The sequence below is a fragment of the Atheta coriaria genome, unplaced genomic scaffold (genome assembly GCF_025399875.1).
Source record: "Atheta coriaria isolate IRGN ID8LTWV9N9 unplaced genomic scaffold, Caltech_Dcor_3.1 hic_scaffold_45_pilon, whole genome shotgun sequence".
Classification (NCBI taxonomy): Eukaryota; Metazoa; Arthropoda; class Insecta; order Coleoptera; family Staphylinidae; genus Dalotia; species Dalotia coriaria.
Genome location: NW_027045487.1, coordinates 28628 through 98376, shown reverse-complemented (window position 1 = coordinate 98376; position 69749 = coordinate 28628). Strand labels below are relative to the sequence as shown.

At 45.3% G+C, this 69749-nt stretch overlaps 10 protein-coding genes and 4 pseudogenes across 10 annotated transcripts; 9 read left to right on the top strand and 5 right to left on the bottom strand.

Moving 5' to 3' along the window:
- Window positions 1-13: 13 nt before the first annotated feature.
- LOC135802691 (uncharacterized) lies at window positions 14-2195 on the top strand. Its single transcript, XM_065316305.1, has one exon. The coding sequence runs from the start codon at window positions 87-89 to the stop codon at window positions 2193-2195; it is 2109 nt and encodes a 702-aa protein (XP_065172377.1). The 5' UTR covers window positions 14-86.
- A 6950-nt stretch (window positions 2196-9145) lies between these two features.
- Window positions 9146-9713, top strand: LOC135802689 (salivary glue protein Sgs-3-like). Its single transcript, XM_065316304.1, has 2 exons — window positions 9146-9225; window positions 9275-9713. Exons 1-2 carry the CDS (start codon window positions 9146-9148, stop codon window positions 9711-9713), a joined length of 519 nt encoding a protein of 172 aa, XP_065172376.1.
- Window positions 9714-15798: 6085 nt separating this feature from the next.
- On the top strand, window positions 15799-16569 carry LOC135802688 (late histone H1-like). Its single transcript, XM_065316303.1, has one exon. The coding sequence runs from the start codon at window positions 15799-15801 to the stop codon at window positions 16567-16569; it is 771 nt and encodes a 256-aa protein (XP_065172375.1).
- Window positions 16570-23292: 6723 nt separating this feature from the next.
- Window positions 23293-23713, top strand: LOC135802697 (histone H4-like; annotated as a pseudogene).
- A 302-nt stretch (window positions 23714-24015) lies between these two features.
- On the bottom strand, window positions 24016-24640 carry LOC135802694 (histone H2A). Its single transcript, XM_065316309.1, has one exon. It carries the CDS (start codon window positions 24562-24564, stop codon window positions 24190-24192), a length of 375 nt encoding a protein of 124 aa, XP_065172381.1. The 5' UTR covers window positions 24565-24640; the 3' UTR covers window positions 24016-24189.
- Window positions 24641-24836: 196 nt separating this feature from the next.
- On the top strand, window positions 24837-25455 carry LOC135802695 (histone H2B-like). Its single transcript, XM_065316310.1, has one exon. It carries the CDS (start codon window positions 24861-24863, stop codon window positions 25230-25232), a length of 372 nt encoding a protein of 123 aa, XP_065172382.1. The 5' UTR covers window positions 24837-24860; the 3' UTR covers window positions 25233-25455.
- Window positions 25456-31462: 6007 nt separating this feature from the next.
- On the top strand, window positions 31463-32771 carry LOC135802692 (late histone H1-like). Its single transcript, XM_065316307.1, has one exon. It carries the CDS (start codon window positions 31765-31767, stop codon window positions 32716-32718), a length of 954 nt encoding a protein of 317 aa, XP_065172379.1. The 5' UTR covers window positions 31463-31764; the 3' UTR covers window positions 32719-32771.
- A 2332-nt stretch (window positions 32772-35103) lies between these two features.
- LOC135802693 (histone H3) lies at window positions 35104-35657 on the bottom strand. The gene has a single exon (XM_065316308.1). It carries the CDS (start codon window positions 35575-35577, stop codon window positions 35167-35169), a length of 411 nt encoding a protein of 136 aa, XP_065172380.1. The 5' UTR covers window positions 35578-35657; the 3' UTR covers window positions 35104-35166.
- A 135-nt stretch (window positions 35658-35792) lies between these two features.
- LOC135802696 (histone H4) lies at window positions 35793-36233 on the top strand. Its single transcript, XM_065316311.1, has one exon. The coding sequence runs from the start codon at window positions 35845-35847 to the stop codon at window positions 36154-36156; it is 312 nt and encodes a 103-aa protein (XP_065172383.1). The 5' UTR covers window positions 35793-35844; the 3' UTR covers window positions 36157-36233.
- A 431-nt stretch (window positions 36234-36664) lies between these two features.
- LOC135802687 (histone H2A-like) lies at window positions 36665-37250 on the bottom strand (annotated as a pseudogene).
- An 8224-nt stretch (window positions 37251-45474) lies between these two features.
- On the bottom strand, window positions 45475-46029 carry LOC135802698 (histone H3). Its single transcript, XM_065316312.1, has one exon. The coding sequence runs from the start codon at window positions 45974-45976 to the stop codon at window positions 45566-45568; it is 411 nt and encodes a 136-aa protein (XP_065172384.1). The 5' UTR covers window positions 45977-46029; the 3' UTR covers window positions 45475-45565.
- A 148-nt stretch (window positions 46030-46177) lies between these two features.
- Window positions 46178-46626, top strand: LOC135802701 (histone H4). Its single transcript, XM_065316313.1, has one exon. The coding sequence runs from the start codon at window positions 46237-46239 to the stop codon at window positions 46546-46548; it is 312 nt and encodes a 103-aa protein (XP_065172385.1). The 5' UTR covers window positions 46178-46236; the 3' UTR covers window positions 46549-46626.
- An 8945-nt stretch (window positions 46627-55571) lies between these two features.
- On the bottom strand, window positions 55572-56237 carry LOC135802686 (histone H3-like; annotated as a pseudogene).
- A 31-nt stretch (window positions 56238-56268) lies between these two features.
- LOC135802700 (uncharacterized) lies at window positions 56269-56601 on the top strand (annotated as a pseudogene).
- The last annotated feature ends 13148 nt before the right edge of the window (window positions 56602-69749 follow it).

The following is a 69749-nucleotide window of genomic DNA, read 5'->3' as shown; positions in this document are numbered from 1 at the left end:
AAGATACCGTTATAGAAAAAAGACACGTTATAGAAAATTAAACACCAACGAAACCAGCTACGAAGCCAGCTTCTTCGACGGCTTGCATGGACGGCGACACGGACGCCGCCCTTTCCGACTCCTCCACCACGACAGCATCATCAGCGACCCAGTCGAAGGTCAAGATCTACCTCAAGGGTAGATCTTGTTCCGCCGCCGACGCGAAAGCGGGGAAAAAGCGAGTTCGTCGCGTTTTCCTCCACGACGACTCGGTCCCAGCCGTGAAGACGACGCCCACGACGACACCCACGGCGACGACGCCCACGACGACACCCACGGCGACGAGGCCCACGACGGAGACGACGCCCACGACGGAGACGGCGCCCACGACGGAGACGGCGCCCACGACGGAGACGGCGCCCACGACGGAGACGGCGCCCACGACGGAGACGACGCCCACTACGGAGACGACGCCCACTACGGAGACGACGCCCACTACGGAGACGACGCCCACTGCGGAGACGACGCCCACTACGGAGACGACGCCCACGGCGGAGACGACGACCACTACGGAGAAGATGCCCACCGACCAGTCGACAAGCGACAGCGAAGCCGGTGCGTTTGTGCGGATCCGCACAACCGCCCCAGCCGCCGCCCCCGCTCACGATGATCGGGACACGATCATCGAGCGTCTCGAACAGCGGTGCGAGCGACAGGAGGCACAGATATCTCGGCTTATCGCTGAGATTAGCCGCCTTAACGCTAAGCTGGAGCTATTGCTGCCCCCGGCGCCCGGCACCATGCCGCCGCCTCCACCGCCGTCAGACAAGAAGAAGGCCAAATCGAAGAAGACGGCGCCCAAGGCTGCCGTTCGGTCCGCTGCCCCCACCACACCGGCAGTGGACGTCATCGTCGACGCCCCGGCGGTCCAGGTGCCCAGGCCGGCAGTCCAGGTGCCTAAACCGGCAGTCCAGGTGCCCACGCCGGCCGTCCAGGTGCCTGTGCCGGCCCCGACCACCCAGACCGCCTCCACCGACGACGAGGGCGAGTTTGTGCTGCCAGCACATGCGGTTAAGCGCGACCGCAAAAAGGCGGATAGGGCCGAAAAAGCCGCCGCCACTGCTGCAGCCGCCTCCACCACCGACGACCTGCCAGAACTGGACGATTCCGCTCTGCGCCCACGCCCACCACGTGTCAGCCGTGACACCGACGTCCCGCCGGCATTCCTGCTGCGGGACAAGAGCAAATACCTCCAGGTACTTACGTACCTGGAGATAAATAAAATCAGGTTCAGCACCGCCCGCTCCGGCCGGGCAGGCATATGGTTCAACCTGAAGACCGTCAAGGACTTCAGGGGGGTCACGAAGCAGCTCGCTGAGCAAGGCTTCGACATCGTCACCACCATGCTGGAGCATGAACGGCCCATCCGGACCGTTCTCTTCGGCATTGGCCCCGAACTGCCGGAGAACGTAATCAAAGCGGAGCTCGCTGCAATGGGGTACGAGGTGGTGTACTTCCGCCGCCTGCGTTCCAATGACGGCAACGATCGCAGCGAGACCAACATCTCCATCGCGCGATCACCCAACAGCGAGAGCATCTTCACGGTGGAGAGGATCCGCGGGCTAAGGTGCAAATTCGAGCACAAACGCCCCGACCCCCACGGCTCGCTCTGCGGGCGATGCCAGAAGCCTGGACACTCGGCCCGCTTCTGTGCTCGCCCGTTCGTCTGCGGTTTTTGCGCTGGTGCGCATCACACCGACGAATGCGCACACAAGGAGGACCGCGCACACCGCAGATGCGCAAATTGTGGCGGAGCGCACCCGGCGTTCGTCCACAATTGCCCGGCTCGTGCCCAGCACGCAGCCGCCTCCGCCACCAACGGCACATCCCAGGCTGCATTCCAGCACGACGCCAGCCGTTTCCCGGGGCTCCGGCCCGCTGTTCGCACAGCGGCGTCGGCGCTGCCGCCACCGGCACCAGCATCGCTGACCACCCCGCTCGCCCAGGCCCACAGCGTCCCCACGCTGTCCTATGGTGTAGCGACAGCGCGCCCGCCGCCTCCAATCGCAGCCAGCATCCAGGACTCGCTGCTCCAAGCGATGCAGGGGATGATGCCCGTATTTGCGAACATGCTACTGCAAGCAGCCGCTTCAATCAATGCCGGCCTTCCGCGCCAGGCAAACTCCAATCCTGCGCCGCCAGCTCCAACGCAGTAAGGCGCCCATTCTTCGGCTTCGGCCACTACTCCACTCGTTTCGTCTCATCGCCCGATAACCATGGCTAGGGATCTACGCATCGTCACATGGAATGCGAATGGCGTCCGTCTGCACATCCCAGAGCTAGAAATATTCCTAGAGAGCCACAACATTGACGTTGCGTGCATCACCGAGACACATTTATCGGCTTACCATTCGTTCCACCTGCAAAACTACGTTGTAGTCCGTCGCGACAGACCCAGTGCACACTGTGCCGGCGGGGTAGCTGTGTGCATCCGCAGAAGCATAAACTTCCTTCAAGTTGGGCCCGACACCGGCAACGTCGAGTCCATTGGCATCAGGCTCACCGACACCCCGCTCCAGGTTTTTGCGGCGTATTGCCCGCCAAGGCAAAGCCTAGGCCACAAGATTTGGGAAGTCTTCAACCAGCCAAATCGCGTCCCCGTCATCGTCGCCGGCGATTTCAATGCCAAAGACGGGGCGTGGAACTGCGTCGGGAGTAACAAGAACGGTCGCCGTCTTCGCAGAGCGACCGTCCAACACAACATCGCGGTTTATGCTCCGGACATTCCTACGCACTACCCCGTCAACCCTCGGTACCGGCCCGACATACTCGACATCTTCATCACCGCCAGAGTCAATGTACACTCCGTCAAATCGCGTCCGACCCGTCCAACCACCGCCCGTTGTTATGGAGATCCTGACGGGGTTGCGGCAACTTCCGGCGCGAAGTCGACCGTAGACCGGGACGCCGGCCCAGTATCTAATGGGGAAACTCCCGTGTGCCCCAGCATCACCCAGCGTCGACACGATTCCGCACAGCCAGTCTCACCACCGAACGAAATCGCCCGCAAACAACCAAGATCCGAACAATCCGCCCCGACCATATCGTCTTCCTGACGACGCATCTTATACGTCGCTGAATCGGCTCGAAGTGATGTGAACGCATCGCGCAGACAGCCACCCGCTTAACACCCCTCTGCAACAAGAGTCGGGGATTGCGAACTGCTTCGTTAAACGCGAGGCGTTCTGGTGCCGAGGTTGAAGAAAATCCCAGTGAGCAGCAGTTCCGCGGCACCGGAAATTCGCCGGTGGCCTCAACTGCCCTCGCTCCGCGCGTCGACCGAAGGTTCCACACGGACGGGAAAAGCGTCGAAGTTTTGCGGAATCGATGCACCTCAAAGTTAAATTCAACGCACTGCAAGCAATAAGTAGGCCACCGCAAAGTGAAACAATTCGTGTAACCCGTTTCCCCTCGCCGCCCCTTCGCAGTTCAATCTCGCCTCGATTTCGAGCCTCATCCGCACTGAAGATCCAGTGCCTCTGCAGCGACGGTGTTTAAACAAGAGCGAAAACTCTGCCAAAGAGACACCGGTTACATTCGGGTAACATATCGTCAACGGAATGCTGCGACTCGGCTACTTCCCGACGCGTGGAAAGAAGTCAGTCATCTGCATCCCGGAAACATAAACGCCCAATAATACGGACAGCTTCGCCCGACGTCGTTTACCTGCAATTTCCAAACTCAGTGAGTGGTGCGTCATCCTCACACGATGCGCACAACATCATCCAGCACGACCAGTGTGGCTTCAGAAAGTGAGCACGGTACCCTTCGCTACACCAGCTGCCCGAAAAATCAACCGCCGCCATCATCACACCGCCAATATACTGCTCGACGTGTCCGCGGTGGCGTCGCATCGAGCGGCGCGCACGAGGCCCGCCTACAAAGCTCGTACCTGCAACTGAATTTTTCCGAATTATTTAATGCCTCGGCTACCTTTTCTCAGCAAACGTCGTTTCGTACGCAAAGCAGAACCCCTACCAAAAGTCGATCAGTGCCGCAAACCTCAGGGCTCGAAACTATCTCGTCCTTTTCAACGTGTACTGCGCGGACATTCCGACCACAGAGCCAAAGTCCTGACCGCCTTCTACGCTTTAGGACACGTTTCCCTTATTTCTTCTACCACGCCGGGAAAACCGTGCGCAGCCAAGTAGAGCCCCGCCCAGTTTGAACTGGAAATTTCACAGTAAATTTCCGCATCAACGAGGCAAGTCCGGCAATTTTCCCGCAGGCTCAGCTACCAACGCCGCGCCTGGCACCCGCCAAACTTGAAGCACATTCCATGTTCCGCGTCTCCGGACCGATATTTTCGCTTTCTAGCCCTGGCAATATCAAGGTACGCGTTGCAGAAAGCTTCTCCTGCAAAAGCCGCCCGCGCAGCTTATTACATTATTCCGATGTCAACTGCGTTACTAAGTTAAGTATAACTTTCACTGCAGCTCGTCGCGCGTACCACCCGCCGCATTCTGGCATCTGGGCTCAGCTGAACCACTGTATGGCCAGCTCTGGGTAGCTCCGTAACTCGTAGGAAAGTCTTTTCTATATGGCACCCGCCCGATGACGATTCGCGGGTCGGCTGGCAATCCAACAACACCCCGCTGCACTGAACCCTTCCAATCAACGCACAACCAGTTTACAGCGTCAACCGGCGTATGCATTACGATACCGTCATCCCGTGCCGTTTACCCAAATTAAGCGCGCACCCGCAACATGTGCGACTCACGTGACGTATTCTGTAACTCTTCACCTTCACTGTGCGTTCCCGCCAGCAACCACCATGCCCCGCCCCAGAAATCGTTTAAGATCGCCCCTGGTAGCAATACCTAGAGCATTTCGCTGGTTACGGTTCTGGGTTCAGTTCATCGGGCAACCTCCGAGGTGTTTTTGAAGTGGGCCGGCATGTCGCCTCTGCGAGGCCTGAAAACCCCACACGCTGGAGTCACGATCCGCCAGCCGTCTGTTGCCGCGATTTTAACAACCCCAACAAAAAATAAATGTAAAATATGCCGCAGGTCGCCCTGACCTGCTGATCGAAACCCCACCGCGCATCAGAACTGCCTTCCCGCCCGCCCTGATGAGATAATCAACGCAAACACTTTAATAAAACAACCTCAAGAAACGTTTTTTAAAAACAAATAAACCAACCGAGCTACTCAACACCCCATGGCTTGTGCAAATCTACGATAACACTTCCTACGAAGACAGAAAACCATGCCAATATGCTTTCCACCAACAGATACGCCCAGCCGATGCAGACGACGAAACAGATCCAATTTCGCGAGAATCGCAACCCCAGGATGATGACGACGAGCCATTCTGGGCAGCGTAATAACGCTGGCGCAGCTGAAAGTATAAACGAACCCCGCCGCGAAGAAAGGACCCGCCAACGCCTTACTGACGTCATGGGATAGACCAAACCGCCGCCAACACCGCAAAACCACAACACACGAATACACCGGTCAATTCCTCAGAAAATCCAGTACCAGGGATTGGCTACCATGCGCTGACGCGCCGTATTTTGGCAGGATCCGACATCAGCGAGAAAATGCAAATCGCACTGGCAGCCCCGCCGCGCCTGCTCTTGTTGAATTTGAAAAGCTGACAGGGTACGACCAGATGTAATTCCGCGCCACAATAAAAATCAGTCCGCGAGACGTTAATCGGCGTTTAAAGCGATGGCGCCAGCCACACCAGCCAAGCGTCGGACTCCTAATGTCTATCGAGGGGCACGCCAGGGGAGATAGCCGTATTCCTCCCATTCCAACAATACGACGCGATAGCGAGCGCAGATCCATGAAGGCTATAAAATGCAACCACAACATAAGCAAACATCATGTGCTTTGCGGACGATGCTGTACTTATCGCGCACAACGAAGACGACCCAACGAATAATGCTACATCGTTTTGAACACAACTGTTGTGAATATTTCTACCACGCAAAGATAATTTACCTGAAAAACTGTTCTGCATGGTACTTAACGAACCACCAAACCAGAGTTGAAGGCAAAGTCATAGAACAGTCACAGTTCACATTTGGGAATCCCCCAACTACTCGCTTTCTGGCGGACTTGTATCACGAAGTACCCAACAAACAATGTTTCGGATACCGAAAGTAATCCATACCGCGGAATGTTATCCAAACAAGCCCGCGGAAGAATATATGCCATAGAAGTCATCAATAATGACATACACCGGATGCACAGCGGTGACACCCTCAAGAGCTTGATACCCCGTATCGAATACCGCAAGATTAGAGAGGCGCGCAGCTTAAACAAATTAGAGACAATAGCTGGTCAGAATCACATCAGTAGGGTGGAGTACGCTAGAGTAAAGCACGCGACAAATCGCCATTTCGGGCGGCGTCGCTGGGAAGACCCAGGCATGTAGTAGATGTAATACAATGAAGAAAAAAACCGGCTATTGCCTACATAAGAGAAGAAGAAGAAGAAGAAGACAAACAATTTCACAGAAAATCACCAGCCACTAAGACGGTGCCAATCATATACTCACGGCACCAAACGGTACCACAGCAAAACCATAGGACTATAATAAATCAGTGCTAAAATTATTCGAGGGATTTAACCTCGAATATTTACGCACCGCAAAGCTGAGAAAACTAATATGTATACACAGTTCCATTCCTGTGAAGAGGAAGAATTAGTAAATTTATAAAACAACAACACCAGGTGTTCTTATGTAAAAACACTAAAAGCACACGCGTCGACCATATTTCCGCTAAAATTGAATCGCCGAAACAAACATTAACGACATAAAAACAAAATGCAACATCGATTTACAGGTATGAAGCATACAGCCGTCCTGGCCAAAGTCACCATGCGCCGCCGCCGCCGCAAGAGTTCGACATCGAACGAAAATTCGCCACAGCGCCCCAAGATGCGTGCGTAACCAAAACCACACCACACACCCAGGATCAGACAAGATCGGTAGAGGCCCCCCACAGTGCACCAACTGCAGCGGACCCCCATCCAGCCACCACAACGGATGCAGCTCACAAATTGTGGTATGTGAACGATAAAAATATTAAAATAGTAGACAAAATACCCAAATTCAATATTAACGAACACAATTTCCCCTTGCCGAAACCAAAACCAACGCAAAATCTCCCAAAACCCCCAAATAACCCCCCCTTGCCACACAACAGCACGAAAAACCCATACCAAGCATATATAAACATCCTAACCAAATTCGAAAAAATTAAACCTGAATTAGATAGCGCTCCAACGGAGGTGGAGAAATTAATTATTATCCTAAAACACTATGGCTCGTAAATCCACCCGTATTTTGAAACTAACTACCTGGAATGCATGTTCCCTTCACAATAAAATCCTTACGTTTCGACATTTCCTAGAAGAAAACAAAATTCATATTGCATGCGTACAAGAAGCCACAAAATCCGCCCAAATTCCACCAAAAATAGTAAATTATAACCTAATCCATAACAATAACTTAGCAATTTACATTAAAAAAGAAATCGATTTTGACAAACTACCTGACACCCAAAATTCCATTAGCATCCTAGTAGAAAATATCCAAATCACTAATTACTATAATCCGCCTAAAAACCCACCCAACATTAACGAATTAAATTCATTCTTCACAAACCCAAATTCCGTAGTATTAGGCGACTTTAACGCACGACATCCTACCTGGCACAACAATTTCACTAATCCGAACGGCAAAATATTAAATAACTACCTGAATCTCAACCCAAACTTAATCCTCTTATACCCTCAAAACTCATATTCCCATTACCCGCTTAATGGCAATAATCCATCCACAATAGATTTAATACTTACAAATTCCAAATATTATATTGAACCACCTGCAACACTTAACGACCTAGATTCCGACCATCTACCTGTAGTTTCTAGAATTCACCTAAAATCCACGATTAAACTAAACACACCTATTATTAGAACTACTAACTGGAAGAATTTCAAAAATAATTTAAAATCTCGATCCTTTAATTTGCCACTTAACAATACCAACCAAATCGACTTAGCTCTAGACAATATTACTAAATCTACGCTAATTGCATATTCCAAACACACTAAATTAAACCACACTACAACCCATAAGCTCCAATTACCAAACCACATCATTAACCTAATTAACACAAAAAATAAACTACGCAAAATTTCCCAGAAATATCAAATCCATTACGCACTAAAACCTCAAATTAACAAATTATCCCGTGAAATCAACGAAAACATTATTTCCCATTCAAATCTCCAATGGCAGAAAAAACTATCCAAAATCTCAAACCTCCAATCATCCTATAAATTAATTAAACAATTAAAATCCCCAACCCAAATAAACACACCTCTTCACACTACTAACGGCATAAAATTCCTAAAATCCGAAAAATCCAATGCATTAGCCGATGAATTCGCTAAAGTTTCTAACCTCACAAATCACTTGCATGACAATTCCACTCATAAATTAATAAAATCCACAATCAAAAATTTTATTAATCAACCATCCATTGAAATTACCACCCCAATCACAAATTTCCATACAATCAAATCACTAATCAAAAAATTACCTAACAAAAAATCTCCCGGAAAAGACAAAATTACTAATGAAATGATTAAAAATTTCCCGAACAACATAATATCCCATTTAACTAATATTTACAATGCATGCTATAAATTTTCTTATTTTCCAACCCAATTTAAACACTCGATAATTATACCAATTCCCAAACCTAATAAAAATCCACTTTTTCCGCAAAATTATAGACCCATTAGTTTAATCTCCATGCTAGGCAAACTAAACGAAAAAATTATAAACTCCGAACTTACTAAACACACCCTTAATCACAAAATTCTACCTGATACCCAATTTGGATTCCGTAAACATCATTTTAAGTTTTACTATGTAAGTAATTTTAAGTTGTATTGTTTTATTTATTGTTAATATTTATTAATGTTTTCCGAAAAAAGTGTCGACTCTCTGAGCTCGAGCGCCAGCACCAAGTCGAGCGATAGAGAGTTCGCTAAGATTATAGAGAAAGATTACTGAGAAAGATTATTGAAAAATACCATCAACAAAACCAGCTACGAAGACAGCGTCTTCGGCGGTTTGCATGGACGGCGACACGGACGCCGCCCTCTCCAACTCCTCCACACAACGACAGCATCATCTGCGACCACGACCCAGTCGAAGGTCAAGATCTACCTCAAGGGTAGATCTTGTTCCGCCGCCGAGTCCAAAGCGGGGAAAAAGCGAGTCCGTCGGGTTTTTCTCCACGACGACTGGAGCCAGCCGTGAGGACGACGCCCACGGAGACCACGACTCCCACGGAGACGACACCCACGAGGACGACGCCCACGGAGACCACGACTCCCACGGAGACGACACCCACGAGGACGACGCCCACGGAGACCACGACTCCCACGGAGACGACACCCACGGAGACGACACCCACGGAGACGACACCCACGGAGACGATACCCACGGAGACGACACCCACGGAGACGATACCCACGGAGACGATACCCACGGAGACGACACCCGCGGAGACGACACCCACGACGGAGATGACTCCCACGGTGAAGAAGATGCCCACCGACAAACCGACAAGAGACAGCGAAGCCGGTGCGTTTGTGCGGATCCGCTCAACCGCCCCAGCCGCCGCCCCCGCTCACGCTTGATCAGAATGCGATCATTGAGCGTCTCGAACGGCGGTGCGACCGCCAAGCGGGCTCAGATATCTCAGCTTATCGCTGAGATTAGCCGCCTGAATGCAAAGCTGGAGCAATTGCTGCCCCGGCGCCCGGCACGTGCGATTGCGTTCGCGTTATTATTGCGTTTATGCGCGCCAGCTCGGGCGCGCTGGCGCGCGGACGCACGATCGTTTCATCCGGCGGTCGGTGTGCGACTGAGAACAAATTTTGTGAAAAAAATTTTTTTTAAATAAAATAAATATAAATATATATTTTTATTTAATATAGTCGATTAAAATAAAAATGTGTTTGCATTTAACGTGTTTTAAATCGATGCGATTGTGTTCGCGTTGTGCGCGCGTTGTGTGCGTTTATGCGCGCCCGGCACGGACGCGCTGGAGCTCGGACGCGTCCGTTCGCGCTCCGGCGGTCGGTGTGCGACTGAGAACAAATTTTGTAAAAAAAAAAAATTTTTTAATAAAATAAATATAAATATATTACATTGTATAGTCGGTCAAAATAAAAATGTGCTTGCATTTAACGTGTTTAAATCGATGCGATTGCGTTCGCGTTATTGTGCGTTTATGCGCGCCCAGCTCGGACGCTGGCGCTGGACGCACGTCCGTTCGCTCCGGTGGCGGTCGGTGTGCGACTGAGAACAAATTTTGTGAAAAAAAATTTTTTAAATAAATAAATATAAATATATATTTTATTTAATATAGTCGATTCAAAATAAAAAATATTCTTTACATTTTAAACGTCAATTTTTCAGGAAATCGATGCGGTGCGTTCGCGTTGTGCGTTTATGCGCGCCCAGCTCGAACGCGCTGGCGCGGACGCACGATCCGTTCGCTCCGGCGGTCGGTGTGCGACTGAGAACAAATTTTGTGTGAAAAAAAATTTTTAAATAAATAAATATATATTTTTATTTAATATAGTCGATTAAAATAAAATGTTTGCATTTAACTTGTCGGTTTAAATCGATGCGGTTATTGTTCCGCGTTGTGCGCGCGTTGATGGCGTTTATGCGCGCCCGGCACGGACGCGCTGGAGCTCGGACGCACGTCCGTTCGCTCCGGCGGTCGGTGTGCGACTGAGAACAAATTTTGTGAAAAAAAAAAAAAATTTTTAATAAAAATAAATATAAATATATATTTTTATTTAATATAGTCGATTAAAATAAAGTAGTAACTTTGCATTTAACGTGTTTAAATCGGTGGTGTGTTCGCGTTGTGCGCGTTGTGTGCGTTTATGCGCGCGCCCGGCTCGGACGCGCTGGCGGACACGCGTCCGTTCGCTCCGGCGGTCGGTGTGCGACTGGAGCAAATGTTATTGTGAAAAAATTTTTTTAAAATAAAAATAAATATAAATATATATTTTTATTTTAATATAGTCGATTAAAATAAAAATGGCATTTAACGTGTTTAAATCGATGCGATTGTGTGCGCGTTGTGCGCGTTGTGTGCGTTTATGCGCGCGCCCGGCTCCGAGACGCGCTGGCGCTGACGCACGATCCGTTCGCTCCGGCGGTCGGTGAGCGAATGAGGCAGATTCGGTGAAAAAAAAAATTTTTTTTTCTAGTAAAATAAATATATTTTTATTTTAATATAGTCGATTAAAATAAAAATGTGTTTACATTTAGCGTGTTTTAAAATCGATGCGATATTTATATTGATATTATTTTTATGTGTACCATTATATTTATGTATATATATTTATATACATATATTTTATTTTTGTTTCACCATTTCAGAAATGCATGCGTATTGCATGCATGCATGCATTTCATTTTCAGCGCCGAGATTTTAAAAGTTTAAAAGCGCCAAAAACGTATTGCTTCTTACAAGCACTGATGTGCGCGAAATAAACAATCGATTGTTGTTGACGCAGCAAGGTCTGAGTGAGCGAGCGAGCGAGCGAGTTGTATAATGTTACTCGCATAGCTTCTCGCTTGTGGTGTGAGGTTTCAGAAAATGCAAAATTGCAACATATGCATGAAAAAAAAGATTTAAAACGCATCATCAATTTAAGATGCGTTAAATGCATAACATATTTCATACATTTTATTATAATAAATAAATTGTAATATTTATTCACATAACATTTGATATGTTGTTTATATATATAATACTATATACGCAAATTTATAAAATATATTATAAAATATATCGTAATATACGTGAAATATTTATTGTGTTTATATTTAGCCATGTTTATTCGTTTCTTCGCTCATTATTGTGTGTGTGTGTGTGTGTGTGTGTGTGTGCGTGTTTATAAAATATATCGCAATAGGCATTGAAATGTTTTGTTATTATTTGTATTTTTATGTGTATGTTTATGTGTTTTGTTTATTCAAATATTTTGTTCGCACGCATTTGTGCATGCATTTCATTTTGCTTTAATAGTTTTGATTTTTAATTTGTTAAATAACTAAACACGCGATATTTATTAATGTTATTTTATTTTGGCAAAAAATTCTATTCTGAATTTGATCTCATCTCTGCGCACCGACGCTAAAGCCGGTCGAGCGTGGGGTCGAGCGCCTGCACTATCGCAGCGAACGTGGCAACCGCACAACACAAAACAAAACACATCGGTGAAAAAATGCGTTAAATGCCAGTGCATTTTTATTTCATTGTTATATTAAATGAATACTTGTGTATTACCCGATTATTATATTTTATTTTTGCTGGTAAAAAACATATAAATTTATTAGAAAACGGTAATATTAATATGTAAAATAAAATAAGCCGTAAATTTTTGGTTTTGCTTTTCTATGATTTTCTTTTGTTTGCGGCCCTGAAAACAATTTTCTATCCAGGTTTTCTACATTCTTAACGAATGCGTGCGTGCGTTCGCTGCGAAGATCAAAATGCGACTGAAACGTATGGAACCAAAATCTACAGAAATCGTGGCGTTTTCGGTCTGAGAGCACACCAGGGCTCCGCCTTTATATCCGGGGTAGTGCGTTGGAGCAAAGGGGCGCAAATTTTCATTTTTGTATTAAATAGTTTCGTACGTTTTATTTATATTTATTTTATTTAAAATAATTAATAAAATATTTATAAAATATTTATTTATAGATATATTAGAAAATACGACGTAATAATAAGGGTAAAATGTTATCGTCATTATTTTATATTTGTATGTTTATTCGTTTCTTCGCTCATGGTATTATTATTATTATTCTAGTATTGTGCGAGCACAAATTTATAAAATATAATAAAATAGGCGTGAAATGTTTGTTATTGTTGTATTTTTTATGTGGCATGTTTATATGTTTTGTTTATTCAAATATTTTGTTCGCATTTTATTGCATACATTTCATTTAGCTATGGTTTTGGGTGCTAATTTGTTATAGCCTTCGAAAGCACGCGATATTTTGTGTATTATTTTATTTTAACTAAAAAAAAATTCCATTCACAATTTGATCTCATCTGCGCACCGACCGCTAAAATGGGTGACGTCCGGTCAGGCGCTGCTATATTTAACGAACGTGCTTAAACGCACAACACAAAACAAACACATCGATTCAAAAAATGCGTTAAATGCCGGTGCATTTTGGCGCATTAATTATATTAATGAATACTTGTAATATGCCAATTATTATATTTTATTTTTGCTGGTAAAAACATATAGAATTTATTAGAAAACAGTAATAATAAAATAAAATAAATAAGTAATTTTCTGGTTTTGCTTTTTCTGCGGTTTTTAAATTCGCAGCCCTGAAAGAGCAATTTTCTAAGTGATTTTCTATTTTCTACACATTCTTAACGAATGCGTGCGTGCGTTCGCTGCGGTAAACATTCGCGAAAACGTAATAGAACCAAAATCTAAAAATCGTGGCGATTTTCGGTCTGAGCACAGGCTCCGCCCACTTCTATAGGGGTAGTGCGTTAGACAAGGGGCGCAAATTTTTCCCGTTTTTTTTTTGTATTAAATAGTTTCGTACGTTTTATTTATATTTATTTTATTTAAAATAATTTCTAAAATATTTATAAAATGTATTATAGATATGTTAGAAAATGACGTAATAATAAGGGTAAATATTTATCAGTCATTATTTTATATTTTGGCATGTTTTATTCGTTTCTTCGCTCGTTCGTGCGCGCGCGCGCGTGAGTGTGTGTGTGTGTGTGTGTGTGAGAGAGAATGTGTATGCGTGTATGAATCAGAAAATGCCAAATTGCAACATAAGCAAAAAATATTAAAACACATGTAGCGGTACTGAATTATATTGAAATAATTTTCATATTTTGTCATTTCGTTTTAATATTATATATTTTATATTATATAATATTAAAAATATTACTATATTATTAATTATATTATATTATATATATATTTTTTTGTTTATTTTCGCAAAAATATACCTATGCATGTGCATGCATGCATTTTCACATTCACATTTCACATTTCTCTGATACGTTTGGTTTTGGATGGAAAATTTAAGCATGTGTGTTTATTTACATGTGTTTACATTATTGGTGTCGGCCATGATGCATGATTGCGATTGTTGTTGACGCAGCAAAGTCTGATCGAGCGAGCGAGCGAGCGAGCGAGCGAGCGCGCGACCGTGCGCACTGCTTTTTGCTTTTGTTCGATTGTGCAAAATTGCGGAGCGGAAAACGTATAAATACAGGCTACCTATCAGCGGAACGCTGATAGACGAAGACGAAGACAAAGACAAAGACCAAGACTAAGAAACACACATGTATTTTTCAACAATTAATTAAAGAATTATTTTATATTTTCGCGGCGAGTGCGAGTGTGTATATGTATGTTGTATGATATAATATTTTAATAATTAAATATTAATATTTAAACCAGATTTAATTGTACGAGTTGCTCGCCGCGCGTTTTTACGCTTACGCTTACGCTGCGGCGAATATTTAGGTTTTTTAGGTTTTGCATCGAGCGGCAGCGATAGTGGCGCCGCGAACGTGCGGCGGACGTTTAGTGAACTAGCGCGTCAGTCGTGCGGCGCCCGCCGGCCGGAGCACATCGCCGCAGCCATGCAAAACGATCGAATTATTTACAATAATTATTTCAGCTGTGTTATTTCTGCTGCGCCGAATCGCATCGCATCGTGTCATTTTTTTCGCATTTTTTGCGAGTATTATATTTAAAATAATTGTTGCAAAATATTTTATGTTGCCAGCCAATATTATTTAATCCCGAATTATTTGCGTTCAAATAGGCATTTACATTATTAATTTTAACAAATTGCTTGCCGCGCGCATTTTTGTCGTGCGTACGGCGAACATTAGTTTTGTTTTTATGAACGTAAACGCACGTAAACAAACTGCAAGCTGGCGGACGTATCAAATTGCGTTTGCATGCAAAAACATTCCGCCGCTATATTGCGACGACGGCGACGACGGCGACGACGACGACGACGACGATGACGACGTCGTCATCAGCGTGGAAAACAAAGCGTTGTTTGTCCGGCAACGCTTGCACGTAAAACGTTCAACGCGTGTATCGCACGCGTGCATCGTGATCGCAGATGCAAGCGCAACTTTGCGCTCGAATTGCGCGTCTCAGTTTCAACATCGGTACGTGATCGGCACACGGTTAGAGCGAGCGTTAATTGGCAAATCATTTAAACGCATAAGCAGCGCGCTAGCGATAAAAATGTGCATTTTATAACGCGAAACGTTGGCGGATCGAGATCGGCAAAACTGTACCCGTTCGCTTTAATGTTTCGTCGCGCGTCGTGTTTTTATTTAATACTATCGATGCGCATACGTAAAGAAAGCGCGAAAATCGCTCTACACGTGTATGGCAAAATGGTGGGCGGCAAAGATCGACGCTCGCGTGCAAAGGGGCGGCAAAGTAGAGGCGTTGGTACGAAGTTGGATTTTCGAACGTTTCGCAGCCGCATACGATGCTGATGAAAAAACTGTTGACAGTCCGTGTACCAAGGTACCCTCATGCACTGTATTTTGCAGCCAGTCGCAGTTCGTCCGCCGAACAGTTCACATCGATACACTCGACACGCGTTTCTTGCTTTTTCGCAAATATCGTTCGATTTCGCTCGTGTTTAAACAACATAAACATAAACAACATCATGTCTACCGACGTAGCAGCCACCGCATCGGCTACCGCACCCGTCACTGCGTCGCCGGCGGCGAAAAAGGCGCCGAAAAAGACCGCTGCGGCGGCAAGTGCGTCGAAAGTGCCGCGCTCGAAGCCGACGCGCCCGCCAACATCCGAAATGGTGTGCAACGCAATTAAAGCGCTTAAAGAACGTGGTGGTTCATCGCTGCAGGCAATTAAGAAATACATCGCCGCCAACTATAAGGTAGATGCCGAAAAAATCTCGCCGTTTATTCGCAAATACCTAAAGAACGCCGTCACATCCGGCGTGTTGGTGCAAACAAAAGGTAAGGGCGCAAGTGGATCCTTTAAGCTAGCGGCGCCTGCATCTGGCAAAGCAGCCGCCGCCGCCGCTGCCGCCTCCGCGTCGGAGGGGGCCGCGAAGGCAAAAAAAGTTGTGAAAACAAAAAGTGCAACCGTAAAGCGCGCAAAGTCGCCGAAAAAAGCGACCGCCGCCGCCACCACCGCTGCAGCGAAAAAGAAGACCGCCGCCACGACCGCCGAAAAGAAGGTAAAATCGCCGAAAAAAGCACCTGCCGCCACCGTTGAAAAGAAGAAGGCCGGTAAAGCTGCCGCTGCCGCTGCGGTAAAGTCGCCAAAATCGCCGTCAAAAGCGAAAAAATCGTCGACGAAAGGTTCGCCCACTAAAAAACCGAAAGCGCCGAAGCCAAAGAAAACCAAGCCGACAGCGGCCGCCAAAACGACGGCAAAGAAAGCCGCCGCGTCGCCAAAAAAGAAATAAGGTGAATTGTTTACAAAACAGCATAGAAAATGGCCCTTTTCAGGGCCACAAAATCGAAAACATTATAGAAAAAACTATATTTTTTTATTATTATTATTGTTTAAATAAATTTTTAGCTTTTTTGCCAGAAAATATAAAATAAAATATATAAATTGTACGTATGAAATAAAAATATGCCCTGCATTTAAACGCGTGTGGCGTAGCGGTTCGAACGGACGTCCGTTCGCTGCGGCGATCGGTGCGCGAATGAGTTCGAATTCGGAAAAAAATTTTTTTTTTTCTTTTTTTTTTAAATAAAATAAATATAAACATGTATTTCATTTTTGTTTAATATTGTAAATCGATATAAAAATGTGCTTGCATTTAACGTGTTTTAAATCGATGCGATTGTGTTCGCGTTGTGTGCGTTTACGCGCGCTCGGCACGGACGCGCTGGCACTCGGACGCACGTCCGTTCGCTCCGGCGGTCGGTGTGCGACTGAGAACAAATTCTGTAAAAAAAATTTTTTTTTTAAATAAAATAAATATAAATATATATTTTTATTTAATATAGTCGATTAAAATAAAAATGTGTTTGCATTTAACGTGTTTTAAATCGATGCGATTGTGTTCGCGTTGTGTGCGTTTACGCGCGCTCGGCACGGACGCGCTGGCGCTCGGACGCACGTCCGTTCGCTCCGGCGGTCGGTGTGCGACTGAGACAAATTCTGTAAAAAAAATTTTTTTCGTAAAATAAATATCGGCATATATTTTGGCTAATATAGTCGATTAAAATAAAAAGTATTGTTTGCATTTTAACGTGTTTTAAATCGATGCGATTGTGTTCGCGTTGTGTGCGTTTACGCGCGCTCGGCACGGACGCGCTGGCACTCGGACGCACGTCCGTTCGCTCCGGCGGTCGGTGTGCGACTGAGAACAAATTCTGTAAAAAAAATTTTTTTTTTTTTAAATAAAATAAATATAAATATATATTTTTATTTAATATAGTCGATTAAAATAAAAATGTGTTTGCATTTAACGTGTTTTAAATCGATGCGATTGTGTTCGCGTTGTGTGCGTTTACGCGCGCTCGGCACGGACGCGCTGGCGGCATAGGACGCGTCCGTTCGCTCCAGCGGTCGGTGTGCGACTGAGGAACAAATTCTGTAAAAAAAATTTTTTTTTAAATAAAATAAATATAAATATATATTTTTATTTAATATAGTCGATTAAAATAAAAATGTGTTTGCATTTAACGTGTTTTAAATCGATGCGATTGTGTTCGCGTTGTGTGCGTTTACGCGCGCTCGGCACGGACGCGCTGGCACTCGGACGCACGTCCGTTCGCTCCGGCGGTCGGTGTGCGACTGAGAACAAATTCTGTAAAAAAAAATTTTTTTTTTTAAATAAAATAAATATAAATATATATTTTTATTTAATATAGTCGATTAAAATAAAAATGTGTTTGCATTTAACGTGTTTTAAATCGATGCGATTGTGTTCGCGTTGTGTGCGTTTACGCGCGCTCGGCACGGACGCGCTGGCACTCGGACGCACGTCCGTTCGCTCCGGCGGTCGGTGCGACTGAACAAGTTCTGTAAAAAATTTTTTAAATAAAATAAATATAAATATATATTTTTATTTAATATAGGTGATTAAAATAAAAATGTGATTGCATTTAACGTGTTTTAAATCGATACGATTTTTTTGTGGTTCTGAAAAGAACCGGTCATTATTTGTGGGTTATTGTGGTCGTATTGTGCGCTTAAGCGCGTTCGCCACGGATGCGACAGCGAAACCAGCTGGATAATCTTTGGGCATGATGGTTACACGTTTGGCGTGAATAGCGCACAAATTTGTGTCTTCGAAGAGGCAACCAGGTGGTACGCCTCGCTTGCCTCTTGCCAGTGCCGCGGCGGCTGACTCTGAAGCGCAGATCGATCTTGAAATCTTAGGCGATTTCACGCGCGCAAGACGTTGGAACTGGCTTGAAGTTTGCGGATGAGAAGTTCGGTGCTCTTCTGGTAGCGGCGAATTTCTCGGAATGCGACGGTGCCGGGACGGTAACGATGGGGCTTCTTCACACCACCGGTGGCTGGTGCGCTCTTACGCGCCGCCTTCGTCGCCAATTGTTTGCGCGGGCCTTCCCACTCGGTAGATTTGCGAGCGGTTTTGCTTGGTACGAGCCATGATGCACACACACACACACGAACGAACAGACGAACGGTGTTGACGCACTGAAGTCTGGAGCGAGTAACGGAGCGGGCGAAACTTTTTTTTTTTTTTTTTTTTTTTTCCCTCAAGTAAATTCAGTCGATCTCAAACATATAGCTTATGACAGCTTATCTTCTGTTGCGAATTTTGAAAGATTGCACCGCTCTTTCATAGTCTGCTTTCCTAATGGTCGCATTTTAGAAGCGACCTTCCGGATAAAACTCCTTTTCGGAGAGCTCCATATTTTTGTACCATTCTGGCCCTGCCAACTTCCGCCTTTACCGCGGGATCGGTGATGTAGTCGACCTCGGTAAGTCAGATTCGCGGTAATACGGGGGTCGGTGATAATCCGGAGGATTCTTCTAAGAATGCCATAAGGCTTTTCGGCGTCAACTTGGGTCCTCGGCGCACCACCTCACAGCCATACATTAACTGGGCGTACACCGTTGCGCTTTAAGATGGTGATTTTCGTATTGGCGCTCAATGTTCTTGACCACCATACTGAGTTTAGCATGAACGACGTCCCTCAAAGCAAAGCGCTCCTCATCTTCTCGTGGGGCCATTTCTTCCTACTGTCAAACGGCTCCCAGGTAAACCGCGCGACGTTGAATGGGGATAAGTCCGGCCCAAAACGGATCCGCTTTCTACTCGAGTTTACCTTCTTGCCAACTGACGGGATCTCGGTCTTCTTTCTATTAATTGTGAGTCTATTGACCCTACAGTATGCACTGAGCCTCTCTAAAGTGTTCTCCAAATCCCTTCCCGCCACAGCTCCAGGTTTTTGCCGCGACGACTATGGCGTGTCATCCCGCAAACTGGAGCACCGCCAGCTTTCGACGACTTCTCGATCACGTATGGTAGGTCGCCCACCGGGATGTTGAACAGCTTGGCGGTGAAGGACCGCGGGGAGGCCATCTGCAGCTAAATATTTGCCGATCTGTGATTGCCCTTCACGCAGACAAACTGGCGCTGATAGATGATGTACCAGATAATTCTCACGATGTCCCTTGAAGTTGGCCTTCAACATCTTATTCACAAGGGTATTCCCACCCATACCGAGTCTCACGCCTTCTCCAGGTCACGAGGCCGCAGCATCTTCAGCTGGAGCGCATCCGCCTCCTTAGCCAACGTGGCTAGATATTGCCGCCTGATGTACTGCTGAAGATACGCACATAGGCCAGACGCAGGCGATGCATGAACAGCTGTTTGTCTTTACTTGACTCTCGAGAGTCAGCAGCAGTAGAGACTCGTATAACAACGCCAAGATAGGGATTATACTGATTGGCGGTATTTGGCAACACGGTGGATCCTTTCCCTGCTGGGGATAGTGACAGCCTTGGCAGCCCTCCCATTCGCGTGGGTACCAGTCACCCTTGTTGGTAACCGGTTGAAAATCACCACCAACGACATTTACCGCCTTCTCTGGCATCATCTTGATCGCCTTTGGAGGCAAATTGTCGAGTCCAGGAGCCTTTCGCGGCCTCAGCGCTTTAATCGCCGCCTTAACTTGTTCCAAGGTAAAATTAACGGCCTCCCTTGGTTGTAGCGCTGGGATAAGTGGGTCTCTCGATAGGGCAGTCCCCGGCAGCTTGTTCACAAATTGCCCCTTAAAAACTCTCCAGTAATAAGAGCTTTTCGGCGTCTTCAAAATGTAAGACGCCGTCTTCGTCCTGATCGGGGCGTTTGGGGAAGCCCTTACCCTGAGCCTTTTGATGAGCGGCCAGAGGGTTCCCTTTTCCTCGCAATCTTCAAGCGTCTTATCCCATGAGCGTGACGCATGGGCACTTAGCATAGCGCGAACATTGTTTGCCAACTGGTGGTAGGTATTTTTGTCGCAACAAAGACCAGAGCGCCTCCACTTTGTCTTAGCTCTGTTTTTTCGTTGGACAAGCATCCTTTCCTCCGCGTTTAAGCCGAGCGGGTTGGTCGCTGTTTGCCTCCCGGTTTCCGTGACTGAATGGAGCGTTCTCTGCATAAAGTGAGTCAAATGTTCTAGCTGCTCGCTGGCGTCATTAAAAGGGCCCTCACGAAAGCTCGTCATGCGGTATGCATACTTAGGCCAGTTTACAAAATTCTGTCCCTCTCGACAGGTGCGACGGGTACATAGCCAGGTTAGCCGTGACCGGGAAGTGGTCGGATGATAACACATGCCTTGTGACTGGTTTCGACATGTGGACGCGCTTGGTAATGAAGAAGTCGATCACGTCTCCCCTGCGGTTTCCTCCGGGCATAGTTGTCGCATCTTCCGGGAAACGTGCGGTCGCCATCGTCTGAGTGATGATCGCAGCGAGCTCCCTGCCTCGTTTAGTGGATAAGCGGCTTCCCCACTGAGGACTTTTTGCGTTGAAGTCGCCCGCTACGATTATAGCCTCCTGTCTCCCCAGAATATCGACAATGTTACGCGACAGGCAATCCCTGTTCGGAGGTTGGTATATGGAAAAAAGATGAACCGTGTGTGGGCCGATTTTGATCGCGACTCCTACGACCTCTGATAATTTGTCAACCACTATGTTGTCCAGCCTCGCAAAGCAGATGTTTTGACGCACAGCAATTAGGACTCCACCACCTCTTCTACCGCCAGGCCGGTCTCGTCGCTCGATCTGGAACCCCTTTAGTCTAAAATTGTCCGATGGATGCAGGTGTGTCTCCTGGATACACATGATGGCGATATCTTGGTCTTGCATAAACAATTCCAGCTCAAACTTATGCCTAGCAACCCCATTGGCATTCCAGCTGCAAATGTTGAAATTTGTGCGATTATTGTCTGGCATTACGCTGGTTCAGCAATCTGTTAACAATTTTTTCGATTGTGGCTTCAAGAGGCACTGGTTTCAAACTTGGCGGCTGAATGGTTTCTTTTGGTTGTTGTTTAGCGGCCCACTGCGCCAGCACGCGAGTCACAATTTCCTCTATTTTTGATTCCAAGTTTACGTTATCGGTTGCGCTTGCATAAGAGCGGCCCTCTCGGACTTTGCTGTGTTCTATCAGGGTCCGCTGCCTTTTTTCTTTTGCCTCTCTAATGTTTCTGGGGTGTTGAGGGCACTCATAGCTAGAGGCAACATGAATGCCTTGGCAGTTAACACATTTCGGGCTGTCTGACAATTGTTTGGTGCATTCAAACGTCTGGTGGTTAGAGGCACACTTCAGGCACCTAGGGTCGAGCTGACATCGGAAGCTCACATGTCCCCACCGTTGGCACCGAAAACATTGTCGGTGGTCCGGGCTTTTACGCTTTGCCTCTACCTTGACCTGCAGATGGTTAATGTGGCGTAAATTATACAAATCTAACCCCTTTTCGTTTTTGGTCGCATTAATCGTGATAATTGGCAGTTCTCCCTTGCTTTTCGTGGTCATCCGTGCCACCTTAGTAACCGGGAAACCTCGTAGACGGAGATCCTCCTCGATGGACTCAACCGACATCTTGGTAGACACATTTTTAACCACAAATCGCAGCTCTTTCTCTTCGTCCAATTGCCAATTCACGTATTTAATCTTAGCCGCAGTGCAAACACGTATTAGCCTTCGGTATTCGTCCGGTGTATTAGTGAACACCTCAAAACCTTGACGTGCTGCCCGTATTGGCTTCCGCATTTCGATTTCATTCTCAGTCATCAACTTTGAAATAAAGAGTGGGTCGTAATCTTTGTCGAACAATATCATCGGAGGGAATTTCGGCTGCCTAGCAGGCGCGGGCAAAGCCGACGTCGTTGCTACCTCCTCTTCCGGTATGACCACCTGTTCTCCGTCCTCGAGCACGATCTTTTTGAATGTTAGCTTGGAATTCTTCTTCGGCATAGCAGGCTTAGGTGAAACAGACATCTTGCGTTTAGGCTTGCGGCTGTACGCCGTCGCAACGCTCTCCCTGGACTCGACTTCCGAGGAGTTGCGGCTAGTATGGTCGTTTGTATCAATCCCGTTGTCGTTCTCCTCGTTCTCATCTTGGCTTGTGGTCATGGCTTCATACTCATCAACCGAATCCGCGAGCGGTTCAAAAGAGTTGCGGGTCTCTACACCGTCTCCAAACCGACCAGCATCCTGTATTTTCCGTCGTTTATCCCGTTTAGAGCGGGCGGCCTCAAATCGCACGCGATCACGATCGCGTCGGTCCAACATCATCAACCGAGCGTTTTCGTTGGACAAACGCTCGTTCTGATCACTGAGTTGCCTGATTGTAACGGCCATTTCAGCGATTTGGCCCTTCAGACCCACTATCATCTCGATAACATCATGATGCGAACGGCTGTCACCGTCCGAATGGTCCCCCATGCTGAACGCACCGAAGTGGGCTCAACGCGGCGAAAAAATTCTCTCACTGGATATACGATGCACTAACGATGTTCACGCACTGAGTGCCGAGCGAGTAATGCGGGCGAAACGCCGATTTCGTTAATATATACCGCTCACTAGATGGCAGCACCGTACCGCGCGTCGGTCGGAGCAGGGCGGTGGAGGGTGGAGGGGGCGGGCGCATAAATACGTGCGCGCATAAAATTTTCACATCATTCTCATCTACGCGCGCGTAGCGTACACATCGTGTTCGAGTTTTTCCAACCTCAAATCAACATGACTGGTCGCGGCAAGGGAGGCAAAGGGGCTGGGAAAGGTGGCGCCAAGCGTCATCATATAAGGGACTACCGTGACAGCATCCGGGGCATCCGCCAAGCCAGCAATTCGTCGTCGCCCGCCGTGGTGGTGTGAAACGTATTTCTGGCCTCATCTACAGAAAACTCGTGGCGTGCTAAAGGTATTCCTAGAGAATGTCATCCGTGACGCTGTCACGTACACCAGAACACGCAAGCGGAAGACCGTCACCGCCATGGATGTCGTCTACGCACTGAAAGAGACAGGCCACTACGCTGCGTTTCGGCGGTTAAACGCGCCCGTTTCGTTCAGTTTTACCCGTTGACGATGCAACCGATGACAAAAAAACCGGTTCTTTTCAGAACCACAACATTTAATACGTATAGAAAATTAAATACAACAATTATTGTGGGTGTGTGAATAATAAATAATTTTTTTTGAAATTTATTTATATATATAATATTTTATTTTTGTTCTCTTTTTAATATATGTTTTTTCTCTTTTTATTTGCGTATCTTCGTTCTCTTTTTAATGTATGTTCTCTCTCTTTTTATTCGCGTAACTTCGTTCTCTTTTTATTGTATGTTCGCTCTCTTTTTACTTGCGTATCTTCGTTCTTTTTTTAATACATGTTTTTTCTCGTTTTATTTGCGAGCACACAAACACGCGCACGACGCGTATATTTTTACTTCAAAACATATAAAACAAATCTAATTTATTGTATTGTGCACTTTTATTTCAAACATAAAAAATTATAGGTTTATGTGTGTGTGTGTGAGGGCAATTTTTCTATAAATTTATTATTTTGTGGCCCTGAGAAGGGCCGTTTGATATTGATGTCGATATTTAAGGCTTCTTTTCGGTTTTCTTCGGCAAAAGCACGGCTTGAATGTTTGGTAAAACACCACCTTGCGCAATTGTGACGCCCGAGAGCAGCTTGTTTAATTCTTCGTCGTTGCGGATGGCAAGTTGCAAGTGACGTGGGATGATGCGAGTTTTCTTGTTATCTCGGGCAGCGTTACCGGCCAATTCCAGCACTTCAGCGGCCAAGTATTCCATAACGGCGGCGAGGTACACCGGTGCACCGGCACCGACGCGTTCGGCGTAGTTACCTTTACGCAGCAGCCTGTGGATGCGACCCACTGGAAATTGGAGTCCGGCACGCGATGAGCGCGACTTTGACTTGCCCTTCACTTTACCGCCTTTGCCTCTGCCGGACATGGTGATTCGAACGCGAACTTGAGCGAATATACAAACAAACGAACAGACGTGCCGACGACGTGCACGCGACGACGGTCGAACGAGAGTAGGCGCTTGAAGAGATTAGTGGAGGGATATTTGTAGATTTTTTTGCGTGCGCATTACGCCTTATCCCAGCACTGCCAGTATAGAAATTGGGCGGAGCCTCCGCTCTGACCGAAAAAGGCGACTATCCCCTGATATCGGTATAATAACGCTTCAGTCTCGTTTCGTCTCGCGCCGGGCGCCGCACGCACGCACGCACGCACGCATCCGCCATGCCACCGAAAACCAGCGGTAAAGCAGCCAAGAAAGCCGGCAAAGCCCAGAAGAACATTTCCAAGGGCGACAAAAAGAAGAAACGCAAGAGGAAGGAATCGTACGCAATCTACATTTACAAAGTGCTCAAACAAGTGCATCCCGACACCGGTATTCCGAGCAAAGCGATGAGCATCATGAATTCGTTTGTAAACGATATTTTTGAGCGCATCGCCGCCGAAGCGTCGCGTCTGGCGCACTACAACAAACGTTCGACCATCACCAGCCGGGAAATTCAGACCGCTGTGCGACTGTTGTTACCCGGTGAACTCGCTAAGCACGCCGTCAGCGAAGGCACAAAGGCCGTCACCAAATACACCAGCTCCAAGTAAACGACCGCGCACGATGACGTGTTTTTGCCAAAAACAAAAATCGGTTCTTTTCAGAACCACAAAATCGAAAATTTTACGGAAAAAAAAAACACAAAATTTTATATATGAACATTTGTTTTGTAATTGTAAAATATATCGTAATAATGGTAAAATATTATCGTTATTATTTAATATTTGTATGTTTATTCGTTTATTCGTCGATTAAAATAAAAATGTGTTTGCATTTAGCGTGTTTTAAATCGATGCGATTGTGTTCGCGTTGTGCGCGCGTTGTGTGCGTTTATGCGCGCCCGGCACGGACGCGCTGGAGCTCGGACGCACGTCCGTTCGCTCCGGCGGTCGGTGGGCGACTGAGAACAAATTTTGTGAAAAAAATTTTTTTTTTTAAATAAAATAAATATAAATATATATTTTTATTTAATATAGTCGATTAAAATAAAAATGTGCTTGCATTTAACGTGTTTTAAATCGATGCGATTGCGTTCGCGTTGTGTGCGTTTGCCGCCCCGGCTCCGGACGCGCTGGCGCTTGCTGGACGCGTCCGTTCGCTCCGGCGGTCGGTGTGCGACTGAACCAAATTTTGTGAAAAAAATTTTTTTTAAATAAAATAAATATAAATATATATTTTTGGCTAATATGGTCAGTTAAAATAAAAATGTACTTGCATTTAACGTGTTTTAAATCGATGCGATTGCGTTCGCGTTGTGTGTGCGTTTATGCGCGCCAGCTCAGACGCGCTGGCGCGCGGACGCACGTCCGTTCGCTCCGGCGGTCGGTGTGCGACTGAGAACAAATTTTGTGAAAAAAAAATTTTTTTTAAATAAAATAAATATAAATATATATTTTTATTTAATATAGTCGATTAAAATAAAAATGTGTTTGCGTACAACGTGTTTAAATCGGGCGTTTATTGTTCGCGTTGTGCGCGCGTTGTGTGCGTTTATGCGCGCCCGGCACGGACGCGCTGGAACGCGCACGTCCGTTCGCTCCGGCGGTCGGTGTGCGACTGAGAACAAATTTTGTGAAAAGAAAAATTTTTTTTTAACCAAATTAAATATAAATATATATTTTATTTAATATAGTCGATTAAAGTAAAATGTACTTGCATTTAACGTGTTTTAAATCGATGCGATTGCGTTTCGCGTTGTGTGCGTTTATGCGCGCTTCGGCTCGGGACGCGCTGCGCTGGACGCGCGTCCGTTCGCTCCGGCGGTCGGTGACGACTGAGAACAAATTTTGTGAAAAAAAAAATTTTTTTTAAATGAAATAAATATAAATATATATTTTATTTAATATAGTCGATTAAAATAAAAATGTGCTTGCATTTAACGTGTTTTTAAAATCAGTGCGGTGCATTCGCGTTGTGTGCGTTTAGCGCGCCAGCTCAGACAACGCTGGCGCGCGGACTTTTACGTCCGTTCGCTCCGGCGGTCGGTGCGACTGAGAACAAATTTTTGTGAAAAAAAAATTTTTTTTTAAATAAAATAAATATAAATATATATTTTTATTTAATATAGTCGATTAAAATAAAAATGTGTTTTGCATTTTAACGTGTTTTAAATCGATGCGATTGTGTTTCGCGTTGTGCGCTTGCGTTATTGTGCGTTTGTACGCGCCCGGCACGGACGCGCTGGGCTCAATACGTCGTTTCATCCGGCGGTCGGTGTGCGACTGAGAACAAATTTTGTGAAAAAAAAAAAATTTTTTTTTAATAAAATAAATATAAATATATATTTTTATTTAATATAGTCGATTAAAATAAAAATGTGCTTGCATTTAACGTGTTTTAAATCGATGCGATTGTGTGCGCGTTGTGCGCGCGTTGTGTGCGTTTATGCGCGCCCGGCTCGGACGCGCTGGCGCGCGGACGCACGTCCGTTCGCTCCGGCGGTCGGTGTGCGACTGAGAACAAATGTTGTGAAAAAAATTTTTTTTTAAAATAAAATAAATATAAATATATATTTTATTTAATATAGTCGATTAAAATAAAAATGTGCTTGCATTTAACGTGTTTTAAATCGATGCGATTGTGTGCGCGTTGTGCGCGCGTTGTGTGCGTTTATGCGCGCCCGGCTCGGACGCGCTGGCGCGCTGACGCACGTCCGTTCGCTCCGGCGGTCGGTGAGCGAATGAGAACGAATTCGGTGAAAAATTTTCTAAATAAATATAAATATATATTTTTATTTAATATAGTCGATTAAAATAAAAATGTGTTTGCATTTAGCGTGTTTTAAATCGATGCGATATTTATATTGATATTATTTTTTTATATTATTATTATATTTATGTATATCTACTATTTATATACATATATTTATTTTGTTTCATTTTCGAAATGCACATGCGTATTGCATGCATGCATGCATTTCATTTGCTTTGGATTTAAATTTAAAAACTTAAACATGTGTGCTTCTTACAAGCACTGATGTGCGCGAAATAAACAATCGATTGTTGTTGACGCAGCGAGGTCTGAGTGAGCGAGCGAGCGAGCGAGTTGTATAATGTTACTCGCATAGCTTCTCTCGCTTGTGGTGTGAGTTTCAGAAAATGCAAAATTGCAACATATGCATGAAAAAAAGATTTAAACGCATCAATTTAAGATGCGTTAAATGCAAGCATATTTTTCATGCATTTTATTATAATAAATAAATTCGTAATATTTATTCACCTATATTTTATTTGATATAATTTATTTTATATATATAATATTATATATAAATTTATAAAATATATTATAAAATATATCGTAATATGCGTGAAATGTTATTGTTATTATTTTATATTTGTATGTTTATTCGTTTCTTCGCTCGCGTGTGTGTGTGTGTGTGTGTGTGTGTGTGTGTGCGAGCACAAATTTATAAAATATATCGCAATAGGCGTGAAATGTTTGTTATTGTTATTATTTTTTATGTGTATGTTTATGTGTTTTGTTTATTCAAATATTTTGTTCGCATTTTATTGCATGCATTTCATTTGCTTTAATAGTTTTGATTTTTAATTTGTTATAATAACTAAACACGCGATATTTATTAATGTTATTTTATTTTAACTAAAAAAAAAAATTCTATTCTAGAATTTGATCTCATCTGCGCACCGACCGCTAAAATGAATAGACGTCCGGTCGAGCGCCTGCACTATCGCAGCGAACGTGCTTAAACGCACAACACAAAAACAAAACACATCGATTGAAAAAAATGCGTTAAATGCCAGTGCATTTTTATTTCATTTAATTATATTAAATGAATACTTGTGTATTACTTGATTATTATATTTTATTTTTGCTGGTAAAAAACATATAAATTTATTAGAAAACAGTAATATTAATAATAAAATAAAATAAACCGTAAATTTTTTGGTTTTGCTTTTTTTTCTATGATTTTCTTTAAATTTGTAGCCCTGAAAAGAGCAATTTTCTATCCGATTTTCTACACATTCTTAACGAATGCGTGCGTGCGTTCGCTGCGAAGATCAAAATGCGACTGAAAACGTAATAGAACCAAAATCTAGAAATCGTGGCGATTTTCGGTCTGAGCACAGGCTCCGCCCACTTCTATAGGGGTAGTGCGTTAGACAAGGGGCGCAAATTTTTCCCGTTTTTTTTTGTATTAAATAGTTTCGTACGTTTTATTTATATTTATTTTATTTAAAATAATTAATAAAATATTTATAAAATATTTATTTATAGATATATTAGAAAATACGACGTAATAATAAGGGTAAAATGTTATCGTCATTATTTTATATTTGTATGTTTATTCGTTTCTTCGCTCGCGCGTGTGTGTGTGTGTGTGCGAGCACAAATTTATAAAATATATCGCAATAGGCGTGAAATGTTTGTTATTGTTATTATTTTTTATGTGTATGTTTATGTGTTTTGTTTATTCAAATATTTTGTTCGCATTTTATTGCATGCATTTCATTTGCTTTAATAGTTTTGATTTTTAATTTGTTATAATAACTAAACACGCGATATTTATTAATGTTATTTTATTTTAACTAAAAAAAAAAAATTCCATTCTAGAATTTGATCTCATCTGCGCACCGACCGCTAAAATAAATAGACGTCCGGTCGAGCGCCTGCACTATCGCAGCGAACGTGCTTAAACGCACAACACAAAAACAAAACACATCGATTCAAAAAAATGCGTTAAATGCCAGTGCATTTTTATTTCATTTAATTATATTAAATGAATACTTGTGTATTACTTGATTATTATATTTTATTTTTGCTGGTAAAAACATATAAATTTATTAGAAAACAGTAATATTAATAATAAAATAAAATAAACCGTGAATTTTCTGGTTTTGCTTTTTTTTTTCTATGATTTTTTTAAAATTCGTAGCCCTGAAAAGAGCAATTTTCTAAGTGATTTTCTATTTTCTACACATTCTTAACGAATGCGTGCGTGCGTTCGCTGCGAAGATCAAAATGCGACTGAAAACGTAATAGAACCAAAATCTAAAAATCGTGGCGATTTTCGGTCTGAGCACAGGCTCCGCCCACTTCTATAGGGGTAGTGCGTTAGACAAGGGGCGCAAATTTTTCCCGTTTTTTTTTTTTTGTATTAAATAGTTTCGTACGTTTTATTTATATTTATTTTATTTAAAATAATTTATAAAATATTTATAAAATATTTATTTATAGATATATTAGAAAATACGACGTAATAATAAGGGTAAAATGTTATCGTCATTTATTTTATATTTGTATATTTGTCCTTCGTTTCTTCGCTCGTTCGTGCGCTTGCTATTGAGTGTGTGTATTATTGTGTGTGGAGAGAGAGAATGTGTATGCGTGTATGAATCAGAAAATGCAAATTGCAACATAAGCAAAATATTAAAAACACGTAGTAGTGAATTTTGGGGTTATATTTGAAATAATTTTCCTTATTTTTTGTCATTTCACGTTTTAATATTATATATTTTATATATTATATAATATTAAAAATATTATATATTATTAATTATATTATATTATATATATATTTTTTTTTTCGTTTCATTTTCATAATGCCTATGCGTATTGCATGCATGCATTTCACATTTTACATTCCACATTTCACATTTCTCTGATACGTTTTGTTTTGGATGGAAAATTAAAGCATGTGTGTTTATTTACATGTGTTTACATTATTGGTGTCGGCCATGATGCATGATTGCGATTGTTGTTGACGCAGCAAAGTCTGATCGAGCGAGCGAGCGAGCGAGCGAGCGCGCGACCGTGCGCACTGCTTTTTGCTTTTGTTCGATTGTGCAAAATTGCGGAGCGGAAAACGTATAAATACAGGCTACCTATCAGCGGAACGCTGATGGGCAAGGGCAAAGACAAGAGACAAAAGGAATAGGGCGAAGCGCGTATTTTTCAACAATTAATTAAAGAATTATTTTATATTTTCGCGGCGAGTGCGAGTGTGTATATGTATGTTGTATGATATAATATTTTAATAATTAAATATTAATATTTAAACCAGATTTAATTGTACGAGTTGCTCGCCGCGCGTTTTTACGCTTACGCTTACGCTGCGGCGAATATTTAGGTTTTTTAGGTTTTGCATCGAGCGGCAGCGATAGTGGCGCCGCGAACGTGCGGCGGACGTTTAGTGAACTAGCGCGTCAGTCGTGCGGCGCCCGCCGGCCGGAGCACATCGCCGCAGCCATGCAAAACGATCGAATTATTTACAATAATTATTTCAGCTGTGTTATTTCTGCTGCGCCGAATCGCATCGCATCGTGTCATTTTTTTCGCATTTTTTTGCGAGTATTATATTTAAAATAATTGTTGCAAAATATTTTATGTTGCCAGCCAATATTATTTAATCCCGAATTATTTGCGTTCAAATAGGCATTTACATTATTAATTTTAACAAATTGCTTGCCGCGCGCATTTTTGTCGTGCGTACGGCGAACATTAGTTTTGTTTTTATGAACGTAAACGCACGTAAACAAACTGCAAGCTGGCGGACGTATCAAATTGCGTTTGCATGCAAAAACATTCCGCCGCTATATTGCGACGACGGCGACGACGGCGACGACGACGACGACGACGATGACGACGTCGTCATCAGCGTGGAAAACAAAGCGTTGTTTGTCCGGCAACGCTTGCACGTAAAACGTTCAACGCGTGTATCGCACGCGTGCATCGTGATCGCAGATGCAAGCGCAACTTTGCGCTCGAATTGCGCGTCTCAGTTTCAACATCGGTACGTGATCGGCACACGGTTAGAGAGAGCGTTAATTGGCAAATCATTTAAACGCATAAGCAGCGCGCTAGCGATAAAAATGTGCATTTTATAACGCGAAACGTTGGCGGATCGAGATCGGCAAAACTGTACCCGTTCGCTTTAATGTTTCGTCGCGCGTCGTGTTTTTATTTAATACTATCGATGCGCATACGTAAAGAAAGCGCGAAAATCGCTCTACACGCGTATGGCAAAATGGTGGGCGGCAAAGATCGACGCTCGCGTGCAAAGGGGCGGCAAAGTAGAGGCGTTGGTACGAAGTTGGATTTTCGAACGTTTCGCAGCCGCATACGATGCTGATGAAAAAACTGTTGACAGTCCGTGTACCAAGGTACCCTCATGCACTGTATTTTGCAGCCAGTCGCAGTTCGTCCGCCGAACAGTTCACATCGATACACTCGACACGCGTTTCTTGCTTTTTCGCAAATATCGTTCGATTTCGCTCGTGTTTAAACAACATAAACATAAACAACATCATGTCTACCGACGTAGCAGCCACCGCATCGGCTACCGCACCCGTCACTGCGTCGCCGGCGGCGAAAAAGGCGCCGAAAAAGACCGCTGCGGCGGCAAGTGCGTCGAAAGTGCCGCGCTCGAAGCCGACGCGCCCGCCAACATCCGAAATGGTGTGCAACGCAATTAAAGCGCTTAAAGAACGTGGTGGTTCATCGCTGCAGGCAATTAAGAAATACATCGCCGCCAACTATAAGGTAGATGCCGAAAAAATCTCGCCGTTTATTCGCAAATACCTAAAGAACGCCGTCACATCCGGCGTGTTGGTGCAAACAAAAGGTAAGGGCGCAAGTGGATCCTTTAAGCTAGCGGCGCCTGCATCTGGCAAAGCAGCCGCCGCCGCCGCTGCCGCCTCCGCGTCGGAGGGGGCCGCGAAGGCAAAAAAAGTTGTGAAAACAAAAAGTGCAACCGTAAAGCGCGCAAAGTCGCCGAAAAAAGCGACCGCCGCCGCCACCACCGCTGCAGCGAAAAAGAAGACCGCCGCCACGACCGCCGAAAAGAAGGTAAAATCGCCGAAAAAAGCACCTGCCGCCACCGTTGAAAAGAAGAAGGCCGGTAAAGCTGCCGCTGCCGCTGCGGTAAAGTCGCCAAAATCGCCGTCAAAAGCGAAAAAATCGTCGACGAAAGGTTCGCCCACTAAAAAACCGAAAGCGCCGAAGCCAAAGAAAACCAAGCCGACAGCGGCCGCCAAAACGACGGCAAAGAAAGCCGCCGCGTCGCCAAAAAAGAAATAAGGTGAATTGTTTACAAAACAGCATAGAAAATGGCCCTTTTCAGGGCCACAAAATCGAAAACATTATAGAAAAAACTATATTTTTTTATTATTATTATTGTTTAAATAAATTTTTAGCTTTTTTGCCAGAAAATATAAAATAAAATATATAAATTGTACGTATGAAATAAAAATATGCCCTGCATTTAAACGCGTGTGGCGTAGCGGTTCGAACGGACGTCCGTTCGCTGCGGCGATCGGTGCGCGAATGAGTTCGAACACCCGCAGCGCAATTTTTTTTCTTTTTTAATAAAAATAAATATAAATATATATTTTTATTTAATATGTCGGACAAAATGTGCTTGCATTTAACGTATTTTAAATCGACGCGATTGTGTGCGCGTTGTGCGCGCGTTGTGTGCGTTTATGCGCGCCCGGCACGGACGCGCTGGCGCTCGGACGCACGTCCGTTCGCTCCGGCGGTCGGTGTGCGACTGAGAACAAATTCTGTGAAAAATTTTTTTTTTTTTTAAATGCACAATATAAATATATATTTTTTATTTAATATAGTCGATTAAAATGCAAAATGTGCTTTGCATTTTAACGTGGCGAATCGATGCGATTGCGTTCGCGTGTTGTAAGTGTTTATGCGCGCCCGGCTCGGACGCGCTGGTTTTTCCGGACGCACGTCCGTTCGCTCCGGCGGTCGGTGTGCGATCGGAGAACAACAAATTTTGTGAAAAATTTTTTTTTTTAAATAAAATAAATATAAATATATATTTTATTTAATATAGTCGATTAAAATAAAATGTGCTTGCATTTAACGTGTTTTAAATCGATGCGCATTGTGTTCGCGTTGCGTTTATGCGCGCCCGGCCTTCGGACGCGCGGCGTTCGGACGCACGTCCGTTCCGCCCGCGGTCGTGGTGCGCGACTGGAGAACAAATTTGTGAAAAATTTTTTTTAAATAAAATAAATATAAATATATATTTTATTTATCATAGTCGATAAAAATAAAAAAAATGTGCTTGCATTTAACGTGTTTTAAATCGATGCGATTGTGGTTGCGTTGTGCGCGCGTTGTGCTTACGTGCGCGCCCGGCACGGACGTGCGTTGAGCTCGGACGCACGTCCGTTCGCTCCGGCGGTCGGTGTGCGACTGAGAACAAATTTTGTGAAAAAATTTTTTTAAATAAAATAAATATAAATATATATTTTTATTTAATATAGTCGTGATTAAAATAAAAATGTGCTTTGCATTTAACGTGTTTCTAAATCCATGCGACAGTCGCGTTGGGGTGTGCTTACGCGTTTCGGCACGGGACGCGTTGGCGCTCGGACGCACGCTGCCCGTTCGCTCCGGCGGTCGGTGTGCGACTGAGAACACTTTTGCAGGAAAAAAAAAATTTTTTTTTTTTAAATAAAATATAAATATATATTTTTATTTAATAAGTCGATTAAAATGTCGTGTTTGCATTTAACGTTTTAAACTTTCACGCGATTGTGTTCGCGTTGTGTGCGTTTTTTACGCGCGCTCGGCACGGACGCGTTGGCGCCGGACGCACGTCCGTTCGCTCCGGCGGTCGGTGTGCGACTGAGAACACCCCGTGAAAAAATTTTTTTTTTTTTTTTTTTTAATAAAATAAATATAAATATATATTTATTTAATATAGTCGATTAAAATAAAAATGCGCTCGCGCATTTAACGTGTTTTAAATCGACGCGATTGTGTTCGCGTTGTGCGTGCGCTCGCCGCTGGCACGGACGCGTTGGCGCTCGGGACGCACGCCGTTCGCTCCGGCGGCTGGTGCGCGACTGAGAACAAATTTTGTGAAAAAAAAAAATTTTTTTTTTTTTTTTAATAAAATAAATATAAAATATATTTTTATTTAATATAAGCCGATTAAAAATAAAATGTGCTTGCATTTAACGTGTTTTAAATCGATGCGATTGTGTTTGCGTTGTGCGCGTTGCGCGCGTGTGCTGTGCGTTTAAGCGCGCTTCCGGCACGGACGCGCTGGAGCTCGGGACGCATGTCTGCTCGCTCCGGCGGTGGTCGGTGTGCGACGGAGAACAAATTTTTGTGAAAAATTTTTTTTTTAAATAAAAATAAATATAAATATGTTATTTTTATTTACTGGCAAATGATTAAAAATAAAAAATGTGTTTGCATTTAACGTGTTTTAAATCGATGCGATTGTGTTCGCGGTGCGTTTACGCGCGTTTCGCTCGGACGCGTTGAGTGCTCGGACGCACGTCCGCGCCCGTCTGGCGGTCGGTGTGCGACTGAGACCACCCTGTGAAATTTTTTAAATAAAAATAAATATAAAATATATATTTTTATTTAATATAGGTGTGATTAAAATAAAAAATGTGTTTGCATTTAACGTGTTTTAAATCGATACGATTTTTTTGTGGTTCTGAAAAGAACCGGTCATTATTTGTGGGTTATTGTGGTCGTATTGTGCGCTTAAGCGCGTTCGCCACGGATGCGACGAGCCAGCTGGATGTCTTTGGGCATGATGGTTACACGTTTGGCGTGAATGGCGCACAAATTTGTGTCTTCGAAGAGGCCAACCAGGTACGCCTCGCTTGCCTCTTGTAGTGCCATAACGGCCGAGCTCTGGAAGCGCAGATCAGTCTTGAAATCTTGGGCGATTTCACGCACAAGACGTTGGAACGGCAGTTTGCGGATGAGAAGTTCGGTGCTCTTCTGGTAGCGGCGAATTTCTCGGAGTGCGACGGTGCCGGGACGGTAACGATGGGGCTTCTTCACACCACCGGTGGCTGGTGCACTCTTACGCGCCGCCTTCGTCGCCAATTGTTTGCGCGGAGCCTTCCCTCCGGTAGATTTGCGAGCGGTTTGCTTGGTACGAGCCATGATGCACACACACACACACGAACGAACGAACGAACGATGTTGACGCACTGAAGTCTGAGCGAGTAATGAGCGGGCGAAACGCCGATTTCGTTAATATATACCGCTCACTAGATGGCAGCACCGTACCGCGCGTCGGTCGGAGCAGGGCGGTGGAGGGTGGAGGGGGCGGGCGCATAAATACGTGCGCGCATAAAATTTTCACATCATTCTCATCTACGCGCGCGTAGCGTACACATCGTGTTCGAGTTTTTCCAACCTCAAATCAACATGACTGGTCGCGGCAAGGGAGGCAAAGGGCTGGGAAAAGGTGGCGCCAAGCGTCATCGCAAAGTTCTCCGTGACAACATCCAGGGCATCACCAAGCCAGCAATTCGTCGTCTCGCCCGCCGTGGTGGTGTGAAACGTATTTCTGGCCTCATCTACGAAGAAACTCGTGGCGTGCTAAAGGTATTCCTAGAGAATGTCATCCGTGACGCTGTCACGTACACCGAACACGCCAAGCGGAAGACCGTCACCGCCATGGATGTCGTCTACGCACTGAAAAGGCAAGGCCGCACGCTGTACGGTTTCGGCGGTTAAACGCGCCCGTTTCGTTCAGTTTTACCCGTTGACGATGCAACCGATGACAAAAAAACCGGTTCTTTTCAGAACCACAACATTTAATACGTATAGAAAATTAAATACAACAATTATTGTGGGTGTGTGAATAATAAATATTTTTTTTGAAATTTATTTATATATATAATATTTTATTTTTGTTCTCTTTTTAATATATGTTTTTCGTTTCATTTTTGTGTATCTTTGTTTTTTTAATACCGTTTTTCTTTATTTGCGTATCTGTTCTCTTTTAATGTATGTTTTTATTCGCGTATCTTCGTTCTCTTTATTGTGGCTGTTCGCTCTCTTTACTTGCGTACCTTCGTTCTTTTAATGCATGTTTTTTTCTCGTTTATTTATGAAAGACACAAACACGCGCACGACGCGTATATTTTTACTTCAAAACATATAAAACAAATCTAATTTATTGTATTGTGCACTTTTATTTCAAACATAAAAAATTATAGGTTTGCGTGTGCGAGGGCAATTTCTATAAATTGAGCGATTTTGTGGCCCTGAGAAGGGCTGTTTGATATTGATGTCGATATTTAAGGCTTCTTTCGGTTTTCTTCGGCAAAAGCATCGGCTTAAATGGCCGGTGTTCACCACCTGGCAATTGTGACGCCTGAGAGCAGCTTGTTTTAATTTTTCGTCGTTGCGGATGGCAAGTTGCAAGTGACGTGGATGATGCGCGTATTTTCTTGTTGTCTCGGCAGCGTTACCGGCCAATTCCAGCACTTCCAGCGGCCGCACCTATAACGGCGGCGAGGTACGGGTGCACTGGCACCGACGCGTTCGGCGTAGTTACCTTTACGCAGCAGCCTGTGGATGCGACCCACTGGAAATTGGAGTCCGGCACGCGATGAGCGCGACTTTGACTTGCCCTTCACTTTACCGCCTTTGCCTCTGCCGGACATGGTGATTCGAACGCGAACTTGAGCGAATATACAAACAAACGAACAGACGTGCCGACGACGTGCACGCGACGACGGTCGAACGAGAAATGAGCGCTTGAAGGTGGTGGAGGGGATATTTGTAGATTTTTTTTGCCGTGCGCGTGCCTTGTCTAACCCACTGCCAGTATAGAAGTGGGCGGAGCCTCCGCTCTGACCGAAAAAGGCGACTATCCCCTGATATCGGTATAATAACGCTTCAGTCTCGATCGAACCTTCGAACAGAGAACATCAACTACAACAACATGTCGCAACGCGATACCAACCAACAGCCCTCAACTGCCTACCCGATGACGACCACCGCAAACGAAATTGACCTCGCAACGCTAATAAAGCAACTTCGTGAAGAAAATGTTTTTCTTAAAACAAAAATTACACAATTGGAACATACCATGGCTGTCAATGAGAAAATCTACGACAAGTACCTACGGCAAGACAAAAAAAATAACTACAAATATTCTCTTTCTGTTAATAATAGATACGCCCAGCTGCCGATGGATGACGACGACGACGACGACTTCCACGGCGCAGAAGAACAGCCCCTACCCGCAGATGACGACTCCGACGAGCCATTCGAGGAGGTAAAGAACAAAAGAAGGAAGCGAAACAACAGCAACCAGGGAGAAAAACGGACCTCGCCAACGCCAACGACACAGAACATGGGGATTGACGACACAGCCACCACCCGCAAACAGCTCAACAACACGAACATGCCACCCATTATCGTAAAATCAAAAATTGTCGACTACAAACAATTCCACCGCAAGATCACCGCTACTACCTCCAGTGTGCCGATTATTTACTACGGTAATCGCACTAAAATCATTGCCAGAAACGAGCAGGACCACTGCAAACTGCTCAAACTATTCGAGGGGTTGAATAACCTCGAATATTTTACACACCGAAAGAAAATTGAGAACACCAAGTCAATTGTTATAAAAACGGTGCCATTCTTGGAAGAAGAAGAGCTGAGTAAATTTTTACAAAATTCATATTGTATGCGTACAAGAAGCCACAAATCCGCCTAAATTCTCCAAAAATAGTAAATTATAACCTAATCCATAACAATAACTTAGCAATTTACATTAAAAAGAAATCGATTTTGACAAACTACCTGACACCCAAAAATTCCATTAGCATCCTAGTAGAAAATAATCTAAATCACTAATTACTATAATCCAAGCCTAAAAACCCACCCAACATTAACGAATTAAATTCATTCCCTTTCTTCACAAACCCAAATTCCGTAGTATTAGGCGACTTTAACGCACGACACATCCTACCTGGCACAACAATTTCTACCTAATCCGAACGGCAAATATTAAATAACTACCTGAATCTCAACCCAAACTTAAACCTATTATACCTCAAACTCATATTCTATTACCCGCTTAATGGCAATAATCCATCCAATAATAGATTTAATACTTAAATTCCAAATATTATATTGAACCACCTGCAACACTTAACGACCTAGATTCCGACCATCTACCTGTAGTCTCTAGAATTCACCTAAAATCCACGATTAAACTCAAAACACACCTATTATTAGAACTACTAACTGGAAGAATTTCAAAATAATTTAAAATCTTCGATCCTTTAATTTGCCACTTAACAATACCGACCAAATCGACTTAGCTCTAGACAATATTACTAAATCTACGCTAATTGCATATTCCAAACACACTAAATTAAAACCACACTACAACCCATAAGCTCCAAATTACCAAACCACATCATTAACCTAATTAACACAAAAAATAAACTACGCAAAAATTTCCAGAAATATCAACCATTACGCACTAAAACCCTCAAATTAACAAATTATCCTGTGAAATCAACGAAACATTATTTCCCATTCAAATCTCCAATGGCAGAAAAACTATCCAAAATCTCAAACTCCAATCATCCTATAAATTCACTAAAACAATTAAAAATCCCCTAACCCAAATAAACACACCTCTTTACACTACTAACGGCATAAAATTCCTAAAATCCGGAAAAATCCAATGCATTAGCCGATGAATTCTGCTAAAGTTTCTAACTCAATAAATCAATTTGCATGACACCTAATTACAAATTAACAAAATCCACAAACCAAAATTTGTATTAATCAACCATCCATTGGAAATTACTCACCCCAATCACAAATTTCCATACAATCAAATCGTAATTAATCAAAAAATTACCTAACAAAAAATCTCCCGGAAAAGACAAAATTACTAATGAAATGATTAAAAATTTCCCGAACAACATAATATCCCATTTAACTAATATTTACAATGCATGCTATAAATTTTCTTATTTTCCAACCCAATTTAAACACTCGATAATTATACCAATTCCCAAACCTAATAAAAATCCACTTTTTCCGCAAAATTATAGACCCATTAGTTTAATCTCCATGCTAGGCAAACTAAACGAAAAAATTATAAACTCCGAACTTACTAAACACACCCTTAATCACAAAATTCTACCTGATACCCAATTTGGATTCCGTAAACATCACTCCACAAATATGCAATTAGCTAGAATTATAAATATTATTACCCGTAACACTAATCTCAACAAAATTACCACATTAACGACCATTGACCTCACTAAAGCTTTTGACACAATTTGGCACGATGCTCTAATTTTTAAACTAATCCAACTTAACTACCCGAAAAACTTAATCCTCTTAATCCATAACTACCTGCACGACCGAACATTCCAGGTAAAACTTCAAAATACTTTCTCGAACCCTCAATTCCTAACGACCGGCGTCCCGCAGGGCGGCGTCCTTTCTCCTCAATTATACAATATTTACACGCACGATATACCTACTCACCCTAATACCGACATTGCTCTTTTTGCCGACGATACAGCTATAATTACTACCTCGACCCAAGCTTCCCAAGCAAACAAATATACCCAGCGACACCTTGTAGAATTAGAAAAGTATTATAACAAATGGAAACTTCTCCCTAACCCCGAAAAATCCACTATTACTTATTTCGGTAGAAGTATTAAACGTTTAGTTCACTCCAGCACCCCAATATTAAATAACAAAAACATCCCAGAAACTCCTGAAACCAAATACCTCGGAATTATCATAGATAAAAAACTAACTTTCAAAAAACACATTAACACAACCATTAGTAAAGCCCGAAACGCCAAAAATAAACTTTATCCCGTAATTGGTAACCATTCAACACTAAATCCTTACTTAAAAACCCAAATTTACAAAACATACATCCTACCAATCTTAACCTATGGATGCCAAGTCACTTCATTAGCATCACACTCAAACCAAAACAAATTCCAATTATTCCAAAACTCTATTTTACGAAACATCCTAAAAATTAACCGAAACTCCCGTATTAGAACATCATCAATACACAAACAAACCGGCTGCATTCCTATACTAAACGTCATTAGAAAACTTAACACTAATTTTTACAAACACCACATTTTAGCCTCCAATTTAACCGAAAACATTCTATCACATCCACTTCAAAATCACTATAAAAATAACCAAAAAACACTTAACCAAATCCCATTAAATTAAACCTTTCCTTTTCTATTAACGTCTCTATTTTGTGTTTTTTTTCGTTTACAACCTAGCTAGGGCACAAGCGACTGTAAAACAATAATTTTGTAAACAAATAATTAACTATAAACATAAAATCATGTACATACAGGTAATCTAGGTTAGAAGGAACTGTATATAAATTAATAATTAAATTGTAACAATATTTTAAGTTTTACTATGTAAGTAATTTTAAGTTGTATTGTTTTATTTTAAGACTAAGATTAAGAAACACATGTATTTTCAACAATTAATTAAAATTATTTTTATATTTTCGCGGCGAGTGCGAGGTGTGTATATGTATGTTGTATGATATAATATTTTGTAATTAAATAATGTTTAAATAGATTTAATTGTACGAGTTGCTCGCCGCGCATTTTTACGCTTGCAACACGCTGCGGACTCATGCCCCGGTTTGGTTTAGCATCGAGCGGCGGCGTGGTGAAAGCAAGACGTGCGACGGACGTTTAGTGAACTATAGCGCGTCCGGTCGTGCGGCGCCCGCCGGCCAGGCGCATCGCCGCAGCCAGCCAGCCAAAACGATCGAATTATTACAATAATTATTTCAGCCAATGATTATTTCTGCTGCGCAGAGATCGCATCGCATCGTGTCATTTTGCATTTTTGCGAGTATTATATTTAAAATAATTGTTTCTGCACAAAATATTTTTATATTTAACAACCAATATTATTTAATCAGATTATTTGCGTTCAAATAGGCATTTACATTATTAATTTAGGGCAGAGCTACTTACTTGCCGCGCACATTTTGTCGTGCGTGCGGCGAGCAGTGGATTTTATTTTATGAACGTAAACGCACGTAAACGACTGCAAGCTGGCGGACGGTATCAAATTGCGTTTGCATGCAAAACGTACGCTATGTTGCGACGCGACGGCGACGACGGCGACGACGACGACGACGACGATGACGACGTCGTGCATCGGCGTGGAAAACAAAGCGTTGCATTTGTCCGGCAACGCGCACGTAAGAGAAACTTCAACGCGTGTATGCGCGTGCGTAAATGATCGCAGATGCAAGCGCAACTTTGCGCTCGAATTGCGCGTCTCAGTTTCTGGCATGGAAATTTGCGTGATCGGCACACGGTTAGAGAGAGCGTTGAAGGTGGCTGCGTCATTTAAACACGCCAAGCAGCGCGCTAGCGATAAAATGTCATTTTATAACGCAGAAACGTTAGCGGATCGAGATCAGCCAAAAACGCCCGTTCGCTTTACAATGTTTCGTCGCGCGTGTGTTTTTATTTAATACTATCGATGCGCATACGTAAAAAGCGCGAAAATCGCTCTACCGCGTATATGGAAATGGTGGGCAGCAAAGATCCGACGCTCACAGCGTGCAAAGGGAGGCGGCAAAGTAGAGCGTTGGTACAGAAGTTGGATTTTCCGGTTGTTTTCGCAGCCGCATGCGATGCGATAGAAAAACTGTTGACAGTCCGTTGTACCAAAGGTACCCTCATGCACTGTAATTTTTGCAGCCAGTCGCGAAGTTCGTCCCGCCGAACGGTTCACATCGATACACTCGACACGCGTTTCTTGCTTTTCGCAAAATGCTTCGATTTCGCTCGTGTTTTAAAAGCAAGCATAAACATAAACAACATCATGTCTACCGACATGCTTGAAAGCACCGCATCCGGCTACCGCAATCACTGCATTACGCCGGCGGCAAAAGGCACGCCGAAAGACCGCTGCGGCGGCAGAAGGTGCGTCGAGATTACCCGCGCTCGAAGCCGACGCGCCCGCCAGCATCCGGAAATGGTGTACCTGCAACGCAATTAAAGCAAAAGAACGGCTGGTGGTTCATCGCTGCAGGCAATTAAGAAATACATCGCCGCCAGCTATAAGGTGCAGATGCGAAAAATCGCCGTTATTCGCAAATACCTGGGGCGCGTCACATCCGGCGTGTTGGTGCAAACAAAGGTAAGGGCGCAAGTGAATCCCTTTAAACTAACGGCGCCTGCATCACAGCGAAGCGGCCACGCTGCGCCGCTGCCGCCTCCCGCGTCGGAGGCCGCGAAACAAAAAAGTTGTGAAAACAAAAGTGCACCCGGCGGCGTAAAGCGCGCAAAGTCGCCGAAAAAACGACCGCCGCCGCCACCACCGCTGCAGCAGCGAAAAGAGACCGCCGCCACGACCGCCGAAAGAAGGTAAAATCGCCGAAAAAAGCACCTGCCGTTGAAGAAAAGAAGAGGCCGGTAAAGCTACCCGCTGCCGCTGCGGTAAAGTCGCGAAATGCCGTCAAAGCGAAAATCGTCGACGAAAGGTTCGCCGCATAAAAACCGAAAGCGCCGAAATAAAAGAAAACCTAAACCAGCAGCGGCCGCCGAAACGGCAGCGAAAGCGCCGCGTCGCAAAAAAGAAATAAGGTGGTGTTTACAAAACAGCGCCGAGAAATAGCCCCTTTTCAGGGCCACAAAATCAAAAAAAACATTATAGAAAAAACTATATTTTTATTATTATTGTATTTAAATAAATTTTAGCTTTTGCCAGAAATATAAAATAAAATAAATAAATTGTACACATTATATGAAATAAAACTATGCCCATTTAACGCATTTAAATGATACGTGAGATTTTTATGTTTTTTTGCAAAACGCATTGTGGCGCAGCAGCCGAACGGACGTCGCGTTCCCGCTGCGGCGGTGCCACGAATAAGGTTCAGTGGAAAAAAATAATTTTTCTTTTTTTAATAAATATAAATATATATTTTTATTTAATATAGTCGATTAAAATAAAATGTACTTTTACATTTTAACGTGTTTTAAATGCGATTGTGTTCGCGTTGTGCGCGCACGTATTGCGCGTTGTGTGCGTTATGCGCGCTCGGCACGAACACTGGCGCTCCGGACGAAGACGCGTCCGTTCGCTCCGGCGGTGGGTGTGCGGGCACGAGAACAAATTGTGAAAAAATTTTTAAATAAAATAAATATCGTATATATATTTTATTTAATATAGTCGATTAAGAATAAAAAGTATGCGCTTTGCGACAGCGTGTGTTTTAAAATCGGTGATTTATTATTGCGTTTATGCGCGCCCAGCTCGGACGCTGGCATCGGACAGCACTTCCGTTCACTCCGGCGTTGATTATTACGCGACACGAGAACAAATTTTGTAAATTTGCAAATAAAATAAATATAAATACTCCTTTTTATTTAATATAATTGATTTAAAATAAAAATGTGCGCTGCATTTAACGTGTTTTAAATCAGTGATGCGATTGTAGTTTGCGTTGTGCGCGCGTTGCAGTATTGTGCGTTTATACGCGCCCCGGCACAACGCGCTGGGCCTCAGACGCGCGTCAGACACTCCGGCAGTCGGTATGCGACTGAGAACAAATTTTGTGAAAAAATTTTTAAATAAAATAAATACTCTAAATATATATTTTTATTTATATAGTCGATTAAAATAAAAATGTGCTTGCATTTAACGTGTTTAAATCCATGCTATTGTATTTCGCGCGTTGTATTGCGTTTACGCGCTTTCAGCACGGACGCGCGCTGGCGCGCTCAGACGCACGTCCGTTCGCTCTCCGGCAGTCGGTGTGCGACTGAAGAACAAATTTTGTGAAAAAAATTTTACTAAAATGATAAATATACGTACTTTACATTTAGCCATAGTCGATTAAAATAAAAATATTACGCATTTAACGTGTTTTGAAATCAGCAATGCGATTGTATTTCGCGTATTATTGCGTTTACGCGCGCTCGGCGCAACGCGCTGGCGCTCGGCGCACGTCGTTCGCTCCGGCAGTCCGGTGTGTGCGACTGAGCAAATTTTGTGAAAAAAATTTTAAAGGCAAGATAAACAAATATATATTTTATTTAATATAGTCGATTAAAGGCCAAAGTAGCCGCGCATTTAACGTGAACTTTAAATCGATGCGATTGTGTTCCGTTGTGTGTACGTTTACGCGCGCGCGCTCGGCACGGTTTGCTGGCGCTCGGACGCACGTCCGTTGTCAAAGCGGTCCGGTGTTTGACTGAGAACAAATTCTGTGAAAAAATTTTCGGTAAAATAAATATAAATATATATATTTTTAATACCAGATGGGTGAAATAAAAATGTACTTGCATTTAACGTGTTTTACGGTAATCGATGCGTTGCGCATTTCGCGTTGTGTGCGTTTATGCGCGCCAGCTCGGACGCGCTGGCGGCTCGGACGCACGTCACCGTTCGCCCGGCGGTCGGTGTGCGACTGGGAACAAATTTTGTGAAAAAATTTTTTTTTTTTTTTAAAATAAAATAAATATAAGCCATATATTTTTTATTTAATATAGTCGATTAAAACCCAAAATGGCGCTTGCATTCTAACGTGTTTTGAAATGATGCGATTTGTGTTCGCGTGTGCGCGCGTTGCGCGCGTGTTGTGTGCGTTTAAGAAGGCGCCCGGCACGGACGCGCTGGAGCTCAGACGCGCGTCCGTTCACCATCAGCAGTCCACGGTGTGCGACTGAGAACAAAATTTGTGAAAAATTTTTTTAAATAAAATAAATATAAATATATGTTTTGACATAGTCGATTAAAATAAAAATGTGTTTGCATTTGCTTGTGTTTTAAATCGATGCGATTGGCTGTTCTGCGCGTTGTGTGCGTTTACGCGCGCTCGGCTCAGACGCGCTGGCGCTCGGACGCACGTCCGTTCCGGCCTCCCGGCGGTCCCGGTGTGCGACTGAGAACAAATTCTGTAAAAAAATTTTTAAATAAAATAAATATAAATATATATTTTTATTTAATATAGGTGATTAAAATAAAAATGTGATTGCATTTAACGTGTTTTAAATCGATACGATTTTTTTGTGGTTCTGAAAAGAACCGGTCATTATTTGTGGGTTATTGTGGTCGTATTGTGCGCTTAAGCGCGTTCGCCACGGATGCGACGAGCCAGCTGGATGTCTTTGGGCATGATGGTTACACGTTTGGCGTGAATGGCGCACAAATTTGTGTCTTCGAAGAGGCCAACCAGGTACGCCTCGCTTGCCTCTTGTAGTGCCATAACGGCCGAGCTCTGGAAGCGCAGATCAGTCTTGAAATCTTGGGCGATTTCACGCACAAGACGTTGGAACGGCAGTTTGCGGATGAGAAGTTCGGTGCTCTTCTGGTAGCGGCGAATTTCTCGGAGTGCGACGGTGCCGGGACGGTAACGATGGGGCTTCTTCACACCACCGGTGGCTGGTGCACTCTTACGCGCCGCCTTCGTCGCCAATTGTTTGCGCGGAGCCTTCCCTCCGGTAGATTTGCGAGCGGTTTGCTTGGTACGAGCCATGATGCACACACACACGAACGAACGAACGAACGATGTTGACGCACTGAAGTCTGAGCGAGTAATGCGGGCGAAACGCCGATTTCGTTAATATATACCGCTCACTAGATGGCAGCACCGTACCGCGCGTCGGTCGGAGCGGGCGGAGGAGGGTGGAGGGGGCGGGCGCATAAATACGTGCGCGCATGGAATTTTCACATCATTCTCATCTACGCGCGCGTAGCGTACACATCGTGTTCGAGTTTTTCCAACCTCAAATCAACATGACTGGTCGCGGCAAGGGAGGCAAAGGGCTGGGAAAAGGTGGCGCCAAGCGTCATCGCAAAGTTCTCCGTGACAACATCCAGGGCATCACCAAGCCAGCAATTCGTCGTCTCGCCCGCCGTGGTGGTGTGAAACGTATTTCTGGCCTCATCTACGAAGAAACTCGTGGCGTGCTAAAGGTATTCCTAGAGAATGTCATCCGTGACGCTGTCACGTACACCGAACACGCCAAGCGGAAGACCGTCACCGCCATGGATGTCGTCTACGCACTGAAAAGGCAAGGCCGCACGCTGTACGGTTTCGGCGGTTAAACGCGCCCGTTTCGTTCAGTTTTACCCGTTGACGATGCAACCAATGACAAAAAAAACCGGTTCTTTTCAGAACCACAACATTTAATACGTATAGAAAATTAAATACATCAAATTATTGTGGGTGTGTGAATAATAAATAATTTTTTTTTGAAATTTATATATATATATATATATATATATATATATACAATATTTTATTTTTGTTCTCTTTTTTGTGTATGTTTTTTCTCGTTTCATTTTTGTGTATCTTTTTGCTTTTAGCCGCTGTTTTCTGTTTGTGCGACACTGGCTTTATAAAGGCTAAATCAATTTACTTGTGTACTGGCTGGCCGCAAAAAATTGCGTTTAATTTTTTACGGCGGCTGGAGGAACTGCGTTTTGAACGCTTTCCGGTTTCTTTGCGAGCGAAACGCGACGCGGCGGGCGGATGGGCGGTGACGGGACGGGCGGTGAGCGGCGGAAGTGGCCAGCGGCGGCGGGGCCGGTGCGCAGGCGTTCGGCAGGTTACACGGCGGCTGGCGGGATACGCGGAAGACGGTAGAGGCACGACGTTGCCGCCGCGGACGGCTGGGCGTTGAACGCGGTGCTAAGGACGGACGACGCGAGCGGGCGTTCGAACGGAATTGCCGTGCGGCATCGCCGGTGGGCGGGACATCGCTCGATATCTGGGGCGCAATGGCGACTGGTCGCCGTTTCGTCGTTTTCGAGCGCAGGCGGCGGGCAGGCATTTCGGGATCGCGCAGTCCGTTTGCTGGGGTTGTCGGCTGGTTGAAACCGGGCAGACGGACGTCGTGGATTGGTTTATGGGCAAAACGCAGACGCCGTCGTCTGGCGCTATGTTCGTTAATAACGGAAGTTATGGTGCCGGTGAACTGGCGTATCGGCGGGCGCAAAGGCGTCACCAAACCGCCAGTGGCGATGCGCGATGACGCAAAACGCAGAATCGGTTCGGAACACAAGTCGGTACGCGGGCGTTCTGGTGGCAAATATCGTAAACTGGTCGTATCGGTTTATTGTGGTTTAATTAAGTTCAAAATGAATGTGACGTTTGCGTGAACTGGATCGGTGCGGTTGTACGTTTGCGTGCGTTGGCGGTACGTTATGCGCGGCGCTGGAATCGGACGCGTCGTTTGTCGGACAGTTGGTTGAATGAGCCGCGGTTGCGCTCGTGGGCTAGTACACCGATGGTTGGTGACGTTTAACGTGTTTAAGTCAGATGGATGCGTTTTCGCGTTGTGTGCGTTCGCCGGACGCTGACGCCTGGACGCAATCGGCGGTCGGGTGGATGGTACGGTACGTATTTTGGCGCGGTCGGTTGAATAAAGTGGCGTGGTTTGCGTTCCGGTGTGGGTTTTGCGAACTGGACGCTGGACGCATCAGATCCTCGAAACGGATCAGTTGACGAATGGTTGTGGTTTTCGTCGTCATCGTAACAGTTCGGGTTAAGGCTGGTATCGTAACGTGTTTAGAATCGGATGCGTTGTGTTTACGCGTTTGTTGCGCGGTGTGCGGACGCCTGCGCCCGGCGCGCGGTTGATCGGTTGCGTATTCGTTCATCGCTGGTCGGGTGCGGGCTGGAACCGTTTTGGCGAAAGTATATTTGTTTGGTATGGTCTGGACAAGGTGGCGTTTGACGTTGGGCGTCGTTGGGTTGCGTTCGCGTTTGGCGAATGGACGGGCGCGGACGCGTTCGGTTCGGTGGGGCGGGTTTGGGTTTTGGCGAAGGACGCGGGTAAATTTTGGTTCGTTGGGGTAAAGTGTTTCCGTCGTTGCGTTGCGTTTGGTATTTATGCGCCTCGGGCGCGGACGTCGTTCATCTGCGTGGATGGCGGAACAGGCACGCTGGTGGTGTATGACGGTCGGTTGGTGGTTTAAGTCGGTGCGGACGGCGGACGTTTGCGGCGGCGGATCGGTTGCGTCGTTCAGGCAGTTCGGTGTTGGTCGATTTTTAATGGGTAATCATAAATATTTTGGTGGATCAGTTAATAAAGTGTTAATCGGATGATTTTCGTGTTGCGCGTTGTTGCGTTGGCGGACCGGACGCGGACGTCGTTCATTCAGGCGGATCGGACGGAACTGTCGACGGAAAGGTAGATAGTGCAAAGATATGGTCGGATAAAGATAAGTGGCGTGTGGATCGGTACGTTGGTGGTTTGGCAGAACTGGACGTCCGGTTTAGAATGGATCGGATGAGGACGGATTCAGGTGATACTGGGGCTATATGTTGGGTTAGATAATTGGTGCATTTAGCTGATAATTTTAAATCAGTCGCGATATTATATTGATATTTTTATATTATTAATATATTTTGCATGTATCTATATTTATATACATATATTTATTTTGTTTCATTTCAAATGCATACATTACATGCAGTACATTATTCATTTGCTTTACAATAGTTTAAATTTAAAACTTAAACATGTGATGGCGCTAACACAAGCACTGATGTTATGAAATAAAACAATCGATTGTTGTTGGCACCAGCAAGGTCTGAGTGAGCGAGCAGGCGAGCGGTTAATATAATGTTACTCGCATGCTTCTCTCGCTTGGCGGGTGGAGTTCCAGAAAATGCAAAATTGCAACATATGCATGAAAAAGATTTAAACGCATCAATTTAGTCGCGTTGATACCTAAACATATTTTTCATGCGTATAATAAATAAATTCGTAATATTTATTCACTTACTATATTTTTATTTGATATAATTTATTTTATATATATAATATTATATATAAATTTATAAAATATATTATAAAATATATGTAATATACGTGAAATATTGTGTTATTATTTTATATTTGTATGTTTATTCGTTTCTTCGCTCGCGTGTGTGGTATTATTATTGTGTGTGTGTGTGTGCGAGCACAAATTTATAAAATATATCGCAATAGGCGTAGAATATTTGTTATTATTTATTATTTTTATGTGTGTATGTTTTATGTGTTTTGTTTATTCAAATATTTTGTTCGCATTTTATTGCATGCATTTCATTTGCTTTAATAGTTTTGATTTTAATTTGTTATAGCCGCTAAAGCACGCGATATTTATTAATGTTATTTTATTTTAACTAAAAAAAATTCTATTCTAAATTTGATCTCATCTGCGCAAACCGCTAAAATGAATAGACGTCCGGTCAGGCACCTGCACTATCACAGCGAACGTGCTTGGCACAACACAAAAACAAAACACATCGATTGAAAAAATGCGTTAAATGCAGTGCATTTTTTATTTCATTTAATTATATTAAATGAATACTTGTGTATTACTTGATTGGCTATATTTTTATTTTTGCTGGTAAAGTATATAAATTTATTAGAAAACAGTAATATTAATAATAAAATAAAATAAACCGTAAATTTTTTGGTTTTGCTTTTTTTTCTATGATTTTCTTTAAATTTGTAGCCCTGAAAAGAGCAATTTTCTATCCGATTTTCTACACATTCTTAACGAATGCGTGCGTGCGTTCGCTGCGAAGATCAAAATGCGACTGAAAACGTAATAGAACCAAAATCTAGAAATCGTGGCGATTTTCGGTCTGAGCACAGGCTCCGCCCACTTCTATAGGGGTAGTGCACGTTAGACAAAGGGGCGCAAATTTTTCCCGTTTTGTATTAAATGGTTTCGTACGTTTTTATATTTATTTTACATTTAAAATAATTAATAAAATATTTAAATATTTGCCGATATATTAGAAAATACGACGTAATAATAAGGGTAAAATGTTATCGTCATTATTTTATATTTGTATGTTTATTCGTTTCTTCGCTCGCGCGTGTGTGTGTGTGTGTGTGCGAGCACAAATTTATAAAATATATCGCAATAGGCGTGAAATGTTTGTTATTGTTATTATTTTTTATGTGTATGTTTATGTGTTTTGTTTATTCAAATATTTTGTTCACTTGTTTTGTACATACATTTTAATTTTGCTTTAATAGTTTTGATTTTTAATTTGTTATAATAACTAAACACGCGATATTTATTAATGTTATTTTATTTTAACTAAAAAAAAAAAATTCCATTCTAGAATTTGATCTCATCTGCGCACCGACCGCTAAAATGAATAGACGTCCGGTCGAGCGCCTGCACTATCGCAGCGAACGTGCTTAAACGCACAACACAAAAACAAAACACATCGATTCAAAAAAATGCGTTAAATGCCAGTGCATTTTGTTTAATTATATTAAATGAATAGCATGTACTTGATTATTATATTTTTATTTTTTGCTGGTAAAAAACATACTTAATTTATTTAAAGAAACGGTAATATTAATAATAAAATAAAATAAACCGTGAATTTTCTGGTTTTGCTTTTTTCTATGATTTTTTTAAATTCGTAGCAGCCCTGAAAAAGGCAATTTTTCTAAGTGATTTTCACAATTTTTCTACACATTCTTAACGAATGCGTGCGTGCGTTCGCTGCGAGATCAAAATGCATTTGAAAACTGTAATAGAACCAAAATCTAAAATCATTGGCGATTTTCGGTCTGAGCACAGGCTCCGCCCACTTCTATAGGGGTAGTGCGTTAGACAAGGGGCGCAAATTTTTCCCGTTTTTTTTTTGTATTAAATAGTTTCGTACGTTTTATTTATATTTATTTTATTTAAAATAATTTATAAAATATTTATAAAATATTTATTTATAGATATTTTAGAAAATACGACGTAATAATAAGGGTAAAATGTTATCGTCATTATTTTATATTTGTATGTTTATTCGTTTCTTCGCTCGTTCGTGCGCGCGCGCGCGTGAGTGTGTGTGTGTGTGTGTGAGAGAGAGAAATGTGTATGCGTGTATGAATCAGAAAATGCCAAATTGCAACATAAGCAAAAAATATTAAAACACATGTGTGAATTTTGAATTATATTCGAAATAATTTTCATATTTTTGTCATTTTGTTTAATATTATATATTTTATATATTATATAATATTAAAAATATTATATATTATTAATTATATTATATTATATATATATTTTTTTTTTCGTTTCATTTTCATAATGCCTATGCGTATTGCATGCATGCATTTCACATTTTACATTCCACATTTCACATTTCTCTGATACGTTTTGTTTTGGATGGAAAATTAAAGCATGTGTGTTTATTTACATGTGTTTACATTATTGGTGTCGGCCATGATGCATGATTGCGATTGTTGTTGACGCAGCAAAGTCTGATCGAGCGAGCGAGCGAGCGAGCAGTGACGCGACCAAGTACTTTTCTTTTCACTTTTGTTCGATTGTGCAAAATTGCGGAGCGGAAAACGTATAAATACAGGCTACCTATCAGCGGAACGCTGATAGACGAAGACGAAGACAAAGACAAAGACCAAGACTAAGAAACACACATGTATTTTTCAACAATTAATTAAAGAATTATTTTATATTTTCGCGGCGAGTGCGAGTGTGTATATGTATGTTGTATGATATAATATTTTAATAATTAAATATTAATATTTAGAAAACCAGATTTAATTGTACGGAGTTTATGCCGGCGCGTTTTCTAGCACTTACATACGCTGCGGCGAATATTTAGGTTTTTGGGTTTTGCATCGAGGCGGCGGCGATAGTGGCGCGAACGTGCGGCGGGCGTTGATGAACTAGCGCGCGTCAGTCGTGCGGCGCCGCCGGCGGAAGGCACATCGCCGCAGCCATGCAAAACGATCAGATATTACAATAATTATTTTGGCTGTGTTATTTCTGCTGCGCAGAGATCATCGCATCATGTCGTTTTTTGCATTTTTTGCAGGTATTATGTTTGAAATAATTGTTGCAAAATATTTTATGTTGCCAGCCAATATTATTTAGAGAAATCCCGAATTATTTGCGTTCAAATAGGCGTTTACATTATTAATTTTAACAAATTTAGCTGCCGCGCGCATTTTTGTCGTGCGTACGGCGGAGCAGTAGTTTTGTTTTATGAACGTAAACGCACGTAAACAAACTGCAAAATGGCGGACGCAATACATGGAAATTGCGTTTGCATGCAAAAACATTCGCCGCTATATTGCGACGACGGCGGCGGCAGCGACGACGACGACGACGACGATGACGACGTCGTCATCAGCGTGGAAAACAAAGCGTTGTTTGTCCGGCAGCGCTTGCACGTAAGGCGCCGTTCAACGCGTGTATCGCACGCGTGCATCGGTCGCAGATGCGGCGCAACTTTGCGCTCGAATTGCGCGATCTCCGGTTTCAACATCGGTGCGTGATCGACGCACACGGTTGAGAGGCGTTAATTGGCAAATCATTTAAACGCATAAGCAGCGCGCTAGCGATAAAATGTGCATTTTATAACGCGGGAAACGTTGGCGGATCGAGGATCGGCAAAACTGTACCCGTTCGCTTTAATGTTTTCGTCGCGCGTCGTGTTTTATTTAATACTATCGACGCGCATACGTAAAAGCGCGAAAATCGCTCTACACGCATTGTAGCCGCAAAATGGTGGGCGGCAAGATCGACGCTCGCGTGCAAGGGGCGAAAGTAGGGCGTTGGTACGAAGTTGGATTTTCGAACGTTTCGCGACGCATACGCGATGCTGATAGAAAAAACTGTTGACAGTCCGTGTACCAAAGTGCCTCATGCACTGTATTTTGCAGCCAGTCGCAGTTCGTCCCGCCAGACAGTTCACATCGATACACTCGACACGCGTTTCTTGCTTTTCGCAAATATCGTTCGATTTCGCTCGTGTTTAAACAACGCAAGCATAAACGGCATCATGTCACACCGACGTAGCAGCCCGCCGCATCATTCACCGCACCCGTCTGCTGCGTCGCCAGCGGCAGAGCGCCGAAAGAAGACCGCTGCGGCGGCAAGTGCGATCGAAGTGCCGCGCTCGAAGCCGACGCGCCCGCCAACATCCAGATGGTGTGCAACGCAATTAAAGCTGCTTAAAGAACGTGGTGGTTCATCGCTGCAGGCAATTAAAATACATCGCCGCCAACTATAAGGTAGATGCGAAAAAATCTCGCCGTTTATTCGCAAATGCAGAACGCGTCCATCCGGCGTGTTGGTGCAAACTCCAAAGGTAAGAGGCGCAAGTGGATCGCTTCCAGCTAGCGGCGCCTGCATCTGGCAAAGCAGCCGCCGCCGCCGCGCACCGCCTCCGCGTCGGAGGGGCCGCGAGCAAAAAGTTGTGAAAACAAAAAAGTGCAACCGTAAAGCGCGCAAGTCGCCGAAAAAAGCGACCGCCGCCGCCACCACCGCTGCAGCGAAAAGCCGCCGCCACGACCGCCGAAAGAAGGTAAAATCGCCGAAAAAGCACCTGCCGCCACCGTTGAAAAGAAGAAGGCCGGTAAAGCTGCCGCACCGCTGCGGTAAAGTCCCTTAAAATCGCCGTCAAAAGCGAAAAATCGTCGACGAAGGTTCGCCCACTAAAAACCGAAAGCGCCGAAGCCAAAGAAAACCAAACCGGCAACTGGCCCGCCAAAACGGTGACGGCAAAAGCCGCCGCGTCGCAAAAATAAGGTGAATTGTTTACAAACAGCATAGAAAATGGCCCTTTTTCAGGGCCACAAAAGTCAAAAACATTATAGAAAAACTATATTTTTTGGTATTATTGTATTGTTTAAATAAATTTTTAGCTTTTTGCCAGAAAATATAAAATAAAATAAATAAATTGTACGTATGAAATAAAAATATGCCCTGCATTTTAAACGCGTGTGGCGTAGCGGTTCGAACGGACGTCCGTTCGCTGCGGCGATCGGTGCGCAGTTTGAATTCGGAAAAAATTTTTTTTTTTTCTTTTTTTTAAATAGAAATAAATATAAACTTATGTATTTCATTTTTGTTTAATATTGTAAATCGATATAAAAATGTGTTTGCATTTTAACATGTTTTAAATCCGAATGCGATTGTATTTCGCGTTGTGTGCGTTTACGCGCGCTCGGCACAGACGCGCTGGCACTCGGACGCACGTCCGTTCGCTCCGGCGGTCGGTGTGTGCGACTGAGAACAAATTCTGTAAAAAATTTTTTTTTTTTTAAATAAAAATAAATATAAATATATATTTTTATTTAATATAGTCGATTAAAATAAAAATGTGTTTGCATTTAACGTGTTTTTAAATCGATGCGGTGTGTTCGCGTTGTGTGCGTTTACGCGCGCTCGGCACGGACGCTGGCACTCAGACGTACTTACGTCCGTTCGCTCCGGCGGGTCGGTGTGCGACTGAACAAGGTCTGTAAAAAAAAAAAAATTTTTTTAAAATAAAATAAATATAAATATATATTTTTATTTAATATAGTCGATTAAAATAGTATGTTTGCATTTAACGTGTTTTAAATCGATGCGATTGTGTTCGCGTTGTGTGCGTTTACGCGCGCGCTCGGCACGGGACGCGCTGGCGCTCGGACGCACGTCCGTTCGCTCAACGGTCGGTGTGCGACTGAGAACAAATTCTGTAAAAAAATTTTTTTTTTTAAAATAAATAAATATAAATATATATTTTTATTTAATATAGTCGATTAAAATAAAAATGTGTTTGCATTTAACGTGTTTAAATCGATGCGATTGTGTTCGCGTTGTGTGCGTTTACGCTTTGCGCTCGGCACGGACGCGCGCTGGCGCACTCCAGGGACGCACGTCCGTTCGCTCCGGCGGTCGGTGTGCGACTGAGGGCAAATTCTGTAAAAAATTTTTAAATAAAAATAAATATAAATATATATTTACATTTAATATAGTCGATTAAAATAAAAATGTGTTTGCATTTAACGTGTTTTAAATCGATACGATTGTGTTCGCGTTGTGTGCGTTTACGCTTGCCGCTCGGCACGGACGCGCTGGCACTCGGACGGCGCGCGTCCGTTCGCTCCGAAGCGGTCGGTGTGCGACTGAAGGGAACAAATTCTGTAAAAAAAAAAAAAATTTTTTTAAATAAAATAAATATAAATATATATTTTATTTAATATAGGTGATTAAAATAAAAGTATGATTGCATTTAACGTGTTTTAAATCGGTAGAATTTTTGTGGTTCTGAAAAGAACCGGTCATTATTGTGGAGTTATTTATTGGTCGTATTGCGCTTAAGCGCGTTCGCCACGGATGCGACGGAAGCCAGCTGGATGTCTTTGGGCATGATGGTTTGCGTTTTGGCGTGAATGGCGCGCAAATTTATTGTCTTCGAGAGGGATAACCGGGTACGCCTCGCGCACTCTTGTAACAGTGCCATAACGGCCGAGCTCTGGAAGCGCAGATCAGTCTTGAAATCTTGGGGCGATTTCCCGCGCACCGAAGACGATTGGAACAACGGTTGCGGGATGCGAGAGTTCAGGCGCTCTTTGCGGTGGCGGCGTTTCTCGAGGTGCGACAGTGCCGGGACGGTAACGATGGGGCTTCTTCACACCACCGGTGGCACGTTTTCTTACGCGCCGCCTTCGTCGCCAATTGTTTGCGCGGAGCCTTCCCTCCGGTAGATTTGCGGGCGGTTTGCTTGGTACGGCCATGATGCACACACACACGCACGAACAGACAGACGAAGACGATGTTGACGCACTGGGGGTCACAGGCGAGTAATGAGCGGGTGAAACGCCGATTTCGTTAATATATACCGCTCACTAGATATGGCAGCACCGTACCGCGCGTCCGGTCGGAACAGGGGCGGTGGAGGGTGGAGGGCGGGCGCATAAATGCGTGCGCGCATAAGGTTTTCCCGCATCATTCTCATCTACGCGCGCGCGTAGCGTACACATCGTGTTCCGAGTTTTCCAACCTCAAATCAACATGACTGGTCGCGGCAAAGGGGAGGCGAAAGGGCTGGAAAGGTGGCGCCAAGCGTCATCGCAAAGTTCTCCGTGACAACATCCAGGGCATCCCGCCAAGGCCCGGCAATTCGTCGTCTCGCCCGCCGTGGTGGTGGCGAGCATACGGCCTCCATCTACGAAGAAACTCGTGGCGTGCTAAAGACATTTCTAGAGGGAATGTCATCCCGTGACGCTGTCACGTACACCGAACACGCCAAGCGGAAGACCGTCACCGCCATGGATGTCGTCTACGCACTGAAAAGGCAAGGCCGCACGCTGTACGGTTTCGGCGGTTAAACGCGCGCGTTTCGTTCAGTTTACCGTTGACGGTACAACCGATGACAAAAACCGGTTCTTTTCCAGAACCACAACATTTAATACGTATAGAAAATTAAATGCAACAATTGTGTGGGTGTGTGAATAATAAATTTTTTTTTTTTTTTGAAATTTATTTATATATATAATATTTTATTTTTGTTCTCTTTTTAATATATGTTTTTCTCTTTTTATTTGCGTATCTTCGTTCTTCTTTTTAATGTATGTTTCTCTCTCTTTTTTATTCGCTAACTTCGTTCTCTTTTTATTGTATGTTCGCTCTCTTTTTTTTACTTGCGTATCTTCGTTCTTTTTTTTTTTTAATACATGTTTTTTCTCGTTTTATTTGCGAGCACACAAACGCTGCTCACCGTGACTTCTGCGACGCCCGTCGCGGCTCCCGTGCCGGCCGCTATATGCGCGCCCCTGTCGCCGGTCGAGCCACCACCTGCTGCCTCGGAGTCCTCACGGAGAATAATGCCTCCCCGCCGGCCCCGCTGTCCACCGCCTCCCATCCGCGGGACATAGAGAACGCGATGCTGCGGGAGCAGCTTAAATCTCAGGCAGAGCAACTTACCGCCATGACGGCCGAGATTCGGCGCCTTACGAATCTGCTCATGGCGCTGCATGCACCTGCCGCCTCCAGAATGCCGCCTCCGCCGCCTACGAAAAAGCAGCTGCATCCGCTCGACGTTCCGGGCGTCACTGGACGCAAGTTATTCCCGGACGTCGCCGGCAAGGACGCCAGGGAGCGGCTGACTACGGCCAATGCCGCTGCCGCCCCCGCTGCCCCCCTCGCAGCCGCCATCGACACCACCGCTACAACGCCTGGGGCCACCACACCCGCTGCGGCCGCTGTTGCGCCAGCTCCCGCTAACGCACGCGCCGCTCGGGTCGCCGCCCCCGCCGCCACCCCCGACGTTTTGGTGCCGGACCCAGAGTGCGGCACCAAAAACGAAGCCGCAGTTGCTGGGCAAGCAGGGCAAGACCATCTCCAGCCCGCCACCGCCACCCCCGATGCCGCTGCCCCCGTCGCCGCCCCGGCAGGCTCCGTTCCGGAAGCCGGCCACTCTGCGAGCGACGCCGAGGACAATTTTGTGCTGCAGGGCAAAGCAGCAAAGCAGGCCCGCCGCAAGGCCGCCGCTCTCGCCACCACCACCGCCCCCGTCGCCGCCTCCGCTAGGAAGGAACCTTCACGCCCTCTCGATGCTCGTGATCTGCTCGCAGCACCGAAGGCACGACGCAATAGGGACCCCAACTCCCCGCCCGGCATCCTGCTTAAGGACCGCTCGCGCTACGTGTCGGTGAAAGATTTCCTAATTAAGTATCAATTACCTCACCGTATTTCAAATTCCAGGTCCGGTATTTGGTTTAACGTGGACACGGTAAACGACTTCAGGGAACTAACACGGTGCCTAACGGAGGCAAAGATTGACTACGCTACAACGGGGCTCGAGAGCGAGAGGCCCCTGAACACCGTCCTCATCGGCGTCGGCAAAGAGCTGAGCGAAGAGCGCATCCAGTCAGAGCTTGCCGGCATGGGATTCGAAGTGGTATACATCCGCCGCATGCGCTCGAGCGACGGCACCGAGCGTTTCGAGACTGTAGTTTCATTGGCCCGCAATGCTAACTGCGAAAGCATTTTCGCAGTCAAAAACATCTACGGCATCCCTTGCCGTTTTGAGCCAAAGCGCCCCGATAGACTCGGCATGCTGTGCCGGCGCTGCTGCAGACCCGGCCACACCGCTCGCTTCTGCGCTCGCCCGTTTGTCTGCGGCTTCTGCGCAGGCGAACACTACACAAACGTGTGCGAGCACCTGGAAGATCGCGACCACCGCCGTTGCGCAAACTGTGGGGCGGCGCACCCGGCATTCTCCCGGAACTGCCCGGCGAGATTGCAGCACGCCACCGGCGCCAGCAGCACCCCTCCACCACCTCCGGCGCCGGTTTGCTCCGTCGGCGACAGATTTCCGGGACTACCGCCGGCCGTTCGCACCGCCGCGTGCGCTCTACCGCCGCCCGTTCTGTCGCCGCCGGCTCCACCCGCTGCACAGGCTCTAACTAATACTTCTTATGTTGCAGCTGCTGCTCCCTCCGCGCCAGCGCGCCCTACGCCTGCGCAGCCGGCCAACAATATCACGGCCGCAATCATGCAGGCAATGCAGGGGCTCATGCCCGTGTTTACGAGCATGCTGATGCAGGCGGCGGCCAGCATCGGCTCGGCCTCCACGGCGCAGGCCCCTCACCTCCAAGCCACGCTTGCACCAGCCCATTAGGGCTCTCACCTTCTGGCATCTGCATCGCCGCTCTTCTCTCGCTTCATTTCTTCGACCGACAACCACGGCTGGGAAACTGCTACGCATCGTCACGTGGAACGCGAACGGCATTCGCCAGCACGTTCCAGAGTTCGAACTCTTCCTAGAATCAAACAACATCGACATTGCGTGCGTTACCGAGACGCGGCTGTCGGCAAACCACTCGCTCTTCCTGCGAAACTACGCAACAGTCCGCCATGATAGACCCGGTGCGGTCCTCGCTGGCGGCGTCGCCGTCTGCGTCCGTAGAGGCATCAACTTTAAGCCAATTGGCTCGGACACCGGCACGGTCGAAACGGTGGGCATCCAGCTCACCGATTCTCCTCTCCACGTCTACGCAGCGTATTGCCCACGGCAGAACATCGATTCGAAGCTCTGGGATCTCTTCTCCGTTCCCAACCGCGCCCCTGTCATCGTTGGGGTGACCTCAACGCCAAGGACGGCCCCTCAGCTGCCCCTCTCCGCGTCGGAGACAGAATGTTTCACACGGACGCGGAGAAAGCCGAAGTTTTTGCGGACTCGCTGCAAAGACAGTGCCAGCCCAACGAAAGCACTGCAGAACACAGCGAATTTCACCGCGAGGTGATACAAGCTGTGTCGAACATCGATCTCCGCCTCCCGCAGCCCACACCGCGTTTCGCCACGCCAGACGAGATTGAGACTCTTATCCGCGCTTTGAAAAGCCGGAAAGCGCCCGGCATAGACGGTATCAGCAACAGCGTACTGAAACTTCTGCCGAAGAAGCACAGGGTGTATATCTGCTGCATCGTTAACGGCATGTTACGACTCGGCTACTTCCCCGACGCATGGAAGGATGCCGTGGTTGTGTGCATTCCAAAGCAAGGCAAGCCGCACACGTTGCCGGACAGTTTTCGCCCTATCAGCCTGTTGTCTGCGCTGTCAAAGCTGGCGGAGGGTGTTGTTCTTGCCAGACTGCAAGAACACATCGATGCGAACAACATCATCCAAGCCGACCAGTGCGGCTTCAGGAAAGAGCACGGCACACTCCACCAGCTACTCCGGGTCAGCGAATACATCGCGGAGAACCTCAACCGACGCCGCCACACCGCCATGCTCTTGCTCGACGTCCGTCAGGCGTTCGACAGGGTATGGCACGACGGACTGGTTTATAAATTGCGTAGTTTCCAATTTCCTCTATATCTAATCGCTTGTGTTGAGTCTTTTCTTAGGAATCGGCGTCTGCGCGTGCGCGTTGGAAAGGACCTTTCTACTTCAAGGTCGATCGGTGCGGGTGTCCCACAAGGCTCCAAACTGTCGCCTGTCCTTTTTAATGTGTACTGCGCGGACATCCCGACCCGGGCAAGAGTCGAAATAGCCCTTTACGCCGACGACATCGCTCTCATATCTTCTAGCCGACATCTGTCAACTTGTGCGCAGCCTATCCAGGAGCACCTTCCAACGCTGCTGGATTGGTACTCGCAGTGGGGCCTCCGTATAAATGAGAGTAAGTCCGAAGCAATAATGTTTTCCCGTAGGCGCAGCCACCGAACACCGCCCCTATGCGTTAACCGGAAACACATACCGTGGAGCCCATGTGTTAAATACCTCGGTGTTTACCTGGACCGACGGTTATCGTGGATCCGGCACATCAACTACGCTAGGCAGAAAGCCCGTGCCATATTTGCCCAACTTCGGCCAATGTTCAACTGCCCTCGGCTGAGTTGCAACACCAAACTGCGAATCTTCACCGCCTTCGTTCGCAGCGTCATGTGCTACGGCATTCCCATATGGGGATCCGCACTTCCACGACGCCTTGCCAGCCTGCAAGGCACTTTCATGCGCCTCCTCCGCCGCAGCGTGGGTTTCCACTGGTGTGTTCGCAACGCGCAGGTTCTCTACGAGACCGGACTGCCCGATCTTTTTGGATTCGCAACCCGGCTAGCGGAGAACTTGCACTCCACGTTGCAGCATCACCCGAACCCCACCATAGCACGCCTAGCCGACCTCCGGCCGAAAACGTACGACACCCACCGCCGCCCATGCTGCCTAATTTCACCAACGTAGGCAGCCAACTCAACACAAGCCACTACTATTCTAATGTACACTGTCTGTAAATCTGTAAATCTGTTTAACTGTACTCTTCCACCCGCATTATGCGCTCCCTTGCGCATATAATCCACCAGCTTTTCCTACAACAAAACTTCTAAACTCGCTCCCTCTAGGTAGCAATACCTTGGGGGCCACCTCCGCTTATGGTTCAGGGTTTTAAGCCCTTCGGGGCAAACTCTCCAAGGTGTGTTGTTTAGTGGGTCGGGACCGTCGCCCTCAGCGAGGCCTAAACCCCACACGCCGACCTTTCCATCCGGCCGGCCGTCTGTATGCAGATTTTTCACACCTTGCTTCAAAAAAAAAAAAAACACGCGAAGGCAAACCCAAATCGTCGCGTAAGCACGATCGCGCGAAAACCGCCAATCTACAACCGCCGAAGCACCCGATCTCGCCCGCCGCCCCTCCGGCAGCGATAGCGAGTCGTGCGCACGCATCCGCGCCGCAACCGTGCATGTCGCGGCCCCCCCGCAGCACACCGCGAGTCTCACCTCGCCCACGCAATCAGCGCCGGTCACAGCAGCCGGCTCATGCACGACAACCGCACCTCCGCCGCCGGCCACGCTGGTCACGCCGTCCACTGCTGTCGACGAGCGTGACGTCATAATCCAGCGTCAGCAAGAACAAATCCGCGAGCTTCAGCAGCAGATCAACGCCCTGGTTACTGAGATCCGTAACCTGACGGCCGCTCTGGGCGTTTCGCCGTCACCTGCGCGCAGCATGCCGCCTCCAGCGACGCCCCTCACCGTCGCGCATCCGCTAGACATGCCGGGAGTCACTGCACGTAACCTATTCCCCACTCCCACCGTCCCCGCCGGCCGCTCCCTGCCGAACGCAACCGCCGCCGCCCCCAGAGCCGCCCCCGAGATGCACCACGTGCAAATAACTCGCAAAACGCGGCTGCGATGGCTACCACAACGCAATCCACGCCCATTGAAGTCGTAAAACATAACGTCGACAAAAACATCGCCGCCCCGCCGCCCTCGACACCTAATCGAGCGACGCTTCATCCAGCGCGCCCCACGCGCACCGAACCTGCTGCGGATGCCTCGGAGCCCACCGTTGCCGGGCCCGACGCCAACGCCCCCACCACCGCCCCGCGCCCTCCGAAACTGCCGCCACAAGCAACGCGCGCGACGCTGAGGGCGTTTGGGAGCTCCAGGGCGCGCTGCGAAGCATAATCGTAAAAGCCCGCCGCAGCCTCCACCACCGCCACCGCTGCCCCCGCTGTTCAGGCTTCCGGCCACGGCAGCACTACGGGCACAACACCGCGGCCACTCGACGACCGTGCGCTCTACCCCGCGCAAGCACAACGCGCAAGACGTGACGTCAACACTCCTCCCGGCATGCTGCTTAAAGACCGGTCGCAGTTCACGCTAGTCGAAAGCTTCCTTCGCGAAAATAAAATCCCGCACCGATTCTCGCGCTCGTCGAAATCGGGCATCTGGATCTACCTAAACACCATCAACGACTTCAGAAACACGACGGCTAGCTTCGCGAAAGCCAAAATCGACATTGCCACCACGGTACTAGACAACGAACGCCCGCTTAACACCGTCCTCATCGGTATCGGTGAGGAACTCAGCGAAGAACAAATCAAATCGGAAATCACGCGTATGGGGTTCCAGATTACCTACATACGTCGCATGCGCTCGAACAACGGTAGCGAGCGATTCGAAACTCTCGTTTCAATTGCGCGAACGGATAATTGCGAAAACATATTCTCAGTTAATCGCATCCGGGGGCTCGAATGCCGTTTTGAGCGTAAACTCCCCGACAAGCTGGGACTGATCTGTCGTCGCTGTCAGTGATTCGGCCACACTGCACGTTTCTGCACGCGCCCATTTGTTTGCGGCTACTGCGCCGGTTCGCACTACTCCAACAGTTGCAAACACGCTGAAAACAGCGACCACCGTCAGTGCGCAAACTGCGGGAGGCGCACCCGCTTTCGCGCGCAGCTGCCCAGCGCGTCGCCATCACGCCGGTGTGGAAGACACCACTCCGCTCGCTCCGTCCGCTCCGCCGATCAACAACGCGGACAAATTCCCAGGGCTTCGCCCCTCGACCCGCACCGCCGCGTGTGCATTACCACCACTCGCACACCCCTCAACTGCTACCCCGGTCGCGCGGGCCCCGACAGCTCTTGCGCCATCTTATGTTGTAACAGCAGCATTGCCCGCCGTCGCTTCTTCTTCGCCAGCTCCGTCGGCAAACATCACTGACGCCCTTTTACAGGCAATGCAGGGGCTAATGCCCATGTTCACCAACATGTTACTGCAAGCGGTGAATTCTCTCAGCGCAAAAGTCGAGAAATCCGGAACTTTTGAAGAATCGGAGACCTATATCTATCACTCCGGTATTCGCAAGAGTGCACGAAAAGGCAATTCTCCCGTTCTTGAAGGAGGAAATCCGTGTGCTAAAGGCCGTGCATGTAGCCCAGTTTGGTTTCACGGGTAGGAGAAGTGTCGTGCACCAGGCAGTGCACTTGTCGGCAATTTTACGGCGAGAAGAAGCCCTCAACAAAAGGTCCCTTGTAGCATTCATTGACTTCGAAAAAGCCTACGACACAGTCTCCAGAGAGATTCTGATTGCTAAGATGAAGAGTGTGGGCTTTTCCACTCAACTCGTGACAGTAGTCTCCAGAATCATTCAGGATAGAAAATTTACCGTAGAGATTGGAAGTTCCCGGTCGTCAGTAAGAGAAGCAAGGGATGGGCTTCCCATGGAGGTCCTCTTTCCCTCTTCTCTACAATATCCTAGTTGGCGACCTGCCAACTGCTACAGACAACACCGTAAACCGGACTTCCACCCTGCAGTTTGCTGACGATGTGGCTATCGTGGCATCCGATTTTCGATGGTCGAGAGCTAAGCTTCTCTTGGAGAACGCCCTCGAGCGCCTACGCTGTTACTGCCGGAAAGTTTTGGGCGTTGGGTCCAAACAGAAGCGCAATTTGAGGATACAGTTTGGAACCTCCAAAATCAAGCTGACTTCCCAAGCCAGGTATCTTGGTGTACACTTTACCCGCTTCCAGACCTGGAACCGTCACAACAAACTTCGGTGTCAAACTGCCAATCATACCATCTCCAAGCTTTCACCTCTTCTCCGCTGCAACAATCTAGCGCGATCGGTTAAACGCAATATCGAACAACAAGTCATTGCCGCACAGGCTTCGTACGCCAATGAAGTCTGTGTGGAGAATCGCCTGTTCTATCCAACACATACATACAGATCGCTCAGGAGGGCCATCAGGGTGGCCACCTCTCTCCCTACTATGTGAGGACGGACGACATGCTCCGCAGCCTTAACATCAAGGATCTGTTGGAAGATGCTGTAGCACGGAGGGATAACATCAGACATGCTTTCAAAGACAGCGAAGATGCTTACATCAGTAGAATAGCGCAGATGACCTGAGTCGCGGCTCAACCCTTTTCGCATACTCAATGGTTTAGTTTAAAACTACTTCTCTCACCACGTTAAAGACAAGCAGTCAGGGGCTTCGCCCGAAACGCTCAGTCTAAGCCAAGAAAGACAAAAAAGCCTCCACGCAGCCGGCCTCACTCCAACCAACACCGCAGTCACAAACGCAGTAGGGCGTCTCTCCGGTTCTCTCTTCCCTCTCTTACAGCCTTCTCTCTTCGCTTCCTGACAGCCACGGCTAGAAACCGCTACGCATCATCACATGGAACGCGAACGGTATCCGTTCGCACACTCCGGAATTCGAGCTCTTCCTCGAAGATAACAACATCGACATTGCGTGCGTCATTGAGACACGGCTGTCAGCCAAGCACTCACTTTTCCTTAGAAATTACGTTACAGTCCGCCGAGACAGGCCCGGCCCTGTACTCGCTGGCGGTGTCGCCATTTTCGTTAGCAGGGGCATCAACTTCCTCCAGATCGGCTCCGACACCGGCACAGTCGAGACTGTCGGCGTCCAACTCAGCGACGCTCCACTCTACGTCTACGCAGCGTACTGTCCGCAACAAAACATCGATCGCAAGCTCTGGGAAATTTTCACCGTTCCCAACAGAGCCCCAGTCATCGTGGTTGGCGATCTTAACGCCAAACACAAGGCATGGAATTGCGTCGGTAACAACAATTATAACGGTCGCCGACTTCACAGCGCGACCCTGCGCAAAACATCGCGGTTTACGCTCCGGACATTCCGACTCACTATCCCGTCAACGCCCGCTGTCGCCCCGACATCCTCGACTTGTTTGTTACGGCGAGAACAAACGTGCGCTCTGTCGCGGTCCACTCTGATCTGGGTTCTGACCATCTGCCAGTAATTATGGAAATCCAGCAAGGTGCCCCGAATATCCGGCAAGACGTTTCCACAGTCGATTGGACCATGGTCCAGTTCCTGTTGGAAAAATCCTCCCTTCCGTGCCCCATTATTTCGTCCACTGACGACGTCGACACCGCCATCGCTTCACTCACAACCGAGCTCAATGCTATCGTCACCCAAGCAACTGTCACACGCATGATTCGGCCCGGTCACATCAGCCTTCCTGACGACGTGCTCGAGCTCATACGTTGCCGCAACCGGCTCAGAAAGCGGTGGTACCGCTCACGAGCCAACGAACTGCGCCACCCTCTCAACATCCTGTGCAAGGAGATCAAGAATCGGATCGCTCAACTTATGAGCGAAAGTAAGGAGGCGTATTGCGCCGAAACGGAAGAAAGCCCGAAAGCGGCGTTCCGCATCGCACGCAAATTCCGCCGAATGGGCCCCACGCAGATGCTGAGAAAGCGGAGATATTTGCGGAATCGCTCCACAATCAGTGCCAGCCCAACGAGTGCACAGCAGAGTGAATTTCACCGCGAGGTGGAAGAATCTGTGTCGAACTTCCGCTTCCCACAGTTCACACCGCAAATCGCCACACCCGACGAGATCGAAAGCTACATCCGTGCTTTGAAAAGCCGGAAAGCACCCGGCATGGACGGCATCAGTAACAGAGTACTGAAGAGTTTGCCGAAAAGTTCCGGGTAAACATCTGCGTCATCCAGATTATATAACATGGATGAAACTGGTATATCTACAACCAGAAATAAGCCGCCTAAAGTGCTATCAACGAAAGGAAAAACAAGTGGGCAAAATCGCCAGTGCAGAAAGACAGTCATAGGTTGTTGTAATGCCGCTTGTTCATTTCTCCCACCCTTCTTAATTTTCGCCAGAAAAAGATGCAACCCAGACTACTTGATGGTGCGCTTTCCGGCACTCAAGGAACCTGTACTCCAAATGGCTGAACTACAGGTGAGGTGTTCTTTGATTGGATGCATTTTTTGTGGAACATGTTCGACCTACCCGGGTACCCGGGGTACAGGGCAAAAGCGAATACTTTCATACTTTTTAATTGCAGTTGGTTATTGTTTAAATATTAATGTTAACTGGTGTACGTATTTGCAAGAGCAATAAATAAAGACTGATTTGTGATAATTATTTTGTTTTTGTATTGTATACCTTTGCTGCTATAAACTTAAATACCTTAAGGTATCCACTTTGCCGGACCTTCCCTACTTGAGCCGTTACGAGTATCTATCTCCACGCACGACACTGTTGACGCACTTGAGCCGATATCTATGATATTTTATATGCACATGATTGCTTGGAGATAATATATCACACTGTTCTGGATAATTCTGTGAAAGTTTCCTTTATTGATGATTTGCGTGCCTGAATTCAGTTTATTCGAAATCGTCAGTCTGAACACATCTCACAAAGTTTGAAAATTTATATTTCTATATGGCATTGAGGAATCGAGAAAAATTCTTTCTCTTTCCAAGAGAGTCAGATACTGAGTCGGCTACCGAGTCCATCATCGACTCGGAAACCGAAACTGCTGCAGAGGTTGGCACTGATACGAGTGATAGCGATTTTGCAATTCCCAAGCGTCCGAAGTAGTTTATAATTCAAGAGTCAACGGATGAAGAAGATTGTAGTACAATTCGTCCAACGCCAAAGCGATGAGATTGGAAACCAGAAATTAATACGCCAACGACTATTGAATACACCGAGAGACCCGGCATCCGTAAAGAATTTTTGGAATCGATTGACCCTTCAAACATAATGCTAAAACTAATTACCGAAACTAACAGGTATACAGAACAAACATTTTTAATAAGAACACGATGAAAAAATTGACTGCAATTGGAAGCCTGTTAGTTGCAATGAAATTAAAGTATACTTATCATTGTGCGTGATAATGGCGCAGGTTTGTAAGTCAAAAATTCAAATGAATTGGAGTAAACGAGCCATCGTAGATTTTAATTAAAAAAAACTATGCCACTCAACCGATTCCTACAAATTACTAGTTTTTATTTTCATTTTGCGGCTAACACGACCAGCGACATGGATAAATTGCGTAAAATCAACCCCGTCCTTGAGTACTTTAACTAGAAGATCCAGCAGTTGTATATAATGGAGGAGGACATTGCCCTTGATGAGTCCTTGATGAAATTTAAAGGACGATTATCATACCGACAATACAATCCATCCAAACGGGCAAGGTATGAAATCAAATTTTACAAATGATGTGAGTCTGGCTCTGGTTACTGCTATAAATTTAAAATCTATTCCGGGAAAGAGAAGACAAGTTCATGTTTTGGTGCATCGGAAATGGTTGTGATGGAGCTAGCCAAACCGATTTTGAATAGGGGTCATACTCTCTATTTGGATAATTGGTATTCGCCGCCCAAGTTGTTCCTACATTTAGCGGAACAAAAAACACATGTTGTGTTTCTGTTCGTATGAACAGAGCCAATATGCCCACAATTTTTGCTAAAGCAAAGTTAGTTAAAAAGAGGCGAATACCGATTAAGAAGCACACATCAGTCGAAATGGTGCAGTGCAAGTTACTAAGAACAAGAAGAACCAAACTTCAAAACCGCAATGTATTATACTCGTAGATTACAACAAAGGCATGATTGGTATTGATCGGGAAGATCAAATGTTGGCTTGCTTTCCAATCATGCGGAAGTACGTGAAAGGATACAGAAAAATGTTCTTTTAAATGTTTGACATGGCACTATTCAACACGTATAGGGTAGACTGGGTACGGTAGTACCAAAGCAAATATCTCGTGAACAGTTAAGCAATATGCGTTCAAGGAGCGACAGTAGCCGCATACAAGTTGAAACATGTTCATCAGTCGGCTGAGTCACACAAAGCCAGAGGTCTACCACATGTACACATATTGATTTGGGTAAAACAGAAGCTACTTCCTAATCAAATCGACAACTTAATTAGCGCTGAAATTCCAGATCCAGAAGGAGATAAAAATCTGTATGACACGGTTATTAAAAATATGATACATGGTCCCTGCGGAGCTCGAAATCCAGCATCTCCTTGCATGAAAGACGGCAAATGTACAAAAAAGTATCGAGAACTAATTAGAGAAACAGTTCAAAGTGATAAGTGTTACCCGTTATATAGACGAAGGGCGCCTGCCGATGGCGGTAAACAAGTTAACATTCGGACTCACACTGGCGAATTCAAGAGTTTTGATTATAGCTGGGTTGTGCCCTATTCACCAATTTTGTGTAAAATATTCAACGCCCCCATAAATGTTGAAGCCTGTAATTCTGTACGTGCAATTAAGTATATATTTAAGTATATATGTAAGTATATTAATTAAGGAAGTGATCAGGCAATCTTCAATTTGCATAATAAAGATGCTGTGCAGGTCCCGAATGAAATACAAAATTATCAAGCAGGAAGATGTCAGTAGCGATGAATCGGCATGGCGGCTTCTAGGCTTTCCACTACATCAAAGCTTTGTTGTGTGTTTATTGAAAATAAATGTTTGTTGAAGAATAAAGGTATGTTAATCAAATTCTTGTATCCCTATTATTTTTTATAATCAAATATAATTTGGAAAATGTCACATGGGGACGGTTAAAGACAAATAATATGAGGATAATATACTTCTAAACGTAATATAATAATAACCATTCTCTCTTTATTTTTAGATGCCGCGAATACGTATTCCTGCAAAATAGGAAAAGAGCCAACATGATGATAACGCTTACATCCAATTGCCTGTCAGTGTCTCATCTTCAGTCATATAAATCATGGGATGAGCAACAGTAGCTGGTGAGGAATGGTTTTAGGAGGCTTTTTATGAAAAGGAATCCCCGAAGTTGTCGAAGAGTACGCACTTTACCCAAGCCACAAATTTTATCCCAGAGCTACTGAAACACCAACTCCAATAAGACTAATATTGTAAGATTTTACCCACTTAATTTTAGAAAGGTGATGGGTGTTATCATTTTTTTTTCAACCACAAGATATCTCTTCAATATGGACCAGAGACAGGCATTTTTACAGTCCACAGAAGCAACCTGACGGAGGATTTATACAGCAAGACGAGGATCAAGACAAGAAGTGGAGCAATGACATCAGGTGAACACTTGGGACTCTCTTTTGCTATTAGCACAATACGCTGGTATTGAATTACTTTTGGGTATGCTATTCCACCTGTTTTACAGTAGTACCCAAAGTCAAATTTCAAGACCATTTTGTAGAGATGGTCCAACTGGATTCAGGATGCAAGAAGATAATTTTTAGTAGTTTTTGAAACATTTTGACGCATTCCCATGCTTCTTCTACATCCTCATAAAAGTTTTGCTTTTTAATCCCGATAATCATTTTATTACATGTGAATATATAGTCTTTGGACTTTTGCAAACAAAATGGAATAGTCTTATTTGTCGTTTACCCATTGTTCGCATAAATTACAGCAACTTTGGACAGGTCAGTATGGA

Coding starts and splice junctions, on each gene's coding strand:
- LOC135802691 (XM_065316305.1), top strand. CDS start 87: ATGGACGGCGACACGGACGCCGCCCTTTCCGACTCCTCCACCACGACA.
- LOC135802698 (XM_065316312.1), bottom strand. CDS start 45,976: ATGGCTCGTACCAAGCAAACCGCTCGCAAATCTACCGGAGGGAAGGCT.
- LOC135802695 (XM_065316310.1), top strand. CDS start 24,861: ATGCCACCGAAAACCAGCGGTAAAGCAGCCAAGAAAGCCGGCAAAGCC.
- LOC135802689 (XM_065316304.1), top strand. CDS start 9,146: ATGGACGGCGACACGGACGCCGCCCTCTCCAACTCCTCCACACAACGA. Junction 9,226..9,274: donor CGACCACGACCCAGTCGAAG/GTCAAGATCTAC, acceptor CCGAGTCCAAAG/CGGGGAAAAAGCGAGTCCGT.
- LOC135802701 (XM_065316313.1), top strand. CDS start 46,237: ATGACTGGTCGCGGCAAGGGAGGCAAAGGGCTGGGAAAAGGTGGCGCC.
- LOC135802693 (XM_065316308.1), bottom strand. CDS start 35,577: ATGGCTCGTACCAAGCAAACCGCTCGCAAATCTACCGGAGGGAAGGCT.
- LOC135802696 (XM_065316311.1), top strand. CDS start 35,845: ATGACTGGTCGCGGCAAGGGAGGCAAAGGGCTGGGAAAAGGTGGCGCC.
- LOC135802694 (XM_065316309.1), bottom strand. CDS start 24,564: ATGTCCGGCAGAGGCAAAGGCGGTAAAGTGAAGGGCAAGTCAAAGTCG.
- LOC135802688 (XM_065316303.1), top strand. CDS start 15,799: ATGTCTACCGACGTAGCAGCCACCGCATCGGCTACCGCACCCGTCACT.
- LOC135802692 (XM_065316307.1), top strand. CDS start 31,765: ATGCTGATGAAAAAACTGTTGACAGTCCGTGTACCAAGGTACCCTCAT.